This window comes from Stegostoma tigrinum, unplaced genomic scaffold (assembly GCF_030684315.1).
Source record: "Stegostoma tigrinum isolate sSteTig4 unplaced genomic scaffold, sSteTig4.hap1 scaffold_479, whole genome shotgun sequence".
In the NCBI taxonomy this organism is placed as follows: Eukaryota; Metazoa; Chordata; class Chondrichthyes; order Orectolobiformes; family Stegostomatidae; genus Stegostoma; species Stegostoma tigrinum.
In genome coordinates, this window is record NW_026728407.1 from 1 (window position 1) to 64,055 (window position 64,055).

Below are 64,055 nucleotides of genomic sequence, written 5' to 3' on the forward strand. Positions count from 1 at the left end.
AGGAAGGGATTTGACAGGGTGCACAAAACATTCACAAAAAATATTACCAGAGATGACAAACTAGACAGCCCTGTGGAGAGGCTGAAGGAGCACAGGCTGCTCTTGGAGAAAACTAAGAAGTGATTTTAAAAGTGTTCAAAATCATAAGGGATTTGGTTAGAATGGATAAGAACAATCGGTGCCTTGTGACAGAAGGCTTAAGGAGAAACGGACACTGATTTAAGATGATCAGCAAAAAGAACCAATGGTGACAAGGAATTTTTTTTTTCAATAGCCTATTCAGGAACTGGAAAGCTCTGCCGAATAGTGTGGTGGATGCAGCTTCAATTGCGGTCTTCAAAAGTGAACTACAATTTTCGAAAGGAGAGGTTTCGCAGTATTACACAGTAAAAGGACTTAGGAGTGAACGTAGGCAAGTCCCTCTTTGAGAGCTGGTACAAACATCAAATCATTGTCTCTGGGCTATTACCATTTGATGGCTGTATAACATTGCACAAACTGCTAGCTCCCCAGCTATATCCTACCGCTTTGTCATATTCTGAATAATGATTCACTTTGTCATGCATGCAATTAAACTTACTCAGCAATTATTTCGCTGGATCCTGAAGAAACACAACTTCCATTTTCCTCACCATTTGCACTGTCAACATTTCCAGAACTGCAATTGATCGAAGAGAACAAATTAAGTCATTTAGAACAGGCAAACACGTCCAGAATTAAATCCAACCCAATTCAACAACAAAAAATCACAGTGTTGAGAGAGGGATCCTTTTGACTTCCACAGGATGCCCACAGGCCTTCATACTGAGGCAGTGCTGGGGTGTGGGTTGGAAGAGACAGAGCAGGGCAATAAGGAGAGAAAACCATTTCTTCAGTATTTCACCCTTGTTGAAAGCCGTTCCTGCGCTGTGCAAGAACTTGATACTGAAAGACAAGCAAAATTCAGTCTACCATTGAAAAGCTTTGAATGCTTTATGCTAATTCAACATTATCCCATCTCTTAAAATAAGCCAAACATTGCAGAAGCAGTGAAGCAGTTGCTTCATGTGATTGCTGTTGTCTGGATTGGTGCTCACTGCACTGCCAGTTGGGGTATCTTCCTGAGGCAACCCTGACATAATCCTACAGCAAATCCCAACAGTTTCCTTTCACAGTATTAGATCCCAAATACTGAACAACAGGTTTAATCTGTCATCACATCAAATTTACTTGTCAATTACTCCTTCAGTTTCTGACAAACTTAGGTTTCCACCCACTACACAGTGTGACATGTCAACATTTTCACAGCTGCAACTGGTCACAAAACACCAAATAAATCATTTTACTTGTGCACATGATCACATTTTTAATTTCTGGCACTCTTATCTTATTTTGGCTGTGAGGGGGAGCCAGTGGGTAGATGAGGAGTAAAGAGGTCAAATAAAGAACCTCTACACTGGGACAGACAATAAACATCCCAAAAGAGAGGATTTAAGTTTAACTTCCTCATCTCTGGCAAAGAAACTCAAGCTCTTTACAGACTATTGACAATTCAACCCTCACAAGCACAGCTTGTAACTCATAGTTTGATTCGGAGCACTGATGTAGGAATTTGTCATTGCTCAAATTCACTGAAGCTTAAGGTCAGATTAGTCACCAGTGGCTGTTTTGCTGAAAAAAAATCATTTTTCTTTCCTGCTCTTTTAACAGTTCTGAGTTTCCTTAAAGACCTGGACAGAATAAACTCAGGATTAATTCCAGGTCTCTGCCTGACTCCATGGATACACATGGCAAATGGCCAACTTAGATAATTCAAAATGCAAATTATTCAATGGCAATATTGTATGGGAGAAATACCAAGGCTCGGACACGGGGAGCAGGTCACATTCTTAATTGATAACATATTTCTTCAAATGTCACAGACGTTTGAAGGACACTTCAATGAACTTGGAGGAAGTTTGTGGGGAGGGTGCAGCTGAAGCAGGAAGGAGGAACACAGAGAAGTGCTGAGGTGGGGTAGAGGAGATTAACCCATTGCTTTAGTATTTTTACCAGAGCCACATTGTCCAGAAATATAACCTCAATATTGATCTGAAAACAATTTCCCATCTAAGTGTTTTGGATGCTTCAATGGTGATGCTATCATTTCAGGTAAATATCTCTACCATGAATTTTCTAGGAAAGCAGTCCAGCAGACACTTTAATGTAACTGCCATAGTCTGGAGTGGCATTCATTACATTGCACAAAAAGTTTTGAAATCAATGATACTCCATCATTCCCTTTTCACACTGCTGCATTCCAAATTGCAGAATTAAAACACATCAAAAGTACTTCTGATCAAACTTGCTTCCTCATGGTTACACAGATGCCTGGCAAACTTTGATTCCCACCCACCCGACAATCTATACGGCCAAAATATCTGCAGCTGCAAGTGCTCATGAAGCACAAATTAAGGAAAGGATTTGCATCTACAAATGACTTGTAAACATTGAAAATAAATTTTGAATCCCAAAATGCTCTGTATTTCAAGTCCTCATTTGGTCAAAGTCCAGATGAATGACTACACTAGATGGTTTGCTTTCCAAATTTTCAGAGAAAATATGTAGGACACTCCAGTTACATCGGCTTGTGCATTTGAGGGGAGGTGGGAGGTTTCGCAGTTTAGCATTGTTGCAAGTTAGACCACCAAGGTCTGGATGTTGAGGGCCAATCAAATTTTCACTGAACATTTTTGAATGTTTTCTATCGATCAAAGGCTGAAATGTGTCATTGATTTAATTACTGGCAATGGCCTCGGAGGGATTAAAGCTGTTTCTTTAATGTGATTTTTATTGTCTCGAACGGCGATATAATCTTTCAAGAGCTACTATATTCACAGCAATTTCTTTTCATGTTATGTATTATGAATGAAGCACAGAAGGATGAAACTTACTTTGAAATTGTTGCTGTCTCTTTTGGTGAACTTGGTTCTTCATCTTTCTCAGAGTTTGGGCTGTCAAAGGTTTTAGACCTGCAATTATTTAAGACCACAAAACCGTAAGACATAGGTGCAGAAATTAGGCCATTCGGCCCATTGAGTCTGTTCTGCCATTTCGTCATGGCTGATAAGTTCCTCAACCCCATTCTCCTGCTCTCTCCCCATAGCCCTTGATCCCCTTGATAATCAGGCACCTATCTGTCTCAGTTTTAAATTTCCTGGCCTCCACAGCATTCTGTGGCAGTGAATTTCACAGACTTAAAACTCTCTGGCTGAAGAAGTTTCTGCAAATCTCCAATTTAAAAGGTCTTGTCTTCATTCTAAGGCTGTGCCCTCGGGGCCTCGTCTCTCCTACCGATGGAAGCATCTTCCCAACAACCATTCTGTCGAGGCCATTCAGTGTTCTGAAAGTTTCAATTAGATCACCCCTCATCCTTCTAAACCCCAAATGAGTAGAGTCTCAGAGTCATCAACCGTTCCTCATATTTTAAGGTTTCAATTCCCTGGACCATTCTCGTGAACCTCCTCTGAACACGTTCCAGGGACAGTACATCCTTCCTGAGATATGGGCCCAAGTCTGCACGCAGTACTCCAAGTACGGCCAGACCAGAGCCTTATAAAGCCTCAGAGGTACAGCCCTGTTTTTAGATTCATATCTTTTCACAATAAATGCCAACATTGCATTTGCCTTCCTGACTATATAAGGCAAAAACTAAAGACATTTTAAAAAAACACTTGCACCCAGAAGTGGCTTCATCACAAAAGAACCAATGAAATATTTAGTGTCAAATCCATAAGACCATAAGATATAGGGGCAGAATTAGCTCATTCGACCTCCTCAGTCTGCTTTGCCATTCAATTCTGGCTGTGATGTTTCTGAAGCCCAATCGCCAGCCTTCTTCTGAAACCCTTGATCCCCTTATTAATCAAGAACCCATCTCTCTCTCTATCTTAAACAGTCCGAATGACGTCGGCTTCCTGCAATGTTTTCCTCAGATTAACCACTCCCTGTCTGAAGAAATTCTTTCTTACCTTAGTTCTAAAGGTTGGCCTCTTCACTCCGCGACTGTGCCCGCATGTCCTAATCTCTCCTCCTAGTGGAAACATCTTCTCTGTTCCATGTACAATCCTTCCAGGCCTCTCAGTATTCTGTAAGTGCCAATAAAATTCCCTCCCATCCTTCTAAACTCCATCCTAAACTGAACCAAAACCCTCAACCACTCTTCAGATGACAAGCCCTCTCAAGTTGTCAAGTCCTATTCAACTGGATTTGTTAAACAGGCAACATTTCTGATGTATGTAACTACAATAGATCGAGATTTGTTTTTCCCTTCCAAGCTCTAACAGGTGGTTTGCAAGTGACAGGAGTTGAGTCTGGAAGAGGAGCTGGGGGAGTTGCAAGGAAGAAGGGATTTCAACTTTCACACAAGTTCTCAAAGCACAATGGTCTGGATTTTTTTGGGCGATGCGGGGAGGTGGGACATGTAATAACACTGCAAACAGAGTTAGAGAGTCAAGTTTTTCAATATATTTACTGGCAGTGCACAGTCCAATGTTTGGAAAAGAAATATTCCATTAAAGACTGTGTGTTAATGCATGGCCAATCATTCGCTGACAATTAAATTGGAGGTGGGAGGATTAGGAAAATGGCAGGGAGGGAGTTTACCACCTACACATTGCAAAGCTATGTGACATGGGCCAGTTCTCTTTTTCACCTGGGCTCTCCCTGACATCTAAGGACTGCCTCCCTCACTTTCCTGATGGCGCCCACTTACACAACCTCAGTGACAATCAGCATTAACAGTAGGGCTGAGAAAGGTGCTGATCTGCCATCCCTTTCACTGGACTAGCAGCTGTCAAAACTGAGCCAAACCGTCAACTGGTGAGTAACCCGGCAATGATCTCTTTGTTGGTCACCGCTGGAATCGGCCAAGGCCTCCAGGTTGCAGTTCCAGCAGAAGGCCTGCAGCATGAACCACAATCTTCCATCTAAAATTTCTTTTTACAACACTAAGAACAGAGCAAATATTAGAACAACAGCCAACTGTTTCTTTAATGTAAAAGAACAAACTACAGAAGCCGACAAGCTGAAAGAAAAGCAGGCATTGCTGGAGAAACTCAACAGGTTTTGCAGCATCTACAGACAGAAAACAGAGTTCAAGTTGAGCCAAGCGACACGTCTTCAGAGATGCGAAGTTCTGAACATGGGAACCTCAACTCAAAATGCCCACTCTGCTTTCTCACCACAGATGCTGCTAAGTTTCAGGAGAAAGTCTCTAAATAATGTTCCTGAAAATGGCGGCCTCCAGAGGTTGCCCTTCACATAGTTGTATTCTGATTAAAGCATCATTTCCTCACACATTGGATCAATACTTACTTTCTGATCTCAGCAACTGTCTCTAGAGGAATTGGATTTTCAAGCTCCTCACAGCTCGGAATGTTAGCATTGTTTCCGCTGCTGAAATTAGTTGTGAAGAATGTCATTTTAAACAAACACTTGTACCCAGTAATTCTTAGCTCATCGGTAGTTTCCTTTGTATTCCTTGTGCTCTGAATAAAGCAAACCTTAACCACATATTGTATTCAAATTTACTCTTTCATGACAGATTTTAGAGAGCATGGTTTCCCATCTACCTTGTAGTTTGCACCGTCAGGTGATCTGCAAATGGTCCGAAAAGTGTTATCAAGTAAATTTGAGGAAACATCCACATCCACAAGAAAATTATCTCCATACACCTGAAAGACATTGAGTCGGCATTTCGTGCCATTGAGAGCTAATTTTCTAACAACGGGTCAAGACGCAACTACAGAATATGGTGATTGGTCTCCCCAAAACCCTGAACAATAGTTTACAGGATAAGACCGTGAGACTGGAGTGTGGTTGTAAAGACAGAGAGAGGGACAGAAGGATGTAACAGATTCATATATTCAACATTTTATATTTGTTGCAAAGTCTAAAAATATCTCAAACAAAGAGCTCCTGGCCCAAATATAGAAGGGCAACCAACTTTCCAATGAAGAACTTCAGATACTGTCTGTACATACAGGGCTGAATGTCCCAAGTCAACTGGCCTTGGCCTGAGACATGACATTCTTGGCAAAGTGGAGGGGAGTTCAGGAGGAAAGCTGAACTCTCTTCTGCACCATTATACTGTATTGTCAGTGGTGGGCAAAGTAGCCGGCTTAACGACGCACTGGGCATGAATTAAGTCACCAGCTGAGAGCTGCACATGTCTGTCTCTCTGGCAAATATTGGAGCTCCTCAACTCCTACAGTGGACATTGGCCTGCAGATCTCCTTTGTATAAGCTCAGCAATACCAACCGTAATGACAGCAAAGAAAAGATTGCAGCTCTGCCTCTATTTCATTCTTGGTCAACTGTTTTTATAAAATAGATCACCCTCCAGATGTACTGCGAGTAGGTTTTTCTTCAAAACCTTCACAGGAGATTTGAAAGACACCACAGGCAGACTGAGGGGAGGGGAGAAGGTGGGAACCTCAATTCTTCATGTTGTATCCTTAATTCAGAGCTCAGCTATCTAAATGTTTGGCGACAAATGGAGATCTGAATAGTGAATGGATGAGCAATTTTTCACTGAACACTTTTGGATCTTTTCTGTTGATACAACTTTTCTTTTTAAACAAACAAAATCTGTGTAGATTTTTGATACAATCAAGCAACTTTGTTAATGTGACTGCTGCTGTCTCGTGTTTGCTGCATTGCTGTGGGAGGAAGGCCCTCCATAGATCTTACAGGAAGTGCCAGCAGGTTTTTTAACATTGTTGTATTTTGGATGAAACTTAATTAAGTCACACATAAGATTAAATCTTACTTTGTGCTCACTGAATCGATTACTGGAATCTCTTCTGCCTCTGAGGTGTCAAAGCTTCCATATCTGCAATTGGTCAGACAGCACAAACTAAGTGATTTTAAACAAGCTTGAATCTACAATTTGCATTCAGCCACTGAAAAACATCTGAAGGTTCAGGATTTCGGCATTTGAAGCCTTGATTACCGAGTTTGTTAATACTTTGCATTGAAACTCCAATTTGGCATTTTACAGCATACCTGCCACTTCCCATACAAGGAGGGAAGAGTAAAGCATTCAATGTGGTTCTGTCTCATCTGATCGTAACTTCAAATCTACATTCCTGCCTCTCCTAATGACCTTTCACCTCCTCTCCCTCAACAAGTATCTGTTTATCTTTGCATTTACAATATTCCAGAGCTCTGCTCTGCATTTAATTGCTTTCCAAATTACTTAACATGTCTGTACACGATCATTTTGTGATTCATGCACGAGGATACCCAGATTCCACTGTATCTCAGAGCAATGCAATCTCCCTCAATAAAAACAAAACTGCTATTCTTTCTGCCAAAATGGACTTCAAATTTACCATATACAACTCTATTTGTCAGATCGTTGACGACTTGCTAAACCTATATTTCTCTGCAGTATTCCGAAGTCCTCTAAGGTTAATTTTTTAGCGCATCTTTGTCACGTCACCAAATCTGTCAGTCACAAATTCATTCCTTCAGAAGTCATGGACTGATCGTCAACACTTGGAAAACTTGGGCAGGAACAGATTTTTAAAATTATAGTCATACTATACGATCCTAACCATTTTGAACTCAAGTTAATTCTCTGTCTCAAATAAAAACCTCAGTAAATGAGAACACTTAAGTAAAAAGAGATGAATTCCCTGGATCTAATTACAGAACACCAAAATAACTGTAGCATCTAGTCAGACTGTTTCTCCCTTTCACCACGGATAAAGGAAAATTTTGAAATGTAGGGTGCGTGTAAGGTGAACGGATGCTATAAACATCCGTTGAATTATGATGATCTTTTAGCCGAATTAAAATGGTTGACTCAAACACTAATCTTAAACACAAAATCTGTCCAATTGGTAAAATGGGTTTGAAATTTGAATGGCATGGAAGCCATTTTGTTGTTGACTTTTTAAAAACTCCAAGAATCTCCCTGCAGATGGAGACTTTCACCAAAAGACAATGGACAAGTTAGAGATCAAAGCAGCCAAAGTAATAAACAGCTACATTGTGAAAGGAGGAGACAGTAAATATAACAGATGACTGTCTTAACCACAGCTACCTTAGAGTTTAATGAGAACCAAACTCCTCAAATTTCAACAAACCACAGTTTGCTGAGATTCCTTGGTTTTACGAAATTTTCGTTTTACCTTTCAAAGAATACCATCATCTAAGAATGACCACCGGCCTAACACAAAAGCAAATAAGAAAGTAATAACCTGCGAAGAATCGTTGTCCACTATCTCACCTCTGAGAGATAACATGAGACACATGAGTGAGCTGTGATGTTTCAAATTCTACGGCAAGAATGGGTCACCCTTTTTTAAAAACTCAGAAGCTTATTGCTGGAATTATTCTGCTGGAACATTTATTTAGTTGGGCAAAGAAAGAGAATATTTTGGCAACAGGCAAAAAGAGAAACCCAAATTCACTTTTGAAAGGTCCAGCTGGATCGATTTCTGCAACCCATTGGGTTCATGAAAGCCAGCTCATTAGCTTACTGCTTTGAAGAAAAATCTAATCATCTCTGGTTATTTGCTGATTTTCTCAAATTTTATAACCATAGCACATTTGGGAAACTTCTCCTACCCAGGGATATCCCTCTAATGTCAGAGGTACATCAATTGAAGGTCAGCAGTGGTGAGAATCGCTTTGTACCCGAACTGAGCTTTGATAAGTTACCCCAAAACATCATTTGTGAAGTACATAAACTGTTCAATGCTCACCCAACGTGCAAAAAACTAATGTATAAAAACTGAGGTGACGAGAGAAACCATCACTGATGTCATTTGAAAAACATTTCACCCATTATTACAGAATTGCGGTATTCCTGCATATTTCAGTTGGAAGCAGACATTCATTTGACCAACATTTTAGTTTTGCAATGAAGGTTCCTCACCCTGGACTCAGCTTCCAAACTTTGATTGTTATGCCCAACACAGACTTACAGACAATTGATCAGAGATAATGGGAACTGCAGATGCTGGAGAATCGAATTAACAAAGTGTGGAGCTGGATGAACACAGCAGGCCAAGCAGCATCTTTGGAGCACAAAAGCTGGCTCTAGGCCTGACACGTCAGCGTGTGTGCTCCTAAGATGCTGCAGAGCCTGCTGTGTTCATCCAGCTCCACACTTTGTTATTACAGACAATTGATAGGCTTCTTTCAATTAAAGTAACATTTTTCCATTCACTACATGCAGAAACTTAAACATTCCAAACATAGTTGTAGGAAGCGCCAAACTACATAAAAAGCATTGAAGGAAGTCAACGTCACTGTTTATCTTTAATACCAAGGTCTAGACATTGTCCTAATACATTCACCACACTTTTTAATCGTTGTATTGTACTGGTTCTCGATCGCTTCATTATTGCGAAAAAATAATCAAAAATACATTGGCACCTGTCTCAGCATTATGTTTTGTGAGTATGTTTTATTCACTTCTGTCCCAAATCACTAGCCGGGTGCTTAAACATGATTTGTGCCACCATTTGGGATCAGGGATATTGGAAAGCGATGGGGGCACAAAACAGGAGAGCTGAAGGACTGCTTTGCCTTGTTGTAAACAAACAAGCTCATCAGTCCCACTGCAGTCTCTCTTTATGAAGGACTTCAAGTCTAATTACTTTTAATCAAGTTATTCAAACTTATTATGGCACATGACATAGGAGATAGAATTTGAATCTGGACCTTTTGGGCAGAAGGTGTAGGATAAAACCATCTGTGTGGAGGATAAAATCCTCCAGAATACTTTAAAAAATGTGGACTTTTCTGATGAAACTGGATGAAAGTTAAAGCCCAAATTTGCAGAGCTTAACGTCCGAGGGATTTGGGTGCAGGTAAGTTCATGTCTTCAATGAACAAAAAATCGTCTCCCTGACTGAGGGTTGGATGGAGATTCTCAGTTTCCTGAGAGTTGTTTCCATATGGCTAGTTTCAGCGATTCATTGCCAGAAGGATTAATAACAAAAATTACTCGAAAGAACATACTTTTCGATCATTACCATTAAACAAAGGAGATGCTCATTAGATTTATGCTCACTTGTCCAGGAGGATGTACAACACACTTTCAGCAGTGGTATATGCTTGGTATGTCGAAAAGAATGTGCAGATGTAGAAACGCTCCTTGTTCATGAGAGCGATTACAAAATTTTCGACGAGTCTTTTTGAGGTCTCAGAGTTAAGAATTTGAACGTTGGAGGTATCGACAGTGAGATGTGATGGAAGCTCATCTCCTGATGCCTACAGAGAGTACGAATTTAAAAAGTAAATGTGATGCAGGAACAACGTTTATTTGTACAGATCTCTGACATGGTAGAAACATTTCAAAATGCTTCACATTTACATAATCATTTAAAAATCACTCCAAGATTCATGAAGCTAAAACTAGGACAGGCCACCAAAAGCTTGGTCAGAAAGATTGGTTTTGAGGACAAAGAGGAGATGTTTTGGAAGAGTGTCGCAGAACTGGGTAGCTGAACACACCAATGACAGAATAAAGAAGATCAAGCATGCAGGGAAAATCAAAGTGGCCAGAATTAGAAGTGCAAAGATATGAGCATTGAAGGGCTGGAGGGGAATACCATTGATGAGGAGATACAATATGTTCAATCCAATGATAAAGCAGCTGGTCACTTCATGTATTACTTGAACCATTCAAAGAAAATACAAAGTTAAAGTCAAAACATCACAGAAACATGGCCAGCTAGATTCATATAAAACAGAAATTTGAGCCTTGGAGTTATTTTGTATCGATCTCAAGAATATTAAACCATCATTTTAAGTAAATAAACATTTAATATTAAATCCCTTCAGCTGACCACCCACTATTTCTCAATTTCTACTTCAATCCAGTCATCAGATGGGCCAGCAAGTTTCCACAACAGAGTAAATGTGGAATTATGTACAGCAACTTCTGTCTACAGCTCGAGGCCACAGCAAGCTACCGGAAATTAGACAGTCTGGCTTCAATCCTGTTTGAATTCTCTGCTAACAATATCACTGACTTCACATTTCTGAACAATATTGTTTTTAGGAATCTAATTACTCTTGAAAGCAAGCTTACATAACTGGTAGGAAAACAGAGAGGTGTAAAATGTTTGCTGACTTGGCGGAAAATAGAAGGAGGGAGAAACTGAAGAAAAAGGAAACCTCTGTTTTTTTTTGTTCCACAACTCATGCCATGCAAGGTTTCTTCCAATGTGCTGCCTAAGGGTTATCATACTTGATGCTGTGGAGTGTGCAAAAGAAATTAAGAACTCTCACAAAGAACTTCATAGTTCAAATCGCATCAAGCACCCCTATATCAAATTCAGTTTCCTTCATGTCAGCAGATGAATATACCTTTGGGATTGGGCAGGGGTCAGGGTGGAGCATGTCAGCAAAGGAGGGAATTGGAGCACTCTTTAAGGAGCCTGATTTGAAATTTGAAATCCAATGTGAACCTCTCAACTTTGCCAGAGTAGCTGGCCGGTTCAGTCAGAATGATGAATTGTCTGTAATCACAGGAAATGTATTTCCAAGACTTGTTCCAAGTAATAGAAAATTGTACAAAATGTGTTTCAATTAAATGAAGTTGTCGTTTTAAGAACTTTACCCCACACAAGTATAAAAAAGCATGACTGAAGAAAAGCATAACCTTCAAACAAAGATAACAAAGTGTGGATAATAAAATGTGAGGCTGGATGAACACAGCAGGCCAAGCAGCATCTTAGGAGCACAAGATGCTGCTTGGCCTGCTGTGTTCATCCAGCCTCACATTTTACTATCTTGGAATTCTCCAGCATCTGCAGTTCCCATTATCTCTAACAAAGTGTGGAGCTGGGTGAACACAGGAGGCCATGCAGCATCTTAGGAGCACAAAAGCTGATGTTTCGGGCCTAGACCCTCCATCAGAAAAAGGGGAGGGGGAGAGGGTTCTGAAATAAATGGGGAGAGAGGGGGAGGCAGATCGAAGATGGATAGAGGAGAAGTTCGGTGGGGAGGAGACAGACAAGTTTCGAGGCAGGAATGGAGCCAGTAAAGGTGAGTGTAGGTGGGGAGGTGGGGGGGATAGGTCAGGCTGGGGAGGTCGGATAGGTCAAGGGGGCGGGATGAGGTTAGACAGAAGGAAATGGGTGTGTGGCTTGGGGTGGGAGGAGGGGATAGGTGAGAGGAAGAACAGATTAGGGAAGCGGGGACGAGTTGGGCTGGTATTGGGATGCGGTAGGGGAAGGGGAGATTTTGAAGCTCAAATTGTTTATGTGTCACCATATTTTGATCCAGTAAGACAAATAACATTAAAAATAAATTGATGTTTTATGACCATGCTGACAATCTCAGCAAGAGAAATTACGTAATGTCCATGTTTAAATATTACAAGAGCAAAACTATTGAATGGTTGCAATACGTTACTAAAATAAAGGCTACCAGCTGTCAATACATTGCTTTCACCATTTTTAATGGTGAAATCTCTGTTCCTTCCTCTCTCACCCTACTTCTCATTCCTTCCATCTGTTCTGTTGTTGTGGTACCAGGCTATCAGCTCCCCTACTCAAATTTACTTCATAATCATTCTTCCCGCTCCTTTCCTTCCCATTCATCGCACGGTGTAACAGAAGAAAGGGCAGGATATCTATGGAAGGATGTGCCCTTCAGTGTTCTAAGTTTTCACAATGCCAGCAAAAAGGAAAAAAAAATAATCGAGCACAGTAAATCACAGTCCCTCAACGCACAGTTTTTGCGGCGATAATTCAAAACTGGTGCATTTTCACAGCATATTGAACATATGCAATTAGTAAGCAATCAACAGGCATGGAGGAAATCTCTCAAGCAGATATTAACATGTCAATAAAAGCAGGATGGAAGAGTTGAAGTTAATTATGCAGTGGAGAAAATCAACTGAAGTGTGCACATTCAGGTTTCAAATATTAAGTAGAGTTCCACATGAACATTGTTTTATTTACCTCTCGTAGTCAAAATGCCACAACACACTAGCTTGCCTGACAGATGACATGTTCTCTTCTTGTTTCAAATTCAGGAACTGGTTTGCAAATCTGGTTCAAATTTGGACTTTGTTAACTGAAGGTTGCCAGGCACAGCATGTGGCAGAGCAGTGGAATGTGGGCAGTGATTGAAACACCATCTAATGTCCACACTTAACTCCTATTAACACACTCCAGTTTGTGGCTATAAGTTAGTTCTAGTCATGATGATTGTCAAAAATTTACGAAAAACATGACAGTTATTTTCACCACCCCCACTACACGACATCAAGGGACACAATTCCTCTTCATGATTATGTCGTTGTTCTATGTTCATCATGAATGTAAATTGGGTGACTATTCTATCTCAGTCTTAAATTGAAAAGAAGAATTTGCACGTCGCTTACTTAATTAATACCAATTAGAAAAGTTGAACAGATCTCTATCCTAGTACACAGCATACTTTTGTTACTCCATTTGTCTTACAGTTTGCTTGCTGAATATCTCAGAACTTAAACGATATTTTCTGAATTCATAGGAATAAGGTCTCTTGAGCTTGCTCCATTGTATCACATCATGATGTGTTTCTCTCTTAACTCCATTTATCCACCATTTATCCATTTACCGTGAATACACTGGCATAACATAAATGGCAGTCTTGAAGTTCTGAATGAACCCAACAGACTCCAACTTCAGAAGCTCCAACGGACAACATTTTTGGAAAAACGTCTGTCGCCAGATTTCACACCCAACGGACATAGCTTGGATTTGAAAAGTGCAGCAATAGATATTTCCTGACATAAACAGTCAGTGATTATCACAAGAAAAACCCGCTTGTCTGTTTCAAAGTGACCCACCTTTCGAAAAAAAAAGTCACCATTATCACACCACATCATAGGGCTGTGCTCACATGAGTGAGAGAGAGAGACAGCTGGTGGTTGTTTAACCAGCATGTCAGGCACGGGGAGAAGTTGAGAAGGACAATCCCTCATGGTCAACACAAATGTTGTTTACTCTTTCAATATCATCTTGCTCTTCCTTAGAACAATTGAAACTTTAAAAGGCCAAGTGAGCAGACGAGAGCATCAGCCTTCAAATATTTCAGCTCCCTCAGAATGAAATGGGACAAACCTGTGACCAAATATATAAAACATCTTGCACATCGTGGAAGAACGTGCGAGTGAGTGAGTGTTGGATGGTATATTGGAATATGAAGAATAAGTAATCGGGGATTGGAATTTGTCATGTGTAAAAAACCAAGGATAGTACAAACCATTTTTATTCAGAGTAGTATGACGGAAATCTGACTGCTTCGGCAAGCTGACTGACCGGAAATAACAGTCAAATCTATAAGATAAATGAAAACATCATGACAGACAAAACAAAATTAAACATGTAAAGAGAAAGACTGCCATAAAAATTAAATACTAGACCAAAAAAGATAAAATGCTGACTTCAGTGTAGTTACATCTGTCCATGATCTGTTTGCTCTTCTGATATCACATTGCTCTTGCTTAGAAAACACAACTCTAAAATCCTAACTAAGCCAACACGGACGTCAGGTTTCAGACTTTTTAGGCCACTCAAAATAAAAATCAACAAAGCTTTCACATCAATATATAAATAAAAATCACTCTACACACCCTGGAAGCACTGTCTCAGAATCTAAAGGGAGTAACCCACAGTCGAGGCAAGGTAGGCTGCCTTCATGCAGGATAGGTTCACCAAGAGCAGTCTCTGGCATTAATACAGGGTAATGGGCACTGCCAGATGGACACCCGAGGCAGTCAGCTTCTCAGAGTCCACACCTCTGCAGTCCAGTGAGTGGGACTCAGTCAGCCCAGTGGGAGACTGAACCCAGTGTGGGGAGTGGGGAGAAAACAGCTGGGAAACTGTAGAGACATCAGTTAGATGTCGGGTCACCTATTGCTCAGTCTGTCAAGGTCGCTCAAGGGGGCTGCCACATCAGTCCTCATTGTGCTCAGTGATATTACACTGAGAACTGTCTGACTCCAGGGTCAGGGTGCTGTCATTGATGCAAGGCTGACAACTACTACTTTTCAGAGGTGTCAATGGACCGCTGCTGTTTTAATCTCGTCGGATATGGGAGGCACGGTGGCTCAGTGATTAGCACTGCAGCCTCACAGTGCCAGGAACCCGGGCTCGATTCCAGGCTCAGGCTGACTGTGTGGAGTTTGCATATTCTCCCCGTGTCTGCATGGGTTTCCCCTGGGTGCTCCCACAGTCCAAAGATGTGTAGGCTAGGTGGATCGGCCATGCTAATTTGCCCGTAGTGTTGAAGGGTGTGTGGGTGAAAGGAAGATGGGTCTGGGTGGGATGCTTCAAGGGGCGGTTTGGACTTGTTGGGCTGAAGGGCCTGTTTCCACACCGTAGGGAATCTAATCTAATTTAATATGTCACAGATGAGTATGAGCAAATGGAACAAAGGAGCAGGAATATTTCCAAGATAACAAAGTGTGGGGCTGGATGAACACAGCAGGCCAAGCTGCTGCAGTTCCCTGATAATAAAATGTGAGGCTGGATGAACACAGCAGGCCAAGCAGCATCTCAGGAGCACAAAAGCTGACGTTTCGGGCCTAGACCCTTCATCAGAGAGGGGGATGGGGGGAGGGAACTGGAATAAATAGGGAGAGAGGGGGAGGCGGACCGAAGATGGAGAGCAAAGAAGATAGGTGGAGAGGGTGTAGGTGGGGAGGTAGGGAGGGGATAGGTCAGTCCAGGGAAGACGGACAGGTCAAGGAGGTGGGATGAGGTTAGTAGGTAGCTGGGGGTGCGGCTGGGGGTGGGAGGAAGGGATGGGTGAGAGGAAGAACCGGTTAGGGAGGCAGAGACAGGTTGGACTGGTTTTGGGATGCAGTGGGTGGGGGGGAAGAGCTGGGCTGGTTGTGTGGTGCAGTGGGGGGAGGGGATGAACTGGGCTGGTTTAGGGATGCAGTGAATTTGGCTTTTACTTTTATGGTGTTTTCATTTGTCTTTTAGGTTTGATGATACTTCACCTTTCTCATTCCTCAGACTCCAACCCACTTTGATTCTGAAAGGTATGAGTTATCATTAATTTTTCACAAAGCACAAGCTTCAATCCAGTTCCTTGTCTCCCTGTGTTCAGTCAGGCATCGACTCACTTATTCCAGACCTCACATGGAAATTTGCCTTTCGAGACAATGGGAACTGCAGATGCTGGAGAATCCAAGATAACAAAGTGTGGAGCTGGATGAACACAGCAGGGAACTGCAGCAGAGATAATGGGAACTGCAGATGCTGGAGATTCCAAGATAATAAAATGTGAGGCTGGATGAACACAGCAGGCCAAGCAACAAACAACTGCACCTCCCAGTCGCAAACCATTTCCACTCCCCCTCCCATTCTCTTGATGACATGTCCATCATGGGCCTCCTGCACTGCCACAATGATGCCACCCGAAGGTTGCAGGAACAGCAACTCATATTCCGCCTGGGAACCCTGCAGCCATATGGTATCAATGTGGACTTCACCAGTTTCAAAATCTCCCCTTCCCCCACTGCATCCCTAAACCAGCCCAGTTCATCCCCTCCCCCCACTGCACCACACAACCAGCCCAGCTCTTCCCCCCCACCCACTGCATCCCAAAACCAGTCCAACCTGTCTCTGCCTCCCTAACCGGTTCTTCCTCTCACCCATCCCTTCCTCCCACCCCCAGCCGCACCCCCAGCTACCTACTAACCTCATCCCACCTCCTTGACCTGTCCGTCTTCCCTGGACTGACCTATCCCCTCCCTACCTCCCCACCTACACCCTCTCCACCTATCTTCTTTGCTCTCCATCTTCGGTCCGCCTCCCCCTCTCTCCCTATTTATTCCAGTTCCCTCCCCCCATCCCCCTCTCTGATGAAGGGTCTAGGCCCGAAACGTCAGCTTTTGTGCTCCTGAGATGCTGCTTGGCCTGCTGTGTTCATCCAGCCTCACATTTTATTATCTTGGAATCTCCAGCATCTGCAGTTCCCATTATCTCTGCTGCAGTTCCCTGCTGTGTTCATCCAGCTCCACACTTTGTTATCTTGGATTCTCCAGCATCTGCAGTTCCCATTGTTTCGAAAGGCAAATTTCCATGTGAGGTCTGGAATAAGTGAGTCGATGCCTGACTGAACACAGGGAGACAAGGAACTGGATTGAAGCTTGTGCTTTGTGAAAAATTAATGATAACTCATACCTTTCAGAATCAAAGTGGGTTGGAGTCTGAGGAATGAGAAAGGTGAAGTATCGTCAAACCTAAAAGACAAATGAAAACACCATAAAAGTAAAAGCCAAATTCAACATGAAAAGAGAAAGAGTACGATCACACTTAAATACTAGACCAAAAAATATCAACTGCTGACTTCAGCCTCATTATATATGTCAAATATTCATTTGCGCCTTCACTGTCTACTTGGTCTTCCTTCAACAATTTAACATTTTAACTTGTCAACTGAGCAGCCAGGACATCACCCTTCAGATACTTCAGTTCAAAATGAAACTCAACGAAGCTTTGCTCTAATTCAACTCCTTGAACATCGGGAATGATTTCCCAAAGGGCCTTTTTCATCCAAATACTATTTTTTGGCTGCTGTAATGTAGGAAAGGCACTGGTTAATGTGCAGAAAGCACGTTTTCATGAATAACAATTGGTAATGACTAGTTTCTCCATTGAAACAACATTCACTGAGGGATAAATCGTAGATGATTTATACGGGAGAATTCCATTCTTGTTTTTTTTGCGAATTGTTGTGATAATGGGATCTTGTGGTCATCCGAGATGAACATTTTCCCTGCTAATATCACCTTCAGCAAAGACCAGAAGAAACATTTTGCTCCATCAAAGAGTGGACACAAAAATGTGGCCAATATAATTTTGGTTTTGGCAAGTACTGGAACCATTGTGACCCACAACATACACGCATCAATTCAATCGGGTTACCCCACATTCACATCATTTTTCCAGTTTTCCCGTCTTTGAAATTCGTACTAAAATCTAATTTCTTTACAAATAGTGTCCAGTATATATTGAATTCAAATTACCTCAAAACTCTTCTCACAACCAAGAGTGATACCACGAAGGTATTGCTCCTTTCCCTCCGCTTCAATTCGTGTTAGTTCTAATTACACTGATGAGGGAGAGAAAAGAAATAAGCGATTCGCACTTGAAACTGCAGAGCTACAAGTCTGCAATGTTCACCTCACGTTGTCTCAACATGAAGTGAAGACACACAGCAGTTACTGTTTATTCTTGTTTGTGTTTATGACATCACAGGCAAACCATTGTGATGTCACTGGGCTTATTCTTTTTTAAAAGAAAACCTTCCTGAGAAAGAACACAAAACCTGTTCGAGCAGTTACCTGCTGTTTTCCACTTCATCTCCGTGTACGCGGTTGTCATGTGGGGAGGGCTTGTTTGTAAACGTGGGCATCATGTCATGGATGCAGTTTCCCATCTTCACCATCTTCCCTGAACAGCCTTCCTGGTATATTGCCCATGGAGGTGAAGGCACCAGGAGGCCTGCCCACATGTGACCAATCCGTCTATTAATTTATTTGGTGGCCAGACTGGCTGGTCAGCTGTCAAGAGGAAGGATGGTCTCATCTGTCCTGAAAGTCCATTAAAAACATCCTGGAGGTTAATTCAATGTTTACATTGACCTTCGAATCCTTTGCACTCCTCTCATCACAGTCACAACAACACTTACTGTTATGTCCTGCATGTTCACCAACTCTCTATTCATGCTCATACATTACCTTCAGTTCCAGAGCCCTTCCCTTATCTATTAGCCACCAGTGTGACACCCTACAAAGTGCCTCTTGGGAATCCAAGTGCTATGCAGCTGTTGGTTTCCTCTTTGCGACCTCACTTGTTTGACTATCAAAAAGGAATGAAATTGTCAAACATGCCTGGCCCCAGGGTGACCTTGAACTTACCTGCAACTGCCCTGTCTCCATCATGGAAAGTCTTCTTCTGGATTGACCACGTTGATTTAATCAGATGATACGATTTTTGTTTTAAAAGCATTGCTAAAACATACTTAATGAAGAGACATTATTAAGCACTTTCCCAACTGATTGAAATCATGTTAACTGGCTTTATTCCTTATTTTTGCTCCTCCTTCTTTCTTACATAGCAGTGTTACAACTGCTAATTTCTACTGAACTCAGACTTTTCCAGAATCCAGGATGTTTTGGAAAACCAGAAACCAAAATATCTGCGATGTCTGAAGCTGGGCTCCAGGGGTATTCAGTTTCTTGGAAGGACTGACAAGAAGGAGGAGGTAGGTCAGCTTTGCTGGTTACGGAATAAAATTAATATGGTAATGACAATGGATATTAGTTCTGGTGAAATGGAGTCTGGGTACAGTTTAGAAACATCAAGGGACAGAAATTGACAGTGGTCGATGTATATACACCCCAGTCAACTCGCGTGGTACTTTTAGCAGAAGGCACTAAAAAGGAAATTGAAGACACCAGCAGAAAGGGAGAGCTCTACTACGATGAAAGGTCACTGACTTCAAGAGTCAGGTGACTTCAGTTGGCATAAAGATTGGGCAAAGCAAATCAGTTATCATTGCATACAGGAGGAATTCCTGACGTACTTTTTAAATTCATTCACGGGATGAGGGCATCACTGGCCAGGGTAACATTTATTACACATTCCTAAATGTCCAGAGAGCAGTTAAGAGTCAACCACATTGCTGTGGGTCAGGAGTTACATGTAAGCAAGAATGGCAGTTTACTTCCCTTAAAGGACAACAGATTCATGCTCATCATTAGACGCTTAATTCCAGGTTTGTATTGAATTCAAATTCTGCCGTCTGCTGCAACTGGATTCAAACACAAGTCCCCAACATAGTATCTGGGTCTCTGGATTAAGTGTCCAGTGATAACAACCTCAGGCCATTGTCTCCCCAATGAAGTGTGTGCTGTGCGGGTTTCTGGGTCAACACTTTGAGGAACCAACAAGCAAAACTGAAGTTTGAGGTGGGAAGACTGTGCTCATGCCCCCTCGGGGAAGTGAACCTCATTTTCACCCACAGAAGGAAAATAACAAGGACACCTTCCACCGAGAGTGCCAGAGGCTTTCGGAGAGAGCAACCCCCAGAAAGCAGAACGTCACTCACTTGGCTCTACTGTCCCATTCCAGACTCCAAAACTAGAACCTATTTACAGCAACAAATGGAAGTATTTGATGGATGCCCTGGGTTTGTGCTCCTCCCCCATTGCTCACCTACAGTTTTCCTGCTTCACCTTGTACTTCCAGCCAAACATCACTGATGTCAGCTGCTTCCTGCCATTCCAAATGCTCCTCCTCAAGTGGAAGGACAAACAGCAATGTGGAAATTCAAACACATTTCCGACCTGTGGAGGAAATGATACTGTTATAATTTCAGATAATTTTTAAAGGGCTCTTTTTGACCTTTGAAGCAGGGGGTGTACAAACACTATCACAGGCTCGAACTCACAACCACTTGTTTCTGAGACCAGTGCTCTGACCACTGAGCTGTGCAGCCAGGCACAAGACATGGAAAGAGGGTCTCATGTATTGGAAATAACAAAAGAATAGATAACTGGAGACTATTATATATCAAGACGTAACAAAACCGAAACAGAGCAGAGGGGCATCATGTGCAGAAGGTTGGGAGAATGCAAGGCCGAATCAGACAGTGTCCTGAGTGCCATAAACTGATCTTTCCTGCTGGTCCAGTGATTACGATTCAGTGCCTTCACTGTCGTAGCCTGTTCATGGTTATCATTTAAAGTAATAAATCTGAAATACTGACTGATCTTGAGAAGGAGAATTATGTCATTGATCAGTCAAAATCGATTCACTCCATGTTACAGTTCCACAGCAGCAATGCCAGCTGAAACTGCCTGGCATGCAATCAGTTTAAAACAAGAATAGAGGGGAGGTCAGGAAAAGTGAAGTGCCATGGTAGTTTGTGAGAGGTGACTGGAGGCCAAGTGGAGCCAGGTTCAATGTGGGTGTTGAAGACCAGTCTTCACTGTTACCCTGGCATACAGATCACATTGGATCAATCACACAAGGATCCTCCTTTGTGTGTTGTCCTTTGCACATCACAACTCGGGTCAGTGCCTTGAGGGGCTCGGATAATTTTAATTTTGAACATCAGCCGGCAGCAAAATGACATGACAAACTTTCCCTAATATCAGTACACCCGGATAATGAAGGCCATCAGTTTAACTGGGACAACATAACCGTAGTAGTGCAATCCAAACATAGCCACACATGGGAATTCCTAGAGGCATGGTTCTCAATCCATAATGCAGTCGGCATACAAATAGAATTGGACCCCATATGCAACCCATACAGAACAGAATGCGAAATGACACAAGTTGCCGGAACAGACCGGGCAGTATAAATTTCAAGTGGAGGAGAACAACATCGCTTCTTCGGAAGTCTCACTCATGACGTTACCTTGCGTGGTGACGAAAAGTCTGAACGAAAACAAGCCAGCTGGGCGAGCAAGTTTACAACTTTACTTGTTATCTTTACCGTTTAATGTGTGGCTCAGTGTCAGTCTTATACACACAGTGTTCTACCCGCTTCTCCTGCTGTACACAAGGTTTCCCAGCAAAAGGCAGCTTTGTGTGGAACACATGCAGTTTCTCCTGACAATAGGTACTGTTGCCATGAGCTGGGATATGAAATATACAATGAGCTGAAGTAGCCCCACACTCAAGTTACTCATTTACCTTTTACTTTCAATTTTCAATTTCCAAAACCCAGCAATCCATTCACTTAAGCTGCTGGGAACCTGACAAAAACAGCGTTGGCCAGACATTCCTCTTCGGGAGTGTCTGTCAATTTGCAAGGGTAGAAAAGCTGTCAACTTCACTCGAGTGAGAGAGGATACAATATTCCAAACTTCCAATTCAAAATCAGATGCCGTATCAATTACACCACTGGCTCCACACGTCTTGCTGCAGCTTTCATCCTGTCGATTGCGATGTAATCAGGGATACTGGCGGAAAACCCATTTGCAAGGTGAATATCCTGCAAAATAATCACTGTCGCTGCCGCACTTCAACGTTCTCCACTTTGTGAAGCGGTGAATGTCACTGGCAAACGAAACACATTAGCCCTCACATGCCTGGCTGTCACCTGTTTCTTTGCCACCTGTTTCTCTGCTGGAACTTGCCATTGCTTTGTTCACAGTCACTGCAAAGTTCTGCCTTGCATTTTTTTTTATTAAATTATCTCCTCCCAACTTAAAAACATTCCCTAGTCTTGAAATCTCCCATCCTTGGGAAATGACGACCACAATTCATACTATCTACATGTCTCATTATTTTATGAACTTCTAACAGGCCGCCTCTCAACCTCCTAAGCACCAGCAAGAAAAGTCAAAGTCTATCCAACCTTTCTTTATAAATCAAAGCTTCCATACCAGGCAACATCCTGGTAAACCTCTTCTTAACGCTCGCCAGCTTCATGATATGCCTCCTGTAATTGTGTGACAGAAACCGCACATTGTATTCCAGAAGAGGTCTCATCAACATCCTGTGCAACCTCAATATGACTTCCCAACTCCTAAACTGAAACAATTGAGCAATGAAGGCTGCCGTGCCAAAAGACTGTTTAACCACTGTCTAAATGGGATGGAAACTTCAAATAATCATGTACCTGGATCCCCTAAGTCCATGAGTAGGCACCTTAACAGTGAGAGAAAGTCTGAGGGAGGATGAGGAATAGTTTTGAATTTCTTTGACCTCACATCTGAAGAAATTTATTGTACACATGCAGCTGAATAAGTTCAACAATTCATACTCCGTGAAGAACTATAAATGAACCTGAAGATTTTTCAATTAAAAAGTAAAGTTAGACCCTCTCGAGTCAGAAGGAAGCCATCGCTGTTCTGTTTCTGAACTTCTCTTACCCAACAGGTTCTGCAACATGTCCATATGAAGATGGATAAGGGAGAACCAGTGGATGTAGTGTACCTGGACTTTCAGAAAGCCTTTGATAAAGTCCCACATAGGAGATTGGTGAATAAAATTAGGGCACATGGTACTGGGGGCAAAATACTGAGTTGGATTGAAAATTGGCTGGCTGACAGGAAGCAAAATGTAGTGATAAATGGGTCCCTTTCAGAATGGCAGGCAGTGACCAATGGGGTACCACAAGGTTCAGTGCTGGGACCGCAGCTGTTTACGATATATATTAATGATATAGACGAAGGCATTAGAAGTAATATCAGCAAATTTGCTGATGACACAAAATTGGGTGGCAGTGTGAAATGTGAGGAGGATGTTATGAGAATACAGGGTGAGTTGGACAAGCTAGGTGAGTGGACGGATACGTGGCAGATGCAGTTTAATGTGGATAAACGTGTGGTTATACACTTTGGTGGCAAGAACAGGAAGGCAGATTACTATCTCAATGCAGTCAAGTTCGGTAAAAGGGAAGTACAACGAGATCTAGGTGTTCTTGTACATCAGTCAATGAAAGCAAGCATGCACGTACAGCAAGCAGTGAAGAAAGCTAATAGCATGCTGGCCTCATAACAAAAGGAATTGAGTACAGGAGCAAAGAGGACCTTCTGCAGCTGTACAGGGCCCTGGTGAGACCGCACCTGGAGTATTGTGTGCTGCTTTGGTCTCCAAATTTGAGGAAGGACATTCTGGCTATTCAGGGAGTGCAGCGTAGGTTCACGAGCTCAACTCCTGGAATGGCGTCCGGGACTATCATATGTTGAAAGATTGGAGCGACTGGGCTTGTATACACTTGAGTTTACAAGGATGAGAGGGGATCTGATTGAGGCGTATAAGATTATTAAGGGATTGGACACTCTGGAGGCAGGAAGCATGTTTCCGCTGATGGGTGAGTCCAGAACAGAAGACACAGTTTAAAAATAAGGGGTAGGCCATTTAGAGCAGAGTTGAGGAAAAACTTCTTCACCCAGAGAGCGATGGATATATGGAATGCACTGCCCCAGAAGGCAGTGGAGGCCAACTCTCTGGATACTTTCAAGAAAGAGATAGATAGAGCACTTAAAGATAGTGGAATCAAGGGTTATGAGGATAAGGCAGGAACAGGATACTGATTGTGGATGATCAGCCATGATCGTAATGAATGGTGGTGCTGGCTCGAAGGGTCGAATGGCCTACTCCAGCACCTATTGTCTATTCATTCACCATATCCAGATACATGAACGTTGGATCACTCTCCAAAGGTATCAGTACTATTGCCAATCCTCAGTTACATCTGGAGAACTTGATGTTTGACCTTTCTGAACCAGTGCAGGTCATGTGGTGAAGTCGCACTTGCAATGCTATTAGGTAAGGAGTTACCAAATGATCGTGAAGGATTAGTGATGTTTTCCAAAAGAACAATTTAAATGTTTTCACATATTTGATTCAATCCAATGGTCTGACATATTACACAAGGTTGTCACAAAACAATATTTGATACCAGGTACTTATTAGGACAAGTGACCCAAAACTGGCCAAAGAAGTAGGTTTCAAGGAATATCCTGAACAAACAAGGGGACTTTGAAAACCACGGATGTTTAGGGAGTAAATTCAAGAGCTTATGGCCTTAGGAACTGAAAACATGAAAAAGGTGGGAGTTAAAACCAGAAATCCACAGGAGGTTGGAAGTCAGGGAGAACAAATGTCTTGAAGGAAAAAGCAAAAGGACAGTAGATGCTTGAAAGTTGTAACACAAGCAGAAATTGATGTAAAACTCAGCTTATCTGGCAGTGCTTGTGGAGAGAGAGAGCAGCATTACTGTTTTGTGTCCAGTGACCCTTCTTCAGATATATCTCAGAGGGGTTTGCAGCTGGACGGACTATCAAACGAAAGTGGTGTGATGCCAAAATTTCAAAATAAGGATATGAATTTCAAAACCTTGGTGCTTTGCCACTCAGAAAATGTTTATGTTAGTGAGCACAGAATGGCAAAACTTGAAGATGTTAAAATCGGTGAAAATAAACACATGGGCAGCAGATTTTTGGATCAGTTCAAGATTTCAGGGAAGTAGTATTAAGAAGCCGGCCGGGAGTGTGTTTGGGGAGTTAAGTCGAGAGGTAGCAAAGGAATGGATGAGAGTTTCAGCAGCAGATGACCTGAGATGCTGTTGAGGTTGAAATTGTATGTGGTCTTTGTGATAATGAGTGTGGGGGTGAGTAATGTGGTTAGAAGCTCATCTTGGGGTGAAATATTGCACCCTGACTGTGACCAGTGTGTTACCTGCCAGTTACCAGGGGCAGGGATGGAGTCAGTGGCGAGGGAGTAGAATTTTGCTCCCAGCCTGGATTGACATTTTTCATTGTCTATTTAAATGTGATCTATACCCCTTTTCAAACAAGAACGGACTTGGCAGCAGAACTAATTGGTGAACCAACTGTCAGCTTTATTGAGACAAAGTGTGGAGTTTATCTGTTATGAAGTAAACTACAGTGACAAACTCAGATAGCTACTTACAGTTGAATGTGGATTATACTGCTTAAGTCAATAACTAGGCAGTAGAGCAGTGAAACAACTTATTGGAGTTTCTGCAGCCGCGGTCTTCAAACTTTTTCTTGTGTTGGGCTTTTATCTTCTGATTCTCGTTGCTTTCCATTGCACAGACCTTTCTTGAGAATCTCTTTTCTGCTTGTTCTTTTTTGATTAACCTCCCTCTCTGCCCAATCACAGTTCATATGAACAACACTCACCTCACTTCACCACGTGATGTTCTTCATATTCATAATTATTCCCTTTACATCTTACCTGAGGACTGCTAGACCTGTATTTATTACCCTTATTTCACCGCTATTTCTCTATTGGCTGACAGAGCGGTATCAAGAGTACCTTTAGCTTTGAGCTGCAGGAAGCCTTTTCAATCGCGACTTATTAAAAAATAACAAAAGAACTGGGATGTTGTCAATCAGGAACAAAAGCAAAGTTGCTGGAAAAGCTCAGCAGATCTGGCAGCATCTGTGAAGGTAAAAAGACAGATCCAGTTTTCAGTCTCATTCGTCTCAAAATGAAACATTGCGACGACGTTCATTTGCTTCGAACAATAACACAAAGCACTGCGCATGCTCCAGCTCACAGTGAAGTCTGGCTGATTGATGTCAGTGCGCGACCAATAGGAGCACAGGTGTGCCGTGCATGACCGGACGGATGTCGCCCAATCAGAATGAAGGGAGGGCGGGATCAGTGAAAACCACGTGATCATCCACGAGTGCGGTGCAGAGTCGCTGAGATAACCGGAACGGCAGATGCTGGAGAATCCGAGATAACACGGTGTGCAGCTGGATGTACACAGCAGGTCAAGCAGCATCAGAGGAGCAGGAAAGCTGACGTTTCGGGCCTAGATCCCTCGCTGAGACCAAGATTTGTGCAATTGAGGTAAGAGCAGGCCACAGTAAAGAAAGCAAAACGGTAGAAAGCTGGAGGGAAGTGATATTCGTATGGGTTTGGAAGTTTTACAAACAGTTAGTGCACGTCGGAAAACACACCCATTTGAAACTCCCAGACTCACGTTTGCAGAAAACAAATCAACGCCTCCGATGGCGATAGGCCCGTGTGATCGTCACCATCTTTATTGGGGGCAGTGATCCGCGGGGCGCATGCGCGACAGCTTTGAAACTTTAAAAGGGCCGGGGGTGAAGCTGGAGGAACACAACAGGACAGGCAGCATCAGAGAAACAGGAAAACTGACGTATTCGGGCCCACACCCTTCAGAAATGGGGGAGGGGAAGGGGATGCTGAAACAAACAGGGAGAGAGTGGGAGACAAGTGGAGAGGAGACAGACAAGTTAGAGGTGGGGATGGAGCAGGTAAAGGTGAGTGTAGGTGGGGAGGGGATGGGTCAGTCTATGGAGGACCAACAAGTCAAAGGGGTGGGATGAGGTTAGCAAGTAGGAAATGGGGGTGTGGCTTGAGATGGGAGGAGGGGATAGGTGAGAGGAAGAGCAGGTTAGGGAGGTGGGGATGAGCAATTGTTTATTGCGAACTGAGTGTAGGTGTTCTGTAAAGCGGTCCCCAAGCCTCTGCTTGGTTTCCCTGATGTAGAGGAGGCCAGAACGGGTGCAGCGGTGCAGTATACCACATTAGCACCTGCATACCCCATACAGATGGCCTCAAAGCCCTACGCTATTTCCTGTCCTGCAGGTCTGACCAGTTCCCCTCCACTGACGCCATTATGTGCTTCGGTGAACTCGTCCCACTGCCTACAGACAAAGGGGGTGGCCATGGGTACCTGCATGGGCCCAAGCTTTGCCTGCCTCTTTGTTGGAACAATCCCTCTTCCGTACCTCTTCCTCCAGTACATGGATGACTGTATCGGCGCTGCCTCGTGCTCCTATGAGGAGCTCGAACAGTTCGCCCACTTCACCAACACCTTCCACCCCAACCTTAAGTTCACCTGGACCATCTCTAACCACCTCTCTCACCTTCCTGGTCCTCTATTTCCATCTTGGGGAACAATCTCAAAACCGATATATATTTCAAGCCCACTGACTCCCACAGCTACCTAGAATACACCACCTCCCACCTGTCAAGTTTGTTTTCGGAGACCCTCACGGACGTGCTGCAATAACAAGACACTGACCTGTTTAGAAAAACACCAATCATTTTCTTACCAAGCAAGTACAAGCTGTGAAGAATCACTGTACTCAACCCGGCACACAGTGCAAAGTCTCACAAGGAGTTCTCTCCGGACAGTCCCTGCTTTTTATACTTTACAAAAGACATGATACAGAAAACGATTTCACAACCTCCAATGACATGATACATAAAACAATTACTACAACAGACAAAAACAGGATACCAAGCAATTATTACATCGATAACATAAAAGACCAGGATATAGTATCGATTGCTTGTGAAGTAGCTGCTCATGGCAGGAGGTGATTTTGAGTTGTTGTCCGGGACAGATTGTGATTTCAAGTTGCCAGTATGTCTGGCTAGGACAAAGTCAGTGCCCTGGCCCCTTAGTCAGCGACAGAAGTTACATGCTTTAGAGGTTTCACACCTTTACAAAATTTCCCCAACTAACCCTATTTGATACAGATTGATTCTAATTTCAGTTCAGTCAGGAAACTTAAGACAGTGTCTGCATGCCGATGTGTGAGAAGATAAGGAGTTACAAAAGCTTTACACTGAATTCCTAGCTGGGCAGGAAGCTTCAGGGCAGTGTCTGCATACCGATGTGAGTAGATAAAAGACTTTACTTCTATAAATCAAAGTCTCTGTATAGGAATCAAATGCAGATGAAAGACTTTGATTTCTATACTTCTTTAAATTAATGGGATGTTATCACATTAACATCTCACACCCACCCACCGTCCTGCAAAAATGCCATCTCCTATTCCCAATTGCTTCACCTCTGCCGCATCTGCTCCCAGGATTCCACTCCCGTACATCTATGATGCCCTTGTTTTTCAAGGACCGCAACTCCACTCCCCACCTCCCCACCAGAGTGGTCAAGAACACCCTTGACCGTGTCTCCTGCATTTTTCTACAACTCCTCCCTCGCACCCTGTCCCTGCAATAACAACTGAAAAAGAATCCCCCTCATCCTCACATACCACTCCACCAATCTCCGGATCGAACACGTCATCCTCTGACACTTCCGCCATCAGCAATCCGACCTCACCATCAAAGACATTTTTCCCTCCCCACCCTTGCTTGCCTTCCGGAGAGACCAGTCTCTCCGTGACTCCCTTGTCCGCTCCACACTGCCCTCCAACCCCACTACTCCCAGCACCTTCCCCTGCAACCAAAGGAAGTGCTACACTTGCCTCCACACCTCCTCCCTCTTTTCCCCCCCCCCCCCATCCCAGGCCCCAAGAAGACTTTCTACATCGAGCAGATGTTCACCTTCACATCTGCCAATGTGGTATACTGCATCCCCTCTACCCGTTGTGGCCTCCTCTACATTGCGGAAACCAAGCGGAGGCTTGGGGACTGCTTTGCAGAACACCTACGCTCAGTTTCCAAGAAACAACTGCATCTCCCAGTCACGAACCATTTCAACTCCCCATCCCATTCCTCAGATGACATGTCCATCCTGGGCCACCTGCAGTGCCACAATGATGCCACCCAAGGGTTGCAGGAACAGCAACACATATTCTGCCTGGGAACCCTGCAGCCCAATGGTGTCCATGTGGATTTCAGAAGCCTCAATCTCCCCTCCCCCAACTGCATCCCAAAACTAGCCCAGCTTGTCCCTCCCTCCCTAACCTGTTCTTCCTCTCTCCTATCGCCTCCTCCCACCTCAAGCTGCACCCCTATTTCCTGCTTACTAACTTCATCCCACCCCCTTGACCTGTCTGTCCTCCCTGGACTGACCTATCACCTCCCTACCTCCCCACCTCTCCTCATCTTTACCTGCTCCATGCCCGCCTCTTTAACTTGTCTGTCTCCTCTCCAAATATCTTTTCTCTCCATCTTTGATCTGTCTCCCCCTCTCTCCCTATTTCGTTCAGAATCCTCTTCCCCTCCCCCATTTCTGATGAAGTGTCCAGGCCCAAAACGTCAGCTTTCCTGCTCCGAAGATGCTCCTTGGCCTGCTGTGTTCATCCAGCTCCACACCTTGTTATCTTGGATTCTCCAGCATCTGCAGTTCCTATTATCTCTTATCCAAGAGAAATGTTTGTTTCTTATGGATTTTTTTTCCCAGACTGTTGGATCATAGCAGCTCACACTGCTCTTACTCACTTCTGTGCTCCCTGATCACCTTTGTCGGTGTCTAATCTCTTCAGTCTCTAATGATGGATAGATTTGATCTCTGTAGTATTTTACTGTAATTTCCTTGTACCTTTTTTGTAAATAAATTTTCCACTGCTGCCCACCCCCTGACCATGTGCTGCTCTCTTACCAGATTAATTTTTGAATGGTATCTTTCACAGTCAGGAAATATTTTCCCAGAAAGAGAGTGTATTTTTCTTCCATTTCAGACCACCAAATTCTACAGCGTTTTTATCTGTGTCATTCATTTTGCACTTCTGCAGCATTTACTGTGTGTTTCTCCTTCCACAGATACCAGCGATCGTTGCCAAAGCCCTGTCACCTGTGGAGAAGGTGATGTTTAACTTTCGTGTGCTACTGCAGTTTGTATGATAAAGGTGCTCTCACAATGCTCCATTTGAGAAGTTACAGATCATTCATCTAGCGATACTGAAGAGCTACTGAAGAGCTAATGGTGTATGTCCAAATCAACAAACTATTTGTATTTTTATCATGTTTTATAATTTCACAAAAATATTATCAACAAACTTTTGACGTAAGGCCATATTAGGTCAGGTGACCAAAAAGTTACCAAATCTACAGGTTTTCCTGACTCTCTCAAGGAAAGCAAACCTAAGAGGTTTATCAGGGGAATTCCAGATCACGTTTTCTGGCAACTTTAGAAACAGCCTCCAATAGTGAAGGGATGATTAAACGCATTGTTGGAGTCTGGAACTAAATGAGTTATCGAAGTCTTGAAGGTTGTTTGGTGCAGGGAGATAGGGCTCATCACAGCCAGGAATTAAATCACGGGTGAGAATTTTAAATTGTTGCTTATAAATAGGAGCCTTTGTGGTTCAGGGAGCACAGTAGTGATGGTGAACAGGTCTTGGTACAAATGAACTTGTGTGCAGCAGAATTTTAGGTATTCTTGAGATTGCAGGGATGTTGAATGTGGGAGGCCAACTGGCAGTGAATTTGGGTAGTTAAGTCTAGAGATAACACAGGAATAGATGAGAGGTTCAGCAGATGAGCTGAAACTAAGGTGTCACTGTCAGTCATTGTCACTGAAGTGGAAATAAGTGGTTTTTGTGCAGGGCTCTGCTGTTTACCCTCACCTCACCTCAGGAATTCAGCTGTTTGTGAATTTGCGGATCAAGTCTGTAATAAGATCAGGAACCGAGTGCCCACCATGGCCCAAACTGGGTGTCACTGAGCAGGTTACTGCTGAGTAAGTGCTGCTTAATACTGCTGTGACAACACCTTCTATCACTTTACTGATGATAGAGAGTAGATTGCTTGAGGGGAAATTGGTCGGGTTCGATTTTCAATGTTTTTGTGCTGAACAGACCTGGGCAGTTTCCCAAATTGTTAGTAGATGCCAGCGCTGTAGCAGGACTGAAATAGTTTGGCTTGGATGCTAGCAAGCTGTAGAGCACTAGTCAGAGTGTTGCCAGGGCCCATAACCTTTGCACTGTTCATTCATTTCTTTAATATTATGTGAAATGAATCAAATTGGATGAAAACTCACATCTCTGATGTTGGGGACCTCTGGAGAAGGCTGAGTTGGATCATCCAGTTGGCACTTCTGGCTGAAGATTGCTGCAGACTTGTCTTTTGCATGGATAGGTTGGGCTCCTGTGTCGGGTAAAGATGGGGATTTTTGGCATTCTTCCTCCAGTGAGTTGTTTAATTGTCCATCACTGTTCACGACTGGGTGTGGCAGAACTGCAGAGCTTGCATCTGATCTATTGGTTATGGGGTGGCTTAGCTCTAACTCTTGCTGCTTATGCTATTTGGCATGCAGATAGTCCTGTTTGGTTTTACCAGGTTGGCACCTTATTTTTTAGGTATGCCTGGTGCTGCCCTTGGCGTGCCCTCCAATACTCTCCGTTCAACCAGTGTTGGTCCCCTGGATCAATGGCAATGGCTGTCTGTAGGATATGCTGGGCCATGAGGTTACAGATTGTGCTGGAGAAGGTCTGCTACTGTTGCAGTCTCTCTCAAAGCCTCATAGATATCTGGTTTTGAGCTCCTGTGTCTGTTCCAAGTCTGTCCCTTTTAGCCGAAGTTAGTGCCACCCAACGCAATGGGGGGTATTCTCAAGTTTAAGATGAGGCTTTGTCTCCACAGGACTGTGCGGTGGTTGCTGTTAACAATCCTGTCATGGACAGATGCCTCTGCAGCTGGGAAATTGGTGGTGATGAGATCAGCTATATTTTCCCCGTTTGGTGCGTCAGCACCTGCTGCAGTCCCAGCCAAGCAGCTTTGTCCTTCAGGACCCGACCAGCCTGATTGGTAATCCTCCTGCAAACTACTCCTGATGTGGACATTGAGTACATTTAGTGCTATTCACACTCGCAGTGCTTTCTCCAAGTGCTGTTCAACATGATGGAGTTTTTTGTTTCTTAAAATTCCCTCTTGGGATGTGGAAATCGCTGGCTGGACCAGCGTTTATTACCTGGAAGGCAGTTAAGAGTCAAGCACATCACTATGGGTTTGGAGTCACATGTCATCCAGACCAGGTAAGGATGGCACATTTCCGGAAAGGGCATAAGTGAACCAGATGGGTCTTTCCTGATAATTGGCAATGGTTTCATGGTCATCATGAGAATCTTAGTTCCAGATCATTATTTAATTCATGTTTCACCATCTGCCATGGCAGGATGCGAACCCAGGTCCCCAGAATGTTATCTGGGTCTCTGGATTAATAATCTAGCGATAATACTACTGCTGATTTATCAACCAAGGGAGGATGGTACATGGTAATCAGCAGGAGCCATGAGACTTCCAGGCGTCAGAGTCAATGTTGAGTACTCCCAGGTCAAATAATCTGGTCAGAATAGCACTGTGCTGTCACGTCTGCTGGGACAGGGCTTCACTAAGGACAATGATAGTGGTGTGTGTCATTGTTTGCCAGGTATGTTTCCATGAGTCTGACACTGTTCCTTGACTCGTCTTTGAAGCGGCTCTCCAAATTTTGCCACTAGCCCCCAGATATTATTAAGCAGGAGTTTGGGGGGCCGATAGGGCTGATTCTGCAGTTGTCTTTCCTAGTTCCCTGGTAGATGCCAAATGGGCCACCCAGCTTCATTCCTTTGTTGAAACTTTGCAGTGATTTGCAACTGAGTGGCTTGCTGAGGTTGGCAAATTTCTTTCCCCGAAGGACATTAGATTTTTTTTTCACTCTGTCATCAGCAATTGTTGCCATGGCAACCAGTTGATTCTTCCAGTTTTTTTTTATTGAATTCAAATTCCACCATCTGCTGAGATAGGATTTGAACCTGGACTTCTGTTGTACATTTTAACATTCTGGATAAAAGTTAGTCATCAGGTTTGTTCACTCATTTTTAAATATCACTAACACAGGCATTGTTTCTTTGCAAAACACTGTCCATCATCCTGTCTCCTCCATCCTCCGCTCCAACAGCAAGTGAAGGAGACACATGCAGTTTCTATGTCACTAAGATTGAGACAATCCAATCAGCTGCCTCTGCTGCTTCCCTCTCTTCCACAAGCCCACCAAACCAAATTGCTTAGCATGTTGCTCCTCGTTTTAGGCTTAAACTTGCATCTTTGTCCAGTTTCATGTCAAGCCTTATCAGAGCTCATCTTAACACTTTGCCCTATTCTCACTAAACTACAAATATTCCAACTCTTATTTCTCCTCCTCCTCCTCCTCCCTGCCTCTTCCCCCATGCCAATTCACAGATATTGTTACTTGTTCTGTCTGTTTCTCTTTTCCGGTTATGTCCTTCTCACCCATTCTGTTTAAAACCAATGTTCGACCTCACCGTCATTGGAAAATCCCACTCCATCTCTCTTTCCTGTCTGAAATCCATGTCGTAAATGTCCCTCCAGGATCTATCCTTGGCCCATGCTGTTTCTCACCAACATACTTCCAGGAGGTGAGATCTTCCACAAGCACTGTGTTAACTTTCACATGTATTCTACAATGTTCAGATCTAACTCGTCTCCATCACTTTGCTCCACTGTTACTCAGTTATAAAACTGCTTATCATGCTTCCACTACTTGATTAGTTGAAATTTCCTCCAATAACACTTTGTGATAGTAAAACACATTGCCTTCAGTTATTATTACAAATTATTTTTCCTTACTATTGTACTGAATCCATCCCTCTCATTGGGAACTGTCTGAGGCTGAACTGCACCCTTCTCAATAATGCTGTCATATCTGGTCTCAAGATGAACATCTTACCGTACATTTCAATCACAAATGCCAGAAATTTCAATCTCTAAAATGCTCCTTCTCTCCACCTCACTCCAGCTCATTCGCGACTGAAACCCCTTTCCCATGTCTGTGTTGCCTTAAGCTTGACAATTCCAAAAGAGAACCCTCTCTTCTCTGCCTTATCGAGAATCTGCTCCCACGATGAGAAATATTTCCTCAGCATTTATCCTGTCAACTCCCTTGAGAATCCTCTATTTTTAATTAGAACATCTCTCATTCTTCAAAAAAATCTAGTTAGTATATTCCAGACCTGTTTCGTCTTAGCTTAAAACATAATCCCTCCAAACCAATGATCATCTTAGTTCATCTTCTTTGAAATGCCTCCAGTGAAGTTATATACTTGCTCAAATAAGTGGACCAAAAAAGCTGCTCACATTCTTCCAGATGTGGTCTTGCCAGCAAGTTGTACATTTGTCCTAAGACATGTATTCCAAACTCTTCTACTGCAAACACCTTGACATAAGGATAACATCCCATGACCCTTCCCGATTACCTGTTGCAACTGTATGCTCGCTTCATGCTTCCTGCACAATTATTCCTGAATCCCTTTTGTGTTGCAGTTTTCCACAGTTTTTACATTTTTAAATAACACTGTTCTTTGGTCATCTCAAAAATTAGCAACTTCACGTTTTCCCAAATTATACTCCATTTGCCGACTTGTCGCCCATTTATCAATATCTCTCCATAAACTCTAACCCTCATGGAACTTGACTGTTATCCCTTTTTATGAGATCCTTCCTCATTCTTCTCATCTTTTTGTTGGGAGCACTGGGCAACATGACACATACGTAATTGCTGCCTTTTTAAGGGGCGTTTTTTCAAATGACTGGGAGAAGCTTACTGCCCATTTCTCAGAATCGAGACAACTTGTTCATCAAGTTGCATTGGGCCGGAAAAGCTGATGTCTCATTGTGGCAGTGCAGCAGCACAGAAGGAAAGAAAAGGAAGCAAATCCTGCTGCCTGCATCTCACTAAATCTTGGCCATTCTTTGCCTTGTGTCAAACACCTGTTGTTCTGTTCAGTGACATGAAGCCCCAATGTGGAAATTCCTAGAAACCCAAATAGAAATCCCTCGAATCAGCTGCTGACTCCCACAAGGAATAATGTGCAGCAGGAACAATGCACAGTTACCCTCGGCCAGGAGGAGGGGATGTTGTGGATTCCTACTCTGACAGTGATGGATTTTATGAATTTGTGTTACAGGATATTACAAGTGGACTTTCAGGTAGGAAGCTCAATAATTGTAACACCAAACTCTGACAGAATTACTCAATTCAATCAGGACCTGGATATTCGCATTGTGTGTGAGTATTGTGTTCCTGCTCATTCCCATTTGCCATGTAAAATTTCTTTCTTATTACCCCATTCTCTCAATAGATCTTTCCTACGACTTTTAATATATGTCCTGTAGCCCTTTTTTATGGCCAGTTGAGTGTACATTTTGCCGTCCTAATGTTTATCTTTTGTAAACACCTCCTATCAAAGGTCCCCTCAAAATCCTTTGTTACAAGGAGATCAATCTTAGTTTCCCCAAGCACCTGATTACCCAATGACAGTTTGTTTCCTGTGTGTAAGGAACTCATCCGGATTGTGTTGGAACATTTTCCACTTCCCTGCATGAGTACAGCCCCAACAATATTAAAGAAAGGTAACATCCTCCAGATGAAGCAGTGTCAGAGTGGTGTCCCATCCACCACATGCAACATTCCCCTCTACACCACCGAGGCACAGTGGCATCACTATGCCTAAGGTAAAGTCACCATTGTCCTACCTGACCATAGGGCTGGTTTAACCTGAAGATTACTGCACCCCAGGCGAGGAGAGAGATTGAGAGGAAGTCCATCTATTGTAGATGGATATTCTCAATATGTACCAGAAATGTCTAAGTCACACAAAATTATAATAAAAACAGCCCTAACCATGCAACTAAAAACCCTCTCCCTACAAACCATTCTGTTAAATCTCCTCTGCCTCCGATCAGGCACCCTCCCGTCTTTCACAGTGTGTGGGGGATCTTTGGTTTGCACAGACTCAGCTCGTCTCTTTTCCTGTCTGTAATGTCATCATGCTGTGACAATGGCACTGAACCTCACTGTCTGTGAGGGTGGTAGGCACAGAGATCCTCATAGCGTTTAAGATATATATAGATGCACACTTGTGATGCCAATGCAGAGTCTATGGGCCAAGTTCTGGAAAATTAGATTAGAATAGTTAGGTGGTGGTTTTTAACTGGCACAGGCTGGATGGGCCACAAAGACTTTTTCTGTGCTGTAGACCTCCGAGACTCTTCACATAGGAGGATACCCAGCAATATGTCAAGTCATTTCAGAATATGAGATATTAGAACAAATGACTCATGATTGGTCAGTATTTTCGGGAGAAAAGTGAGGTATAGACGTAATGCGGTTTACCTCGAAATTCAGGGGCCTGAAGCCCAGGAAATTGAAAGTACCGCCATCAAGTGGATGTATAAAAATAAGGATTGTATTAGAGGAAAGAAATATCATTCTTGTATCATCCATTTGTGAGGCTGGACGATATTAGAGACAGGAAGGGTTCTGAGACCGGAGAAGATTCCAAAAATAGGGAAAAGTGAGCTTGGATGAGATTACAGAAATGGGGAAGATTGTGAGGCTGGAGGAGACCTCAGACAAAGGGAGGTTTGTGAGGCTGAAGACAATTATAGAGCTAAAGAAGTTTGTGGGCTGGAGGAGATTAGAGATGAGGTGGTTTGTGAGACTGGAGGAATCTGAATAGATGGTGTGAGTTATGTGGCTAGTGGGGGATTCCAACGATAGGCAGGTAGTGAGGCTGGGGAGGGATTCCAGAGATGTGAAGCGTGTTGAGGCTCGATGGTAATGCCTGCAGTAATGCAGGTAGTGAGGCTCGAGGGCATGATCAGGTGGGTAGTGAAGTTTGAGGTATGATTCCTGCAATCGGGAGGGTAGTGAGGCTCCAGGGTGGATTATCATCATAACAACACAGTGGTGTACTTACAGCACATGGAGTGCAGCAGTCATAGAAAGTACCACTTTCTCCAAATCCAATAAAAATGGGCAATCAATATTAGTTTGTGCAGGAAAGACCACATCCCATAAGTCAATTAAAATTATGGTGGGTCTCTGGCTTGGAGAGAGCTAACAGAAGCCGAGATAATTCTCCATTGTAGCAATGTTTGGTAACCGTAGAATACAACATTCAGCTAATTGGCAAATAATGCAGGGTGAAAATGTGAAGATTGTTTGTTTGACTCAGCAAGTTCCCAGGATCTGGAACAGTCTGAATGGTAGCTGGATGCAGATTTAGCAGTTATTCTCAGAAGAGAGTTGGGATTTGACTTTTCAAGGAATGATGGACAAATAGCGGGGGAATTGGGTCAGATTTGCAGCACCTCCCAGAGTGAGAGTGAAGCCTTTGACCGGGTTCCACGTGGTAGACTAATGAGTAAAGTTAGATCACACGAGATTCAGGAAGAGCTCGCTTATTGGAAGCGGAATTGGCTTAGTTGTCGGAGAGAATGTGGTGTTGGGGGATTTTTCAGAGTGGAGTTCTGTGACCAGTGTGTTCCACAGCAATCTGTGCAGGGGCCACTTTTGTTTCTCATTTATATTAATGATTTGGATGCGAATTTAAGGGACAAGATCAGTAAGTTTGCAGACGATACGAGAATTAGTGGTTAGTGAAGGTTATCTAAGATGACAGTGAGATCTTGATCAATTATGTCAATGGGTTGAGAAGTGGAGGATGAAGTTCAATTTGAATAAATGTGAGATATTGTATTTTGGTAAAATGAACAGGGTAGGACCAACAATTGATGGTTGCACCCAGGGTAGAGTTGTGAAACAGAGAAATGCTGAGATTCAGGTACATAATTCTTTGAAGTTTATGTAGACAAGTAGTCAGGGTGGTTAATATGTTGTTTAGCACACTTGCTTTCATTGCTCAGACCTCTGAGTCTCAGAGTTGGGATGTTATGTTGAGGTTGTATAGGACATTGAGGCTTCATTTGAGGTATTGTGTGCAGCTCTGGTTGCCCTGTTACAGGAAGGACATTATTATTGAACTGGAGACAGTTCAGAACAGACTTGCTGGGATGTTGCCAGGATTGGAGAGCTTGATTATCAAATAGACAGACAAAGCTAGGACTTTTCTCACTGGAGTATAATGGGTTAAGGAGTGACCTTAGAGGTTGATAAAATCATGAGGGCACAGATTATGCGAATAGCAAGGGTTTATTCCCAAGGTTGGGTGATTTCAAGACAAGGGGACATGTATGTAAGGTGAGAGGAGAAATACATATTTAAAAAGACATGGATTTTTTTATTTTTACGAACTTGTCCACGTGTGGAACAAACTCAGAGGAAGTGGCAGATACAGGTACAGTCACATTGTTTAAAAGACACTTGAATAGGGACATAGATAAGAGAGCTTTAGAGGAGTATATGCCAGATGCAGGCAGATGTGATCAGTTTACATATAAAACTTATACATTTCAAAATTCTAAATATGCATTAAATTGAAGTAAGGCCAACTTTGACATTATTGGGCAAGAACTTCCAAAAGATGATCGGGAGAGGTAATATGTAGGTCAAGGAATGCTTGGAAAGTGGGAGGCCCTCAAAACTAAAATAAGGAGAGCCAGGCACATGTTCCTGTTCACGTGAAGGGCAAGGCTGGTAAATGTAGGGGATACTGGCTGACTGGAGAAATTGAGGCTCTGGTCAAGAAAAAGAAGGCAGCACATGTTGGGTACTGACATCAGGATTTGGGTCAATCCTTCAAAGTATAGGGGCAGTAGGAGTATACTTGAGGGAAATCAGGACGGCAAAAAGGAGACATGAGCTATCTTTGGCAAATTGAGTTAAGGGGAATCCCAAGAGATTCTGAAACTTCATTTGGGACAAAAAAACAACAAGGGAAAAAATAGGGGCCCCTTTAAAGATCAACAAGGCTGTCTGTGTGGAACTGCAGGCTGAGATAGTGAATGAGTATTCGCATTAGTATTTACTGCAGAGAAGGATATGGCAGTGAGAGAGCTTGGAATCATAAATAATGAGTCGTGAGAAGTGTCTATATTACAGAGATCTAGGTGCTGGATGTCTTAAAATGCATAAAGGTGGATAGGTTCCTGGCACCTGATCAGGTGTTACCCACAAACTCTGGGAGAAGCTGGGGAAGTAATTGCTGGCCCCTTGCTGAGGTATTTGTATCACTGACACTAGTGAAGTGCCAGAAGGCCGGGTGGCTAATGTGGTGCCATTCTTTAAGGAAAAGCCAGAGGACCATCGACCGTTGAGCCTGATGTCAGTGGTGGGTAAATTGCTGGAGGGGATTCTGAGGGACAGGATTTGCATGTGGTTAGAGAAGCAAAGACTGATTAGGGATGGTAGACATGGCTTTGTGAGTAGGAAATCTTGTCTCACTAACTTGATTGAGTTTTTTGAAGAAGTGACAAAGAAGATTGAAGAAGGCAAAGCAGTGGACACTGTCTATTATGGACTTCAGCAAGGCATTCACCAAAGCTCCACATGACAGACTGGTTAGCAAGATTAGATCAAATGGAACCCAGGGAGAGTTAGCTATTTGAAACAAAATTGGCTTGAAGGTAGGAAACAGGATCATGGTGGGGGGCGGGGAGCGGGTTCAGTCTGGAAGACTATGAACAGCAGTGTGCTGCAAGGATTGGTGCTGGGTCCACTGCTTTTTTTATCATTGATGCAAATCATGTGGAATGAATATTGGAGGAATGGTTAGTAAGTTTGCAGATGACACTAAAATTATTGTTGTTGTAGTAGACAGCAAAGGAGTTTACTTCCCAAGTACAATGGGAACGTAATCAATGGGTTGATGGGCCAAGGAGTGATAGAAATACACTTAGTTCAGATAAATGTGAGCGATTTGCATTATGGCAATGACAAATCAGGGCAGGACTTAAACAGTTACTGATGAGGCCCTCGGGGCTGTTATGCAACAGAGACTCCTTGGGGTGCAGGTGCACAGTTCCTTGAAGGTGGATTGCAGGTACAGAAGGTAGTGAAGATGATATTTGCTGTGCTGGCATTTATTGGTCAGTGCATTGAGTGTAGGAGTTGGGAGGTCATGTTATAGGCTGAACAAGACATTGATTATGCTGCTTTTGGAATATTGTGTTCAGTTCTGGTCTCCCTGCTATAGGAATGATGCTGTTAAACTTGGCAGGGTGCAGAAAAGATTTATAAGGATGTTGCAGGAGGTGGAAGTTTTGAGATGTAGGGAGAGGTTGAATATGCTGGGGCTATTTTACCTGGAGCATTGAAGGCTGAGGGGTGACCTTATTAGAGGTTAATAAAATTATGGTGGGTGTAGGGTGAATGGCCAAGATTGTTTTCCCAGGTTAGGGAAGAACTAACCTGAATTAGAGACTAGAACTAATAACATTGGCTTAAGCTGAGAGGGAAAGTCTTTAAAAGGGAGCCAAAAGAACTGCAGATGCTGTAAATCTGAAAAGAAAACAAAGTTGCTGGAAAAGCTCAGCAGGTTTGGCAGCATCTGTGGAGGAGAGAAGAGTTTCGGGTTCTGAGGAAGGGTCACCGGTCCCGAAATGTTAACTTTTTTCCCCCTCCTCCACAGATGCCACCAGGCTTGCTGAGCTTTTCCAGCAAATTTCCTTTTTTTAAAGGGAAAGTGGGTGGTGCCTGTGCAGAATGAGGTGCCAGAGGAAGCTGGTACAGTTACAACATTTAAAAGGTATGTGAATAGGAAGCGTGTAGCAGAATATAGGTCAAATGCTTGCAAATGGGATTAGATTAATTTGGGATATCTGGTCAGCGTGGACAACTGGGACCAAAGGGATTGTTTTGTGCTGTACAACGCTGATGAAGCATTTTTTTTGTTTTCATTTCAGATTTCCACAATTTTACTTCTGCACTGCTCTTACTCTTTCAGAGGGATTGAAAGGTGGAGTTACAGATCTATACAATGACTGTCCTTCCTCGCTGGCTCTCCCAATTCTCTCTTTTGGTAGTTTGATGCAAACACTGACTGGATCCCTTACCTGGAGGATATTTATGAATGAATTTGTTCTAATGGTGATCCAGCATATTCCCCAAGTGTTGCTGCACACATGTCCAGAGAATTTCTCAGTTTCACAATCTGTGTCCTTCTGGTTTCTTACTTACTTTCTCTTTGAAAGTATAGTCTGCAGTTGGAGAATTTAAACAGGCCCACATCCAGGTCTGACGGTCACTTTGTTTATCACAACCCAATTTTCTCAGGATTTTGAACATTGAAGGAAAAAGCAGCACTCACATTGGGGAGAAATGCACATGGTGTGTGTGTTGAAGAGTCTGTGAAGATTCATCTGAAATGTCCAAACACCAGTGCAGTGACACTGGGAGACAGTGTGGAAATGTGCAGATTGCAGGAAGGAATTTCTTCATCCATCCCAGCTAGAAACTGACCACCAGAGTCACACTGGAGAGAGACCATTGACCTGTTCTGCGTGAGGGAAAGGCTTTGCTGACTCGAATTCCCCGCTGATACACCAGCGAGTTCACTCTGGGGAGAGACCTTTCATGAGCTCTGTGTGGGAAGGGATTCATTGTCATCCAAACTGTTAACACACCAGCGAGTTCGCAGACAACCACAGTTGAAGAACATTGCTGTCACTCTCACTATCAAATAAACCATGGTGTTGGGCTGTTTGTACAGATGTTACCGATACCTGCTCAATTAAAGGTGCTGGTATTGTGAATAAAATGTCACACTAACAGTTGTGTAAGGTAGAGCTTGGAAATAGTCACGTTGTCACAACACATCGACACATTCACACTGACTAAAGCCTATCCACCTGCATGATATGTGAAAAGGGATTTCCTGGTACATTCCTGGTTCCTGGTTAATGACCAGCAAATTTCTGAATAAGTTGATTGGTTTGAATATAGCTAACAGTAGAATCAAAAATAGTATCAGTGATAATGGGAACTGCAGATGCTGGAGAATCCAAGATAACAAAAAGTGTGGAGCTGGATGAACACAGCAGGCCAAGCAGCATCTCAGGAGCACAAAAGCTGACTTTTCGGGCCTAGAGAAGGGTCAAGGCCTGAAACGTCAGCTTTTGTGCTCCTGAGATGCTGCTTGGCCTGCTGTGTTCATCCAGCTCCACACTTTGTTATAGTCGATTCAAAAACCGTGTGTTTTGGGCTTGTTTCTGGAGATCATAGAATCCCTCCACTGTGGGAGCAGACCACTTAGCCCATCAAGTCCGCACTGACCTGACGAAGATTGTCTTACCCAGACACTGTCTGCGTGAGTTTCCTCCAGATGCTCTGGTTTCCTCCCACAGTCCAAAAATGTGCAAATTATGTAGATTCACTATGCTAAATTGCCCATAGTATCTTGTGTGCAAAATGCAGGGATAGGGTAGGGTGTGAGACTGGTTGGGATGCTCTTTGCAGGGTTGATATTGACTGAATGGCCATCTTCCACACTGTAGGAATTCTGTGATGATCTCGATGGCCCTTTATTTGTTAGATAGGTCTGCACACCTTTACAATGACAGATTCTGTTGCTCTCCCACAGACATTTGTTTATTGGAAACAATGTAATCTTTCAGTTTGTGGATAAAAATCAAAGGAATGTTTTAAATCCAAACATAGGATTGGGTTGAGTCATGTCCTATAATCCCTGATTTGCATTTTCCCCGTCGGCTATGAAACCTGGTGACCGCTGTGATTCTGCCTGGGAGCATTGCAGTCTCTTCAGCTCTTTACCTGGTGTCCATAGCAGTGATGGATCTCATGACGGAAACATAAACCAAAACATTGTGTGATTTCTAGTACATATTTTCTATTTAGTCTTCTGTCCATCACTTCCCTAGAGGCTGAGATACTGGTCTGGGGACCTAGGTGTGAATCCATCTGGAAATAAGAATGTGATGATGACTGTCAATCCATTGTCTTTGTTGGAAAAACCCATCTGTTCACCGATGGCCTACAGGGAAGGAAACTGCCATTCTTATCCAGTGATGTGATCATCCCATGAATGAATTTTTAAAAAAAATTAAAAACTCCTGCAAATACGTTAAACTGTCTTAATTTATTTGACAGCTGACAGTTCAAACTGCTTGATGGTCACTTTCTCTTTTGAGCAAGTTGTGGCCATTTCATAGTTGAAACCATAGTTATTCTCGTACAAACAGTGCATGCTCTGACATGCCACTTATGAACCAGACATCCACGTTGACCATATCCTGATGCTGTGTACCACGAAAGCAAAATTCTTCACCATCTTATCTACTTGTGTTGCAATTTCAGAGAGCTATGGACTTGAACCTCCCAAACTCCCGAACACTTTTTGAGAATTTCATCAAACTGACCTCCAATGGCAGGAATGGACAGGGTCAGCTTGGATTGATGATCATAATTCAGGCTCAACAAATCTGCTGGAGCATTTTGAAGATGTAACTGGTGACCATCTGCTGACTCGCCCTTGACTGACTGCTGGTAATAACAGTGATAAGCTGCATGGCTTATGCCTGCAGTAAACAGCCAGGCAAGACAGGAGCACTGTGAGACATTAGGTTCTAGTTGAGACATCAAAGTGCTAAAATGCCAGGGAAAGGCAGAGATATTGTGGCAGGCCCTAAGCAGAACATGCCTCAGGTGCTGAAAAGCATGTAGAGTTCTGACAGCAAGAATGTACTTTGTGGACAGGCAATTCTGCATCTTGATGTAACATTTTTATTTCACTCTGGCTCATTTTGCTAGATCTGCAAATATCTATTGGTCTGGCTAATTTGAGAATTGGCTTTCGGTGTAATATGCCACCTGACTTGGTCATTCGCAGTTGTGTTCCACATCAGTGAGTCAGTAATCTGATGAAACTCACAGGCCTCGACTTGAGAAAAATGAAGCAGTCACATGCACACCTGTTTGATTGGTTGCTCTTGCACTCACTTGAAAAACGTGCGTTGTATACACCATATCCTTTCCTGGCTCACAGTGTTCCCAAAATCTCTCGTTCAATACATCCAAGTCATCAACATCAAATTCAAAACTAGTGAACACTTTGATAGCATTTTTTTCTGAAATGCTATTTGTAGTGAGGTAGTGTTGGCAGGTGATTTTCTTTTACTTCTGATGTCATGTGTGAATATTCAGGGAGGGTGTTGGTGGGAAGGTGCAGCATGTACCAGGGATGAGGTGATAACTTTCAGAGCAAGTGCTGAACATGCAGAAAAGGAGAGATTAACGTTTACCTTGAAACAAGCATATTTAGAGAAAGTTGGGTGAAAGTACTGAGAGAAAGCATTTTAGTGGCACGGTGGCTCAGTGGTTCGCACTGCTGCCTCACAGCACTCGGACCCGGGTTCGATTCCAGCCTTGGGTGACTGCCTGTGTGGAGTTTGCACGTTTTCCACATGTCTGTGTGAGTTTCCTCCCACAGTCCAAAGATGTGCAGGTTAGTTGGATTGGCTGTGCTAAATTGCCTGTTGTATTCAGGGAGGGGTACATTAGGAAGGTTATAGTTCTGGCTGGGATGCTGTGAGGTATGGTGTGGACTTGTTGGGCTGAAGGGCCTGTTTCCACACTGTAGGAATTCCATGATTACGGTTCCAGAGCATTGAGCATATCCCAGCATTCTTCAAGGATTGTAGGAACTTCAAATGCTGGAGAATCTGAGATAACAAGGTGTTTACACCTCGGATTTCTCAAGTTTTGATCAGTCCGCTTTTAAAATTGGTTTAATAAGACTGCACCATTCCTGGGAACACTGCAATACCACAATAATGCATGGAGAAAGCTCATATTCCAACTCCCTGCTCCAAAAATCAGTTTAATATAGGGTCCCTAGGTAAAGGACATATAAGATATTACAGCTGAGAGAAACAAATGCTTTTTCAGCAGTGTCCTCTCCACATTGAAACCCAGGCCACGGTTCCACACATGTGATAGCCACTAACTCTGAACACTTGATATAACACACACTTGATCCTATTTTCCATCAGCCTGACTGTGTGCAAAGACTTGTAAATCACTGCTTACAGTTTTTACTGTTGTTCCCAAACTCCTGGACTTCTTAACCAGGGCAAACAAGTCAGTTTGCACCAGTGCTTTTTCATCACTTTTCTAGAAAAAAATCTTCGTAGTGAATGTAGGTCATCGGAAATGTACCAATCAGATGAGGTAGGGCGGAGCTGACGTCACCAACAAGCCTCATCAGCCAGCTCCATGACCAGCAGCGGGTCAGTGAGATTGCAGCAACAATCGGTGCAGAACCGCACACTCAGAGAATGTCCCAGCACAGAGGAAGGTGCTTCAGCCTGTCACTCTCTGCATCAGCTGTCTGTGTGGGTAACTTCACCAGTCCCACCCACCATGCTCTTCCCGATGCCCTGTAAATCTGTCATCATTCAACTCTCTCCTGAGGGCCATGAATGATTCTGCTTCCAGCACCCTCTCAGGCAGTGTACAGCCGGCAGGAAGGAACCACTCGCTGAAAATGGTGGATCTACCTCCCTTGATAAATGTGACTCTTTGTTACAAAAAAAAAGGCGAATCACCATCCCCTGCCCTCCAAACCCATCCCACCCCGTCTGTTTCTTTGGAATGTGTAACTGTCTGCAGTGTCAATGTGCCTGCAGTTGCTAAAAGGGTCTGATTTTTGTGCCGTTCTATTCTGTGCACTAAGCAAACTGAACTGTTAGCAATGCGTAAAAATGCCTGCCTCTTCCCAAATCAAATCAAATACTTGAAACAAATTCTAATTCTGATCAAGTAATATCCCTGTCAGGAAGTACTGGGTCACAGTTACAAAACAGAATTTCTTAGACTAATCCATCTGACCTGGAATATATGAAATCTGGTCCCCAAACCACTCCAACATCCCTAACGTCACTCCCCGCCCTTCATGGAAATGAGCAGCGTGATGCTGGATATTAAGTTCAGTACATTGAATAAGTCACAAATGGTTTGGCTTCGACTCCAAACATTCCAATTACAATCTGGTAATTTAGAATTGTAAATTAAGATCCAAGAGCTGTAGAGATATAAAGGATGGAAACAGACTGATTGCTGCAACTTGTCTATTCGAACCAGATATCCTAAGTTATTTTAGTCCCATTTGCCAACATTTGGCCCCTATCCCTCTGTCGCCTTCCTATTCATTTACCAATCCTGATGCTGTTTAAGAGCTGTGATTGTACCACCTCCTCCATACATGCAGCATTCTCTACGTGGAAAACTGTCCCTCAGGTCCCTTTTAAACCCTTCGCCTCTCAACTTAAACCCATGCTCTCAGGTTTGGATTCCTTTCCTTGAGGAAAAGATATTGACAATTCACCCCATCCAAGCCTCTCATGATTTTACAAACCTCTGTAAGGTCACGCCTCAGCCTATAACGTTCCAGGGAATCAGCTCCGGCCTATTCAGCCACCTCTTCCTGTAGCTCAAACCATTCAATCCAAGCACCACTCTTGTAAATGTTTTTTTTTCTGAAAACTTTCAGTTAAACAACTTCCCTGTAGCAGGAATATTATAACTGAGTGCAGTATTCGAAAAGTGGCAATGTTCTGTACACATGCATTATAACGTCCAAACTCCGATACTCAGTACATTGATCAATAAAAGCAAGCATGCCAAATGCCTTCTTCCCCACCCTGTCTTAACTGTGACTCCGCTTTCAAGGAACTATGCATCTGCACCCCAATGTCTTTGTTTGGTGACACTCCCCAAGACCTTACCATTAACTTATAAGTCCTGCCCTAGTTTGCCTTACCAAATCGCATCACATCACATTTATCTGAACTCGATCAGAGACTCCTTGGCCCATTGGCCCATCTGATCAAGGTCCCGTTGTACTCTGAGATAACATTCTTCACTATCCACAACAACATGAATTTTGGGGCCATCTGCAAACTTACTAACCATCCCTTCTGTGCTTCCATCTAAATCATTTATATAAAGTTATGGATAAGCAGTGTCCCAGCACTGATTCTTGTGACACACCACAGGTCACAGGTCTCCAGTCCGAAATATAACACTCTACCGTCACTCTGTGCATCCTGCCTTCAAGCCAGTCTTGGATCCAAATCACTAGCTTCCACTGGATTCCATGTGATCTAACCAGTCTACCATGAGGAACCTTTTCAAACACCTTTCCGAAGTGCATCCAAACAATGTTTACCCTCTCTGCTTTCATCAATCTTCTTTGTCACCTCTGCAAAATCCTCATGTTAGTGGGATATGATTTACATCACACCAACACCAGAGTCAGATGACTGAGAACAGTATGTGAAGCAAAATGTGTACATGAGATAACAAAGTGTGGAGCTGGATGAACACAGCAGGCCAAACAGTCCACAGTCAGCAGCCCCAGAGGAGACAGCCACGCTGAGCCCTGCCGAATTTTCACCATCCCCCCAGACCTCCCACTGACTGAGGTCAAACGGTTAGTCCTCAGTAAGGGGATTACCTTTGTCCTCATTCACCCACACATCCATGAATGGCAGTCACGTTAGGACATTGAGCAGTTTTTCTGCCGCCTTTGCCTCTCCAGCTATCTTCTCCTCGATCCATCTTTGATCCGCCTCTCCCTCGCTACCTATTTATATCAGAACCCTCTCCCCATTCCGCTTTTCTGATGAAGGGTCTAAGCCCGAAACGTCAGCTTTTGTGCTCCTAAGATGATGCTTCGCCTTCTGTGTTCATCCAGCTCCACACTTTGTTATCTCAGATTCTCCAGCATCTGCAGTTCCTATTATCTCTGATACAAAATGTGTACATTACTGGTTAAAAATACTGAAATAATTTCATTGTCTTCAACGTTAAAATCAAATGCTGGAGTCTGCAGCTCAAAAGATATCAGAACCACTGGGGTCAGAAGAAACCCACAGTTCATGAAATGCCCAGGATTCAGGGTGATGTCACTGAGCAATTGCCCGTGTGTGACAACATCACCCACTTGAACACAGAGCATTCGGGTCTGCACAAACAGGTGGTGTGCACAAAGGATGTGAGGGTCTGTGGAGTGATTGAAAGGAGATGGATCAGAATGATTCAGGAACTGAGGGATATTAGTTGTAAGGTCAGGTTGGAGAAACTGAAGATGTTCTGCACAAAGCAAAGGAGACTGATGATCTTTGACAAAGATGTCTCGGTCTATGATACTCCCAAACATCCCAGATGTCCTCTTTTTTCAAAAACCGCAACTTCCCCTCCACAGTGATCAAAAATACCCTCGACCATGTCTCCCGCATTTCCCGCAACTCATCCCTCACACCCATATTCGCAATAATAACCAAAACTGAATACCCATCGTCCTCACATACCACATGACCAACCTCCAAATCCAACGCATCATCCTCCGCCATTTCCGCCATCTGCAATCCGACCCCACCACCAAAGACATTTTTCTGTTCCTACCCTTATCTGCTTTCCGGAAGGACCACTCTCTCTGTGACTCCCTTGTCCGGTCCACACTGCCCTCCAGCCCCACCACCCCCGGCATGTTTCCCTGCAACCGAAGCAAGTGCCATGCCTGCCCCTATATCTCCCCCTTCACCCCCATCCCAGGCCCAAGGAAGACTTTTCACATCAAACAGATGTTCAACTGCACATCTGTCAATGTTATGTACTGTATCCGCTATTCCCGTTGTGGCCTCCTCTACATCGGGAAAACCAAACGGAGGCTTGGCGAATGCTTTGCGGAACGCCTATGCTCTGTTCGCAACAAACAACTACACCTCCCAGTCGCGAACCATTTCAATTTCCACCCCCCCCCAACTCCTCGGATGGCATGTCCATCCTGGGCCTCCTGCATTGCCACAATGATGCCACCCGAAAGATGCAGAAACAGCATCTCATATTTCACTTGGGAACCCTGCAGCCCAACGGTAGCAATGTGGATTTCACAAGCTTCAAAATCTTCCCTCCCTCAACCACATGCCAAAACCAGCCCAGCTAGTCCCTGCCTCCCCAACTATTCCTCCCATCTCAAGCCCCTTCCCCATCCCCTATCCACTATCCTCACCCAACACCCTGCCGACCCATCCATCCTCCCTGGACTGACCTATCTCCCCTTAACTCCACACCTACAGTCACCTTCACTGGTTCTAACCCCAACTCTTTGACCTGTCTGTCTCCTTTCACCCTATCTTCTCCTTTATCCATCTTCTATCCGCCTCCCTGTCTCCCTATTTATTTCAGAATCCCCTTCCCCTCACCCATTTTTGAATCAGGGTCCCGACCTGAAACGTCAAAATTTCCTGCTCCCCTGAATCTGCTTGGCCTGCTGTGTTCCTCCAGCTTCACACTGTGTTATCTCGCATGTTTGGAGACTGCTTTGTGGAGCACCTACACTCCCTCCTCACTGACCAACCCCCGTCAAATCTCCCCACCTAGCACACCTTTATGCTTCATCCCCAACTCCTTGACCTGTCCATCCTCTCTCCACCTATCTGCTCCACTATCTACCTTCTATCACTGCCTCCCCCCTCTCTATTTCAGAGCTCTGTTCCCCTACTTTTTTTCTGAAGACGGGTCCAGACCTGAAACATCAGCTTTCCTGCTCCTTTGATGCTGCCTGGCCTGCTGCGTTCATCCAACTCCACAGCTTGTTATCTCAGCCTTCAGCATCAGCAGTTCCTGCTGTCCCCATCACCATTTATGACTGGCTGTAGCAGGATAGTTGGTCTGTTGATCTTGCAATCATTCCACCCTGTCTGTAATGTCTCAGTTCTGCTGTTTGTAATGCAAGCAGTTGAATGCAGTAGCTATAACGGGTTGGCATCAGTTTCAGGTACACATGGTTCTGACCCCGGCATGTTTGCCCGCACTCGTCACTGAGCCATTGATCAGCTTCATGGGAATCATAGACTGAGGGATTATCCGGGACAAAGAGTCACAGATTCTGGTGGAATACAATTCTGCTGCTGCTGCTGCTGCTGCTGTGGTTTACGTCACCACATGGATGCCCAGTTTTGAGCTGCAATAAGTGTATTGTCATGTTCCCCAGTTCAGACTGAGTCCCCATTGCCCTTGTATGCAGTGACCTACTCTATTTTCTGATGTGGTAACACTTCCATTTTAATATTCACATTCTTCTGACAGTCTCTTCATGGTGTCATGTCTCCAATTTGTCACATTGCTCAAAACCCTTTAACATATTCATCTGAACCTTTTCATTTCCAGTAGGGACATCTTTGGGTGGCACAGTGGCTCAGTGGTTAACACTGCTGCCTCACAGCCCCTGTGATGTCGGCTCAATTCTACCCTCAGATGACTGTCTGTGTGGTGTTTGCATATTCTCTGGTGTTTGCGTGGGTTTCCTCCAGGTGGTCCACTTTCCACCCACAGACCTAAGCTGTGCAGGCGAGGTGAATTGGCCATGCTAAATTGCCCATTGTGTGGATTAGGTGAGTAATAGGGGCCGGGTCTGGATGGGGTGCTCTGAGGGTCGGTGTGGACTTGTTAGGCTGGTGGGCTTGTTTCCACTCTGTTGGAAGGTTTTTAAAGTGAATGTTTCTCTCCCTGACCATGATTAAGAGCTCTGTAGTGTCAGTGATGCCAGCGTTATGTCGTTTGGAACCAATGCATTTGTGCACCTTGCGCTGTCACTCACTTCTCAGTGTTTGGGGATCCATGTTGGACAGGGCGTTTGAGCAACTTTGACACACGATTTTGGGATTTATTCAAAAACACAATTTGCTGAAAAACTCAGCAGGTCTGGCAGCGTCTATAGAGTGAAAGCAAAGTTAAGCTGTTGGATCCAGTGATGCCTTTTCAAAGCTCCCAGTTTCTCCAGCAATTTTTCATTTTTCAGATTTCCAGCACGCATGGTTCTTTGTTTTGCTGAAAATCCAATCAGTGCTGATTCATTTCTGGAGAAACTTAGCAGGTCTAGATGCATCTTTGGAGACAGAGAAACAGAGTTAAGGCTTTAAGTCCAGCGAGGCCCTTCTTCAGAACTGAACAGGTTCAGAAAATGGCCTTTTTAATACCTTACCAGAGGTGGAGGAGGGCTAACAGAAAACAGAGGGTGTTGGGATGCGGTGCAAAATACAAATGGGCTTTTAATTGTGTTGAAAGAGAAGCAGATGTACAATGAGAGTAAATAAAGTTGTGAATGGGGGAGATGGGTTCCCTCCACTGAATGCAATGTTAACAAGACACAAACAAGACAAGGTCACATCGTCTGTGCCATATTGTGTTCATCATATCTCCAATAATAACCCTGAATGTGTTGAGCATATGTGAACAATCTTATATGTCTACACACATACGCTGATTAAACAGTGTATATAAAATCATTTCTCCTCCGTTCCGTTGCAACCTATCGTGTTTTTTTCACCTTGTCAGTCGCCATTCCTTCAGCCAAATTTATTCTGTCTCTTTCTCTGCATTTTATTTTATTCCATCTATGAAGAAGAAATTGCCTAATGGGCGATATCATGTTAGTCCTGTCCAGTCTGCACAGCCACTGTCCCCTCTTCCTTACTGTTCCTTAATCACTCACATAGATATTGTCTCTGACCCTTTCCTCCCAATAAGCAAAGCTATTGGAAATGTAATGTTTAGTTTTGGGCTCAGGCTAAAAAATTGGTCAGGAAAGGCTGTATAAACTGCAAAAAATTTGTTTGCAACTTTAGAAGCAAATTATTGAAAATATTGTGTTAAGGATAAAATGTTCATTTATTAGTGCAGTGAGAGGAAAGTTCAGCAAAACCCACATTTCCTGCCTTTCTCCAGGTTGTCGTGGCCAGAGACAGTGTTTGGATTGGCAGTTGTTGTGGTGGAGGAGACTTCGGTGAAATAACAACCTCTCATTTGGCTCTGAGGAAAATGGTTACATACGTCATCACATGTGGATAACACGGCAGAATCATCGAGCCTGTGCAGAGAAAGTATCAACTTTCTCCTCTGTCTCTATCATTGTGAGATGAATTGGAGATGGGCATTGAGTCCAACAGTAGGCAATGTCACCCAAACCAGGTATTGTTGTTACATTAAAAGTGTCAGAGTGGAAGGGGTTAACTGGAGCTGTTTGTTCAGTGACTTGAATTAATGTCAGTCTCCATGGATACTAACTGTGTCACTGGAGGGTTTTCCTCTTCTATTAATAAGGGGTTTCTCCCAATGCGTTATCCCACAGTATCTGTGGCTGTGGCATATTCAACACAATTGGGATCAGCAGCTCCAGAGAGAGGGAGAGATCAGAATCTGTGAACAGCAGATTGGGATGTTCCAAATTATGGATCAGAATCTCAGAACCACAGCCGGGAATGTGACAACAATGTATAAGAAACTGAGAGGAATAGATTGGAATGTTCCAACAATGGACAGGGGTTTATCCTCTGGCCTTTACTATCTTTCTCTCAATTGGGCGCCTTTAACATTGTCGATAGAAGCTGTACTGATGGTTATTCAAGCGGGTTACTATCCCATCCTCGCTATTGTTGGTGTTCCCGGTAAGTCTCTCTATCTCTGTCCATTCATTTATTCTGTAAGCCTTTGTGACCAGCGACTCAATTTCTGAGCTCTGTAGTTGGCAAAGAAGGAAACTATTGTATTCACTTTCAGTTACAAACTCAATTCTTATTCGAGGGTTTTTTTCACCTTCACTTACAAACCCCCGAGGAAGAATAAAAGTGTTCATAACCACCATTGGCCCATTTTGTCCTGAGCTGATTTATATCACAGTATTCCCTTTATCACCAATAATATTCCCAGTCTTCACTTCTGCCTCAGTGCTGTTTATGAATAAATCATAATCTGCTCCTTTCCAGTCGCATTTCTCTTCTGGCCACACTTGCAGTTACTAAAATTTTGATTGTGTACTTATTCTTATCTCTACCTCGAACTATGTCAGTTGCAAAGTGTGAGGGCAGTTTGATTCTAAAATGAGGAGGTTACAGCTTTGTGTCAATGGTTTCAGCATAACCCGTCGATGGCCATCAAATGACAGTTTCCTTGAACTGTTTAGATTCTAGAACTTTCCAAGTAGCAGTGGTGCCATGTCCATCATCTCCTAAGTGCAGTGCTCTGATGTGTTCACTTGTTGACAGAGGCCATCTCTCTTCACCCCAACCCCCACTGACCCACTGCTGAGTGAATACATTAATTCTGTTTCCACAGAATAAGATATAGGAAATCTTCCAGAAATTCTACAGGACAGTGACTGTGAAAATGAGAAACTGTGGGAGATTAGAATTAATAAAGAGGAATTGCTCAAAACTAATTGAACTGAAGTTTGGTACTTTGCTCTGGTATGTCCCAGAGAATACATGGAGGTGGGGAAAAAGCTTGTGAAGGAGTTACAGGGTCAGACAGCTCTTCAGCCCAACCAGTCCATGTCAAACATAATCCCAAACTATCCTAGTCCCATCTGCCTGGGCTTGGCCCATATCTCTCCAACTGTTTCCTGTTCATGAACTTGTCCAAATGTCATTTGAAACTTGTAACTACGAGAAAGAATTATTGATTACCATTCAAAATTCTTCAGATTCTGGAATTGCCAGTTGGAAGTAACTGTTGTAACGCACATAAAAAAAACTGGACTGAGAGGGAAATCAAAATAAAAATACATTTTGGACAACTTGGTATCTGTTATGAGGAAAATATGGAACCTTTTTTGAGGGCTTTAAAAACTAGACACTTGGGAAATCATGATATGACTTGGCAGAGTCAACTTAGATTCAGGAAATGGAAGTTATATTTGGTAAACCTGTGCAGTTTATGTTAATTGAAACATCCAAAAATTTCAGATGTGTGTCCAAATTATCCCCGGAAATGTCTTCCATTGCTAGTCCACCATCTTCCCTAAGATTCTATTCCTATTAACTCTAGCCAGTTCCTTCCTCATGATGTTTTTTTTAGTTTCATTACTCAATTGTCATCATGTCACATCCAAATGCAAACAATACATTTAAACTGAAAGAGGGAGCTTTGAGAGATAAAACATGGAGAAAGATTGGAGTATTCATTAACTTTATTTATGTCATGTATGTATGAGATAGAGAGAAAGAGAGAGAGAGAATATGGGTGATGAGATGTAAAAATAGAGAAAACTAGATTATCGACTGAAGTTGATGTACTTTCCTATTTGTTTTGGCAATTCCTGTGTGTTGTGATCCTTTGCCCAGTGCATGTACGACTGAGTAATATGTATATAACAGTTGAAGCATCCACACATGAGAACCAGTGGGAGTGGTGTATTTGAATTTACAGAATAATTTTGATATGGTTGCACAGAGGTGAGTGAATAAAATTAGAGTTGAGAGGTAAGGTGGAATATACTACATGGATTGAGAATTGTTTAGTTGAGACATTACAGAGAATGGAGCCCTTTTCCAGGCTGAATGCTGCTACATTTAGGGTATCACATGAATCAGTGTTTGGACCACAGTAATTTAAAAGGCATACAAACAATTTGAATGTGGCCAGCAACAGCATACATCTCATTTTGTAATGATTAGATGATGTGAGGTTGGGATGTGTTGTGGTCACGAAAGGGCCTGTATGTCCTTGATCATAGGTCACCAAAATTAGTACATGCAGGGGTATCAGTCATGAGGGAAGTAAATGGTATGTTGTCCTTCATTGTAAGATGATTCATGTACATGAATAGAACCATATGTCTGCACATGTACAGCCTTGATGAAAGAGTATTTATGGGCACTGTGCACAGGCTTGATCTCTTTTGTAATGAAAGAACTCCTTGCCACAGACACGGTACAAATGGTCATCACCAGTCTAATCCCTGAGATGATGGTACCATGAGGAGCGAGTGAAGAAAGTGAGTGTTTAATATGTTGTGCTGTGAGAGAATCAGAGATTACTGCATTAAAATTACAAAGTTGGTGATGAACTCTTATATCCACAAAAGAAATTGATAGGGTGAGAAATCCCATACGTGACCCATGTAAATACATGTGGATTTTACATGTAAAATGACATAGAGCCCCACAGTGATTCAGAGAGAAGCGCAGGCTCTGAATGAACTCTCCCCACATTAATCTGTGACCCTACACTGAACGCCATGTTGTTCACAATCCTGACAGCAGCCATAATACCCTCTTTGTGACATTACCCAGACCAACCAGATTCTGATCTCCATAGAGAACGCAAGCATGTCTTTTCAGAGGATGCCACTTGTGATTTTGCACAAAGCATTAGGCTTCCCACCACACAACTGTAAAGCTGCATTAAAGTACTGCATGTGTACCATGAACAATGGAGGCACGTTGAACAGCGTGAAGCAGACTATCTGTACAGCCTAGCTCCATTTGCTTGTCATGTTACCTCAGTCTGTTTTCATGTAAGTGACTGTAGGGTCTCAATGGCCTTTTCCTTTCAATATGTAGGGGCTCAAGGGGCTGTAGAGCAGGGCCAAATGCTGAATTGATCCACCCTGGGTTCCTAAGGAACAGTTGGATGTGTGAACTCATGTGACATTGCTGTAACTGTGAGAGATTATTTTATTTTGGTTTCTTTTAAGAGAAGGATTGAACGAGAGGCACAAAGCTGTCTAGTTAAGACCATTGAGTAAACAGTCTTGAGAGGCTTTGGGTTTTTGTTTTAATGCAGCCTGAATGAGTGTGACGAGCTCGCACGGATCAGAATTTCTGAGTTTTGCTTTTCAGTTGCATCAGAAGCTACTGGTGTCTCAATGGAGTTGGAAGCTTCAGTGAATGTCTCCTGGCTGCAGAATTTTCTTTGGATGATTGGTTCCTCATCCTGAATTGGAGAACTGCATGTGAGAACCTGTGAATGAATTTTATTTCTTACCAAAGTGTCTGTTTATGGGCTGTTACTATGCTGGAACAGCTAATTAGTAATATTTGCTGTAGCTATTATACTATTAGGTTATCCACCAGAGCGAGGTTATTCTAAGTTCCTCTTTTTTGGTTCTACTTTGACTACAGTGTTTAAATAAATCATGTTTTGTTTAACATCTGTCAACTATTTCATTAACGTATCTCTGAATAAATGTCAACAGAAAGGCACCACAGACCTCTGGGGAAGAGATTTCCCACTCCAAATGCCCTTTTAGAATTTCTTCTCGTCCACCTGATGGAATCAGAAAGTCACACAACGCAGAAACTGATTATTTTCCCCCACTGACTTGATATGTAATCTGATCTATTCCCATTTGCAAATATTTGGTCCATATCCCCCTCAACTTTTCCTATTCATGTACCAATCCAGATACTTTTTTAGCTGTGTAATTGCACACACCTTCACCACTTCTGACAGCACTTTCTGATCACACATCTCTCTCTGCGTGAAAACTTTGCCCTAAGTTCCCTTCTAGGTCGTTCCCCTCTCATATTCAACCTTAGCACTTTAATTTTGGCCTCCCCTCTCCTGGGAAACAGACCTTGGTTATTCAGACTATTCATGTCCCTCATGATCTTATAAACATCTGTCATGTCACCCTTCAGCCTCCAGCACTCCAGGGGAAAACACTTCAAACTGTTCAGCCTCTCCTGACAGTTCAAACCCTCCTGTCCTTGAACATCCTTGTAAATCTGTTTTTTCTGTGCCTCTCAAGGTTAACAATATCCTTCCTTTAGCAGAGCCAACCGATATGTGCACAGTATTCTTAAAGTGGCCTCATCAATGTCCTGTACAGGAGCAACATGCCATCCCAACCCCTATACCCAATGCTCTGACTGATTAGGGCAGTCATGACAAATGTGTCCTTCCCTACCCTGTCTCACATGCTACTCCACATTCAAGGAACTATGTGTGTGCACTAAAGGTCTCTTTATTCAGCAACAGTCCCCAGGGCCCCAGCATTGACTGTATAATGATAGAAAGCAGTGAACTCAGAGCTGATACTTGCGGCACACCGCTGGTCACTGGTCTCCAGTCTGTGAAACAATCCTCTGCATTCAAGCCAATTTTGAATTCAATTGGCTAGCTACTCGTCTGGATCCCACGTGAGCCACCATTACTAATCTGTTTACAATTCCGAACGTTACCGAACACCTTCCTGAAGCCCATATAGAAAATGTCTACCACACAGCCTTCATCAACCTTCTTTATCACCTCTTCAAAATAATCAAGTTAGTGAGACACGATTTTCACTGCACAAAGCCATGCTTACTATCCCTAATCAATACTTACTTTTCCAACTGCTTGTAAACCCTATCCCTCAGAATCCCCTCCAACAACTTACCCAGTACTCATGTCAGCCTCTCTGGTCTATGGTTCCCTGGCTTGGCTGGTCACTGTTTCCTTTTCCAGTCCCACTCCTCCACTGGTCACAGCAAATTTTATATGTAACCAGGTTGGTGATGTGGCCGATGATATAGGGCTCAGACTGCGTCAGGGTCGGTGTAAGGAGCAAGTCAGGCAGTTTTCTTTAATCTGCGAAAACAACATATTTATGATCAAAACAAATTTACTCAAACTATGATGGAATGAAGAATGACATATGCACTTCACAAACACACACACACACACACACGTATATTTGATGACAAGCTGAAATATTAATTTGAAAGAACTTTGTCCATGTAACAGTTGAACTCATGATAAAAGGAAGAATGTGAGAGATTGTCCCAACTATTATTCTGCTTCCAAAATTTATTCTGCTCGCACAGGTTGTTGGCAATGGGATTATTTCCTGGAACTATTAGATTTGGCTGAATTCCCTTTGCTACAGGCAGTGGGAGATTCCAATTAATCCTCGTCATGAGTCCTCCATGAGTGGTAAAGATGATTGGTGCGTTTTCAGCTCTCATACATTGATGCGATGAGGAACAAGGAAATAGAGAGGGAGCGATAGGCTGTTGCCTTTCAGGCAGGTTACTTTTTCCCCTCTGAGTTGAATCGCACAATAACGCTAGCCAACCCCCAAACTGGAACGTGTGAGGTCTCCTTGAACATTGTCTCCATTATATGCTTACATCACATTCGCTGCTCCATGTAGTTGTATCATTGCTGCTGTAATACACAGAGCAACATATGACTGCACTCGTTTTAAAGGTATGTTTATATGTGCCTGCATAATTTAAAAATATCATGTTTAAAATATGTTTAATACATATATAATTTGTGTTAACAAGAATGTGTCTTATTCCTAAAGAAATACAAAAATTACTGGAAAAGCTCAGCAGCCTGGCGGCATCCATGAAGAGAAATGAGAATTAATGTTTTGGGTTCAGTGGTCCTTCCTCAGAACCTGTTTTATTTTTAAAATTATTTCCCCAGTTTTATTCTCCCATACAAGAGGAAATATCAGTCAGGTCTTCACCATTTACACTCACCTCAAGCTCTTACATAGTCAAGAACATTTCTCGTTCTCAGGCCTAAACTGTTAATCCTCCAGGAACTGAATGCCTTCATCGCAGGACGGTATATACAAGTTAGCCAGGAAGGAGCTGAAGGAAGGGCTTAGGAGAGCTCTAATGGGGCATGAGAAACGTTTGGTGGATAGCATCAAGGAAAACCCCAAGGCTTTTTTACACGTATGTGCAGAACAAGAGAATGAACAGAGAAAGGGTAGGGCCAATCAAGAATTGTAAAGGGAATTTGTGCACAGATCCTAAAGAGATAGGAGGGGTCCTTAATGAATACTTTTCTTCAGTATTCACACCTGAGAGGGACCTCGTTGTAGAGGAGGACGTTGTGAAATAGGTAGGCTAGAGGGGGTGGATGTTAGTAAAGAAGATGTACTACGAATTCTGAGGAAGTTGAAGGTAGATACGTCATCCAGCCCTGATGGGATTTATCCAAGGATTCTGTGGGAAGTGAAGGACAAGATCGCAGGGCCTGTGGCGATGATCTTTTCATCCTCACTCTCCACGGTTATATTGCTGGAAGATTGGAAAGAGGCAGACATCATTCCTTTGTTCAAAAAAGGCAACAGGAATAACCCCAGAAATTATAGTACGCTCAGTCTTACTTCAGTGCTGGGCAAATTATTGGAAAGGGCTCTGAGAGATAGAATTTATGATCACTTGGACAGGCACAGTATGATTCGTGATGTGCAGCATGGATTTGTAATGGTTAGATCATTCCTCACAAAACTTATTGAATTCTTTGAAGAGGTGACCAAACACGTGGATGAAGGTGGAGCAGTGGATGTGGTATATGCGGATTTGACCCAGGCCTTTGATAAGGTTCCCCAGGGTAGGCTCATGCAGAAGGTAAGGAGACATGGGATATGGGGAAATGTGGCAGATTGGCTGACCCTTCTAGGACAAACGGTGGTAGTGGACGGGAAATATTCAACATGGTGCTCTGTTACGAGTGGTGTACCACAAGGATCTGTTCAGGGTCCTCTTCTATTTGTGATTTTTGTAAATGATTTGGATGAACGAGTGGAATGATGGATTAGTAAGTTTGTGGATGATATAAAGGTGGGTAACTGTGGACTGTGTGGACGGCTGCTCTAGGTTACAAAGCGACATTGATAGAATGCAGAGTTCGGCTGAGAAGTGGTAAATGGAGTTTAACCCTAAAACGTGTGAGGTGATTCATTTCTGAAGGACAAACTTGAAAGCAGAATACAGGGTTAACGGAAAGATTCTTGGCAGTGCAGACGAGCAGAGGTTCATGCTCAAAGTTCCCTGAAAGCAGGTGGATAGAGTTGTTAAGGAGGCTTATGGTATTTTAGCTTTCATTAATAGAGGGATTGAGTTCAAGAGCCGTGAAGTTATGCTCGAGCTGTACCAAAGCTTGGTTCAGCCACATCTGGAGTATTGTGTTCAATTCTGATCACCTCATTACAGGAAAGATCTGGAAGCATTGTAAAAGGTGCAGAGGAAATTTTCCAGGATGTTGCCTGGAATGGAGGGAAGCTCTTCTGAGGAAAGGTTGAGAGATCTAGGGCTTTCCTCTCTAGAATGACAAAGGATGAGAGGTGACTTGATAGAAGTGTACAAAACGATCAGAGGTATAGATAGAGTGGAGAGCCAGAGACTTTTCCTGGGGTGGAGGTAGCTTTAATGAGGGGACAAATTTTTAATGTGAGTGGAAGTAGATATAGTGGAGACGTCAGAGGTAGGTTCTTTACTCAGAGAGTGGTAGAGGTGTGGAATGCATTGCCGGAGAGGGTAGTGGAGTCAGCCTCATTAGGGACATTTAAGTGGCGATGAGGCATGTAACAATGTGATAGTATAAGGTAGAGGTGGAGGTTAGATAGACCTTAGGTTTAGGGTAAAGGTCTGGCACAACATTGTGGGCCTAAGACCCGGAACTGTGCTGTACTGTTCTGTTCTATATAGAGACCCATCTTTGAAAAGTTTCAAAGGCCATCGTTCTTTTTTATTAGTTTAGGGCATGATACCTACAGACAGTGCATTGGGTAGAATCTCAGCAATGTCCTGTAGAAATGCAGGGAAATATGCCTAAGATCATACCCAGCACCCTTTGCAGGAAACAGCACCATTCCATTTCCTTTCCAAATCACTTGTGACATCTTCAGATTAACTTTATCTGATTTATGTACCAGGACCCACAACTCCCTCTTTCACACGCAAGCTCTGTGTTCTCCCTCCAGTTAAATAATTTACCGCCGTTTTACCCTTTCCCCAAAACACAAACTTCCCATAACCCACACTGTACTGTTTTATTTGCAATGCTGAAAGTTTGCTCATTATCATCCCCTGTCTACAGCCCGTTATAGATGCTCCGCCTCCACTTGACATCTTATTGAATGACTGTCCTGGTGTACTAGCAAATTGAGCTCCAATCTTGTCAGACCTTCGTCCAAATCGTTAACCTAGATTGTGAACTGGTGATGACCTCACACATCCCCGAGGAATTCCAGTCATTGCAGCTTTCCAAACTGAAAATAAATAATTATCTCTACTCTGCATTTCCTGTTAGCAAACCAGGGCTCGCTGTGTAGCAGCCGAGAAAGGTTGCAGGGCCTCTACTGCAGTGTTTAACTGGTAGACGAGGTGTATTTGAGCTCAGCAACACACCATTAGGGCTATTTGTTGTCGGATCATCATGTAGAGGTTGTGCTGTCAATGATTCCGATTCTTGAGTGTTTAAAGAACAAGCACAGAACATAGACTGACATTTGAGTAGAATGCTACACGGTCAAGAATGCTGTCTTTCAGATGCAGCAATAAATCTTGTCTGCACTCTCAGTCAGGTGCTCAATTTTCCCCGGACACATATTGAGGAAGAGGGAAGATTTCCTATCAGTCTGGTTAACATTCGCCCCTTTACAAACACCACAAATACAGATAATCTTAATAATTAATTTCATTTCTGGCTGTAGGTGCTGTGTGAAAAATTTGCCACAATAAAATAGAACAAAGTCTTTGATGAGTGACCTTACAGACGTTTGCAAAGTCATAAGGGGCACAGATGTAAACAGCCAAAGTCTTTTCCCCGGGATGGGGGAGTCCAAAACGAGGGGGCCCAGCTTTAAGAGGAGAGAGGGGAAATCTTTAAAAGGGACTTATGGGGCAACATTTTCATGCAGAGGGTGGTGTGTTTATGGCATGAGCTGCCAGAGGAAGTGGTGGAGGCTTTTACAATTACAACATTTAAAATTATCAGGATGGGTATATGTTTTGGAACAGTTTAAAGATGTATGAACCAAATGCTGCCAAAGGGGCCTGGATTTCTTTGGGATATCTGTACGGCATGGACGAGTTGGACCAAACAGTCTGTTTGGATGCTGTATATCTTGATGTCTCTCTGAATCCATGTTTGAGTGCTCCATTCGTGTAACTCCTGAGAGGGAAAGAATGATCCCCTATCTCATTATAACTTTCTTTCCCCCTGCAACAGCTTTGAGGGCTGGAGTGAGAGAACAACACACAGGATAGGAACTGCAGTTGGCCGTTCAGACCCTCGAGCCTGCTGCTCAATTTAGAAAGCTCATGGCTGATCTGTTTGTGGCTGAACACCTCTTTCCTGTTTACTCCCAATAATCGACCCTCTTGTCCATTAAAGGTCGGTTGAGCTCTGCCTTGAATATCTTCACTAACCCAGTCTTCACTGTTCCCCGAGGATGAGAACACCACAGACAACACAATATTAAAGAGAAAGATAAATTCTTATCTCAATCTTAATCGGGAGAACCCTTAAAGTGGGTTACATCACAGCAAGTTACCTCCTCTTTAAAGAGCAGAACACTTGGGAGCAGATGTAGGCCATTCATCCCCTCAAACCTATTCCATATTCCAATTGACTCTGTTCAGTAAAGTGTTTATCAATCTCAGCCATCACTGTTCTCTTGGGAAAACATTTCCGATACCTTCAGACCAGACAGCATAAGACGTTGGAGCAGAATTAGCCATATGGCCATCAAGTCTGCACTGCTGTTTGATTATGCTTGACAGGTTTCTCAAAAAAATAGTTATCTCGCTTTCTCACCATAACCCTTCATCTGCTTATTAATTGAAGGGCATCTGTCTCTCTCTTAAAGACATGGCTGTGTGTGTGTGTGTGTGTGTGTGTGTGTGTGTGTGTGTGTGTGTGTGTGTGTGTGTGTGTGTGTGTGTGTGTGTGTGTTCTGCTTTATGGCAGGAGACAGGGTGTTCATGGAGGATTGTCCTTCAGACTGGAAGCCTGTGATTAGCGGTGATCCACAGGGATTGGTGTTGGATTTGCATCTGTTTTTCATTTAAATAAATGATTTAGATGAAAATTATAGAAGGTATGGTTAGCAAGTTTATGGATGACAGTGAGACTATTTGAGCCGTAGACAGGGAAGGTTATCCAAGATTACAAAGAGATCCTGATCATGTGGATGAATGAATCATAAAAATGTACAGTATGGGAACAAATCATTTGGCCCAACATGTCCATGCTGACCAGATATCCGAAATTAATCTTGTCCCATTTCCCAGTGTTTGGCCTATATTCCTCTGAACCCTTCCAATGTATATAACCATCCACGTACCTTTAAAATGGTGTTTTCACAAGCCTCCAGCATGTCATCTGGCATTCATTCTTATGTTTCTTAAATCTTTCCCCTTGCAACTTAAACCTGTCCCTTCTAATGTTTGACTCCCCATACTCTGGGAAAAAAACCCTGACTATTCATTCTATCCATGCCCTTCATGATTTTATAAACATATATAAGGTGCACATTTTGCTCCAATCAACACGAATGGCTGTGCTTTCTGTTATCCCGGGGCTGAATTCTGAAATTCAACACTGATACCGCTTCCTTCTCCATCAAGTCACATTTCTGGAAAAAGTTTAACCAACTTTTTCAGACATTTTATGAAAAACATCTGTGGGATTTGATTCGAGACCTTTGGGCCCAAAGGTGGAGACATTACCACCACACTGCGATGGCCCCTGAATCTGCAACCTTACTCTCCTGTATATTTGCTCATCAACCTGTTCTGACAGGCTGTGACACACCTCTGCGACTGGCAGGAGTTGGATCCAGAACTTCTGGCCCAGAGCTAGTGACATTGCCACAGGTTCAAGGATGGAAATCGAATCCAGAGCTCTGGCACAGAGGCATTTTATCCATTACACAAGACCTAAGTCATGCCCAGATTTTGAGTCACATTTTGCCTGCCAACTGAGTTTGAGTTTATCAAATTCTGGTTAACTTTACTGAAGTACACAGGGAAGATTTTTCAGTGTTGACCAAATGCAAGGTACTTGCCTCAACTATAGCATGTTGGGTGCATGTGCTGTGCCATTTAGATAAACTAATAACATCTTGAATTGCTTGGCTGTGATTTCCAACCTTAATGGTTATTATCTGAAACCCTCCCTCGACTGACACCTTCTCTCCCTCCTCCTGGAAACCACCCCAAGGCGTCTTACTCTCCCTGACCTCTTAATTTCCAACTGCCATTGAGACATCAAACACCTCAACCTCTCCAGCCTCTCACCCACTCCAACCTCTCCCCCACAGAGCATGCAGCCCTTTGCTCCCTCCGCTCCAAGTTTGACCTCGGTATAAAACACACGGACAAGGGAGGTGCAGTTGTAATATGGTGCACTGACCTCTCCATCGCCGACGCCAGGACCAGCTCTCTGAAATCTCCTCCTACCATCCCCAGGATCATGACCCCACCCCGACCACCAAAACATCATCCCCAAGACCATCCAAAACCTCATCACTTCAGGTGGCCTCCCACCCACAGCCTCCAACTTCATCATTCCCCAACCCCACACCACCCGCTTCTATCTCCTTCCCAAAATCCACAA

At 43.3% G+C, this 64,055-nt stretch overlaps 2 long non-coding RNA genes and 1 pseudogene across 4 annotated transcripts; 1 reads left to right on the forward strand and 2 right to left on the reverse strand.

Moving 5' to 3' along the window:
• Window positions 1-2,916: 2,916 nt before the first annotated feature.
• Window positions 2,917-26,529, reverse strand: LOC132208569 (uncharacterized). Its single transcript, XR_009444694.1, has 5 exons — window positions 25,805-26,529; window positions 17,178-17,236; window positions 14,245-14,318; window positions 10,052-10,251; window positions 2,917-6,853 (listed from the first exon to the last, which is right to left on the reverse strand). It is a non-coding gene; the product is annotated as an uncharacterized LOC132208569 (long non-coding RNA).
• LOC132208568 (uncharacterized) lies at window positions 26,154-42,989 on the forward strand. 3 transcript variants are annotated; one of them, XR_009444691.1, is made up of 4 exons: window positions 26,154-26,347; window positions 29,984-30,148; window positions 35,128-35,228; window positions 40,808-42,989. It is a non-coding gene; the product is annotated as an uncharacterized LOC132208568 (long non-coding RNA). The 3 variants fall into 3 exon arrangements; XR_009444692.1 differs by having other exon boundaries at window positions 29,984-30,069; XR_009444693.1 differs by having other exon boundaries at window positions 29,984-30,025.
• Window positions 42,990-44,651: 1,662 nt separating this feature from the next.
• On the reverse strand, window positions 44,652-44,811 carry LOC132208570 (U2 spliceosomal RNA; annotated as a pseudogene).
• Between the last annotated feature and the right edge of the window lie 19,244 nt (window positions 44,812-64,055).